Source organism: Mya arenaria, chromosome 7 (genome assembly GCF_026914265.1).
Source record: "Mya arenaria isolate MELC-2E11 chromosome 7, ASM2691426v1".
In the NCBI taxonomy this organism is placed as follows: domain Eukaryota; kingdom Metazoa; phylum Mollusca; class Bivalvia; order Myida; family Myidae; genus Mya; species Mya arenaria.
Window position 1 is genome coordinate 45,312,022 of NC_069128.1, and position 72,089 is coordinate 45,384,110.

General features: G+C 35.5%; 1 protein-coding gene across 1 annotated transcript; it reads right to left on the bottom strand.

Moving 5' to 3' along the window:
• Nucleotides 1-11,515: 11,515 nt before the first annotated feature.
• On the bottom strand, nucleotides 11,516-23,497 carry LOC128241179 (mucin-4-like). Its single transcript, XM_052958141.1, has 17 exons — nucleotides 23,485-23,497; nucleotides 22,103-23,434; nucleotides 21,725-21,907; nucleotides 20,231-21,562; nucleotides 19,763-20,035; nucleotides 19,237-19,663; nucleotides 18,828-19,147; nucleotides 18,516-18,632; nucleotides 18,138-18,320; nucleotides 16,644-17,975; nucleotides 16,176-16,448; nucleotides 15,650-16,076; nucleotides 15,241-15,560; nucleotides 14,863-15,045; nucleotides 13,639-14,700; nucleotides 12,325-12,504; nucleotides 11,516-11,526 (listed from the first exon to the last, which is right to left on the bottom strand). The coding sequence occupies exons 1-17, from the start codon at nucleotides 23,495-23,497 to the stop codon at nucleotides 11,516-11,518; spliced, it is 7,968 nt and encodes a 2,655-aa protein (XP_052814101.1).
• Nucleotides 23,498-72,089: the final 48,592 nt, after the last annotated feature.

The following is a 72,089-nucleotide window of genomic DNA, read 5'->3' on the forward strand; positions in this document are numbered from 1 at the left end:
TAACTCAGAGGCCAAATTGTCAACAGCATCTACTTCGGTTATCTTGCAAACTGTTACTTTTTGTTTAATGAGTAAAGTCTTTGCTGACATATTACATACTTTGACAGTAATTCTAGCAAATGACCCTGACTGCTTCATCTTAACAAGCCGTGGACAGACAGTGTAACCTAGATTACCATAGTTTTGATTTTTCTGTCACTACTTTTGTTATCTTGTGATCAACATTTCGTGCAACACATTTAAGGGTTTGATAAGGTGCTAATCTCACAGACTTTTTACCCTGCAACTTAACATCATATGAAGTGTATCTCAAACTGTCTACTGCCAACTGCCACGCCTCGGGTAATTCATCAGATGAGCTATCACGGAACATCCGAATCACATTAGTACCAATAATAATGGGACAAGAATTACTAAACTTGTTATCGGGGAATATCAACAATGGTACATACAAAGGAGCACTGTGAAAGTTTAACAGATAAAGTACATTCAATCAACCTAAATAGTCAATTTTGCACCATTTGCTGCCGAAATCTCCAATCCAAAACTCTCCAATTGTTTGATAACCGGTTTGGTTGGCATTTCATCAACTGCATTCTGTGAAATCAAAGAAATATTGACACCTGTATCCATCAAATATTCCTACATGACCCCATTAATCATAACAATAGTGTGATTTAATTCGCCTACAAGACGTGAAAAAAGTATCAGGACCCTTACTTTCACCAGCCCCTGTATGGTCCACAACAGAAGCGGTTACTCTTTTGACAGATCCTGTTCAGAGCCTCTGCCTCTACCCCGATATTGTCCATATCCCCCCTTCTGTTGTTCTGAAAATCGTGAGAGAAAGACTTATTAGAAGATGGGTTACCTATCTGTTGAAAATAAGAGCGGGAAATTTGCAAAAAAGTTAGTATATGTTAATAAAAATAAATTACTTGAAACACCAGTTCTCATACACACATACCCATGAAGATAGTACAATACATGTACAACACAACTGACCACTCGGTCACACTTGAGTTCACATGTTAAATAAACCTGCTCTTTTCCTTAAGGGATTAACTTATTAAAATATAATTATGAAACCTGGGTAACACATATACTAAATGTAGTCTTAATGATTCTTGAGGTTATATTATACTAACAAAGGGGAAAGGATCAAAATTTGTAACTCATGATTCTTAAATTATTCTTTAATATACTATGTAGTATAAATTTGTACAAGATTAGTAAAATCATTTACAAACGCTTGTAAATCTGGTATGTTAAGTTGAGCGATAAGGCGAATTATTTGTGTATTATTTGAAAACAATATATTATTATTTCGCTTAATTACCAGTGATTTAAATTTATTAGCACACTTTTAATGGTTCGTATGCATAATGGGTATCAAAGACTTTGCTTATTTTAAGGCCTCAAATATTGCTTCATTTGACTCTCATTGTATGTATCAAACTGTTAAAAAACATATCGACCAAATTTGAGCATGTATAAATTGATACTGAATAAAAATTATTCTTTTCCTACATCGTTGAACGAAATTTCATTACCGGATACGTTTGTCTAAAACAACTTATAACAAATGTGAGGTGTAATGATATCAGTAAAATTTAAAAGAACTACATATCAGTCTCGGCTAGCACCTAGGTCGACACTATTGAATGTTGTTTTGAATTAGAATTTAATACACGTTATAACCGTAGTTGTCGGCTTATAACACTCGCCTTAGAAAATACCCTATTCTGCAATAGAAATCACTATTACAAGAAAATAGACTAAGGAATAGAAAACTATAACCAAAGTCCCTATTCAAAATATATAAAGAACAGAAAACAAGAATATTCAACTTTTCTAGTTCTTAAGGGTGCACCCTTACTCCCAACTATGATCAACCACAATTAATATTATTGCTTTTAATTACCAAACAGGATGGCAAAATATAGAAAACAATGGTTCTTATGAACAATCCCGAGTTAAATTTAAAAGAAAGGTGCCCAAAACTCGGTAGTTCAACCTAACGAGACGATAGTAGATCACAGTGAATCTTTCAGCACTCACCAATCGTTTAAAAAAATTGCGTATTCAGCAATTAAAAACACGGTTACAGTTTTGTTATCAGTCATTTATATTTTCCATAAATACATTATTTTTTAACAAGTTCAATGTTTATCACTCAAAAGTCATGTGTGTTATACATGTGTATGTATTGAATTACAATAAGACTGTCACTTTAAATATTATGACATCAAAAACTATTGAGCGTTTATGTACACTAGTGCAGTGTCAATTTGTACAATATTAAATTATGTTAAAACACTCCTCTCAAAAAAAGGAAAGAGCGAAGACTGTCCGACCCCCCTACCTCTTGAAAAACAAACTATGCAGCATAAGTTCACATAATAATCAAACAAATTGAAAAGGTGGTACGGATCATAGAAAAAATGTTTTGTTTTAAAAACAAATGTGCTGCATTGTTTATTGACTTTATGCATAGTGTTTCCGCTCAATCTTAATATGCAGAGTTAAATATTATCATTGTCTGTAGATACATTTTAGCGCCATTGGGCTCAATTTTCGTTTCGCGGGTTTCAGCATATTTAAAAGTAAAATAATCATTGTACATAACTGTTTAATTTTGCATGGACCATCATAATTTTAATAATTGATACATGCAGTATCTGCTTATGAATCTTACAGTATGATAAAGTGTCACAAGGGAGCATCTAATGTGTACCTTATTAAACTCGAATATTACTTAAAAGGCTTGACATATCCCTATTAAGATAAGTATTTGATAAATAATTCTTTATGCATACATATTGAACTTTATTATACAACCAGATAGGGTACATAATGATGCCAAAGAGAAACATCGTGTGTGCCTTCAGTTTCCAATGAAATAAATAAACTATTAAAAAATCATTTTTGGGTCGGATCTGGACTTATTAGGAAACGGAAAGGTGTACACCTGACAAATTACATGCAATATTTTATATTGATCAAAGTATTGAACCATTCTCACGAAAATGATATCAAAATTATTTAAGGGTCATGTTTGACAACAAATACACAAAGGTACATAACCTATGTCTTCTAAACGGTTTCCTCTTATATAATTATACAAGACTACTTTCCTCAACGTGCATCCGAAGAATCATTAAAACAAGGTAGAGCTAGTCGAATTCAAAAAAAAAATTAGAATTCAGGAACACCCAACCATGCGATGATAAACTCGAACAGTTTGTTACTTTCCGTAATTTTGCAGATATCTCATTAACAAGACTTTCAACAACCCTTTATCAAATCACTAACTGGTACTTAGGACATGAAAAATGGCCACTTGTTTTTTCATATCCAAAGTTAATATGCAAAGAAATATTACTTCATGATTGATGCTTATTTTTTATTTGTGTCCATGTGTTAGCGCTGACGTCAGCATGATTTTTCCCAGGATATATTTCAGATGGTGGCACATAATTTCATGGGCAGTTACAATGAAACAACGGTGTAACAATTATGCAAATATCTGAAAAGAATCTTGCCAAATCAATCCATCATACACGATCAAAGGATATTGATACAATAAAACCAGATAAAAATAATTTTTATTGGTTTTTATTTGATTTTATCTTACATGTTTTTTGTTTGCTTCAAAATCGGATACAGCACCACCTTGTTGACAAGACAAGAACATGTTTTGGGTCGAAGATTTATGGGATCCTTGATGCATTATGGCATATGTCGTCGGGGGGAAATATGTATCTGTCTAGATGGTACAGGTATTAGGTCTCTGAACGGATGCATGTCGCATCACCGGGATGGCATGTGATTCATGCCGACGATGGAATCACAAATATTTGTGAATAACGACCAGTGGTTGAGTGGCAGGACGGATGTTTGTATATGAATGTAATTAAAATGCGTCATATACCGCTGTGTGACCAAATGAAGTAAAAACGCTTCCGTTGAAACCAAGTAGTATTGGCGTCTCTGACAGGATACATGTTTTTATCATAAAATGGGTTAAGACGTACATGTTGTATCGCCTTGCAGTGAAGAATCGAGACTGAAAACTATTTACATACCGAATGATATGTGATGCATGCTGTTTCCGTAAAAACACGCATGTGTTGAAACCGCCTAGCGGTGGGTGGCATATGTTGTTTGTGTCATATCAACCGTGACAAATGTATGCATTGTCGCTAATATCATGTGTAACAGGGTGAAAATGCAAGTGACTGCAATGCCATATCATTGTGTGATGCATATAATAATATGCAAGTCCGTGGATATAGTGTAGTAAGTAAAAGAACACAATCGCTTACATTATGCAAAACAAATAACGGCGTTTTCGCAAATATCTAGTTATCGAGTTTTGCAATAAGTCGACATTCTCATTAATGATAATAATTAATCTCCAGCATTGTTATTTGTATACCTTGTTGAAATTACGTTTAACGAATAAATCATTGAAATAACAATGACTATATTACTGAGTTTAATATTACCATTTGTCCAATCTGCAATTTAACTTGGAATGCATCCATTAACACGTTAATTTGTCATTGCCAAAGCGTAGTTTACCATCAAAAACATGCAAGTATGTCAGTTATACCGATCTGTTAATGCGCGAAAATGCATCGAATTGTACTTTTCATGTATAAAGTGAAATGCCATATCTCAGTAATCTTAATGGCCTTCAGTGTTGTCGGGTGAGTTTCTCAAACATTGGGCGTTATTTTTAGCAAGAACCTAACATAAAAATCTTACATATTTCCTCCAAATTGTATTGACAATTAATAAACAAAATCAATTAGAAAATTCGAAAACTAATTGTGACGACATGAACGCTTTCGAAAACAATAACACTGAGTTAAATAATTATAAGATTGCCAAATTCTGATTGACCTCCAACATCGTTTATGTGTACTAACGCTCACCTATCATTGCACATAGTAATGCTGCTATTTAACCGTTGACAGTTGAAATGATAATTATGCGATTACGTTGATAGCAAACAATTGATACGTTTGTTCAGCAGTTGAATCAGCGAGTCACTATCAATTTACCGCAGATAAACGGTCCAAATTCAAACACTTGTGGCGACAAATCAAAGTGAACTATGTGAACAATGTCAGTCATCTACTCAGATACGTGTCACCCAAGTACCCTATGCAGCATATAGCTATCTTCAAATTGATTTAATTTTATATGTTTACTTTCTTATTTTATTTGCATAATCAGCTGTTTATAATTGATTGAAATTATCACAATTAGTTGAGTTCGCCTGTGATATCCCCATGTTAACATGATTTTACCTGATACGTTGTAATTTTGTAAAATAGTGTCATATGTGAATAAAAGGTAGTTCCGTAGAAAGAGCCACATGCGAATTTAAGGTAATCTCGCAAAACAGCGCCCCATGCAAATTTAAGGTAATCTCGTAAAATAGTGTCACCAGCGAATTCAAGGTATTCTTCAAAATCAGTTTAGACTAACTACGTTCTCCCCATTTGTAATACTGGATGTGAAATAGTGACACATGCGAATTTGATACTGCAACCTTTGATAAAGTAGTATGTGTGTTCTTAGAAGCATTTAATGCAACACTTTATTTAGCTTACATCAGGAAAATATTGAAATTGTTCCACCTTTCAATGCACAAGGTTCTCACATGGTCGCAAATTTTGTTTTAACTCGGCCACATTGTCATTAAAAGTTTAAGGTCAGATTCAGCAGTTTCCTTGAAAACTATTGGTCTGATTGTTATATTTTATAAAGCTACAACGAAACGTTCAGTTACATATAAAGCTAAAACTATAACCCATATCAGGTTCATTCATGTTGTTTTAATTCATACACTAGCCTCGTGGTTCGAAATAAAAAGATACATATTGACACTTTGTCTATTTGACCATATTGAAGCCCCCAAAACATTGCAGTGTCGACACAGTACGTCGAGTATTGTGGGGAGGATTATTAACGATCGACAAATAAATTTTGTGTGTTGTTGTAAAAATATTTCATTGTCGTTTTTCCCTCCTTCAAACAAAAATATATAAATTTCAGCACCATCTTCATTATATTAGCCATACAATCAGTAAGACAACAATTACTTCGATCGTTTATAACCAAGACAAATAGTTTAGTACTGTTTATAGTATTATGTTATATATTAGTTATACTGTCTCTTCTACATTTTAAATTGCGAATGGACTAAAACAATTTTTTAATAATGTTTTAATAGTTCAACATGCTGTACTGTTTTTTTCTCTATTGATTGCTGATTTAACATGCAAAACTGTAGCTGTCATAAGCAGTACAATTATTTAAGTACTTCTGAAGTATCCGTAGTGACATGCCCTTATATGATACTTGTTATTGCAACTTAATGAAGATAAAATCATCTTATCAGTGGGAAGGGTGCTTCATCTTGTTTTAGAAGATAATTTAATTAGATATTGCGATCTAAAATCGTATCTAGTTGTTTTTGTACGTGAGCATTAATATTCATTTTGTTAAATCTGTGTACGTTTCGGGAGAGCACGTACTAAGTTTATATTTTTAAGATCAACAGATCGCCATAAATTGGCAGCCGTGGAAAGTCCAGCAGGTCGAGCGGGAGACCAGCCAAACCGTCAAGAACCCCTGCCGGCAGTGAACACTCAACATCTATCACATTTATGTTTTTTTTTATTCAAAAGGAACGTTATTGTACACATAACCAAAATAAAGCTTAATTTGAGCAAATAAGACATGTCCATTCTATACGATTCTGTGGTTTCTATACTTTTTGTCAGTGATAAAAATGACGTTCACTGTTTTAAACAATGACTTTATTTAGCTAATAGGTTCCTCTTTTCGAAATTCTGCTATTCAAATCAGACATCAACGCAAAATGACGTTAAATTCGTATTAAAGTTTGCATGTATTCTCTTATAAAGTACTATTTAATGCTTTTTAAAACAACTTCAATGCATAAAATAGATCGCACTCGTGAAATATAATGTTTGGTGCTCACAAGGTGCACCATATAACACCAAGCGCTAAAACAAAACATTGTTTTCATTGGTACTTGTTTGAACGGTCATGAAGGAGTAGTTGCAAACAAGTTTAACCTCCCATTGAAGTATTGTTACACTGACTGTTCTAAGGCGATAGCCCAATCATTTAATAAGTATAGTCATGCAGCCTTTTTGTATTAACCTTCAACAATGAGTGTCTCTCCCTCGCTTATTTGTCACTGACTGGGCGGATTTCGCAGCCTTTACCAGCCAATATTGGGCATTATTAATTAACTGTTACGTATTTGACGAGATACAGGGACAGTCGCGGTACCAATACCAGACAATTGACGACAATATACTCCAAAACTTGGCTAATATCGACCAAACTCGGCCAATATTAACCACATTTGGCCAATATCAGTTTCCTTTGTTTTGATTGCCTACAAAACTCGCCTAGTATATGATTTTTACAATTTTCATTCGTACGGTTTGCTATTATAGTTGTGTTCAACCAGTATGTTTAATTTCACTTTAAGGATGCATGTGAAAAGCAGCAAAGTTAAGTCTAGAAAAGCAGAAACGAATGAATATTAAAGGGATAAATACGGCTTCAATGTGAACTTAAGGTAAGTTATTCGAATGCTTTTAACCAAAATGTCGTACTATACGTATCAGTTAATTAATAATATACTTATTAATTGGGTGATTTTATGTTGGCCGAGTTATTTGTCCACGGTCAGCTGTTTTTAGAAATCAATGACCATTTTAAAGGTACTTATGAAGTAATCGGTAGGTAATTGAAGTTTTGAAGTACGAAAATACTTGCTTTCCTCCATGAAAGAGAAAAGGAATACCAGCGTGGGAGTTATTGAAGTCGCTTGTTTAGTTTTTTTTGTTAATTGGTATACAAATTAACAAGAACACAAAACAGGTTTAATCCAGCCTTTTAAACGTTTCTTACTTCCCTGGGCTCCGTTTCAATTAGATATCTTAGTCGTAAATAACGCTGGCGTAAATATTTAATACTGTATGTTTTACGGGCCTTTAAATACAGCTGTCAAATCAAATATAGCAAGTGCTCCACGTTTTCTTTTCGGCGAAAAGTGAAGTTCAAAGTTGTGAAACGTCACTTCCTTTATCAATTTTGTCGTATGTAAACATTGACCCAGTTTGCGTTATGGTCGTGAAAAGGGATTGTCAATAAAATTGTCTTGGGGAGGAATCGACGTTAGTCGACTTTTGGATGGACAATTATTCGTTCGTGTATGGGGGACTGGCACCGGAGATCACGAAGCAAGGGAGTCATACAAATTGGGATGAAATGTTAGAAGCGTAAGGGTCTTCTACTTCCATTTTTACTTTCAGTTTCTTTTTTTTTTTTTTGAATGTTTTAGTAGTATGTGAGTGAACTTATTTTATATCTGAGGTTATGTTTTCAGTTTATTTAAAATGTTTTCTATATTGGTCATAAATAAAAATAATTTCTGTAGTTATGTTACCGATTTATTACGGATATTGATCTTTTTAGAAATGTATCCTGTCAACTATTATTTGATCACACTACTCAATAAATATTTATTAAATATGATCAATTATTGTTGTATTTTTATTGCGAATCAATGCAGTTGGACCGGGAAGGACAGTAGAACAGTCAAAGAAGAAGTGGACGGATTTAAGTATGTAGCTTAATTTTGATTGAGATTTTAAATGGATATACACCGTTTTTGAACATAGTAAAATTATAGTAGAGTAATAAATATATTATTATACCATCCAATATAGTATGCATAAGCACAGTTGAATTATTAATAACCAATATAGTATGTATAAGCATGGTTGAATTACTTATATACCAATATAGTATGTATAAGCATGGTTGAATTACTTAATTACCAATATAGTATGCATAAGCATGGTTGATTTACTAAATTACCAATATAGTATGCATAAGCATGGTTGAATTACTAAATTACCAATATAGTATGTATAATCATGGATGAATTACTTAATAACCAATATAGTATGTATAAGCATGGTTGAATTACTTGATTACCAATATAGTATGTATAAGCATGGTTGAATTACTAAATTACCAATATAGTATGTATAATCATGGATGAATTACTTAATAACCAATATAGTATGTATACGCATGGTTGAATTACTTGATTACCAATATAGTATGTATAAGCATGGTTGAATTACTAAATTACCAATATAGTATGCATAAGCATGGTTGAATTACTAAATTACCAATATAGTATGTATACTCATGGATGAATTACTTAATAACCAATATAGTATGTATAAGCATGGTTTAATTACTTAATTTCCATTATAGTATGTATAATCATGGATGAATTACTTAATAACCAATATAGTATGTATAAGCATGGTTGAATTACTTGATTACCATATAGTATGTATAAGCATGGTTGAATTACTTGATTACCAATATAATATGTATAAGCATGGTTGAATTACTTGATTACCAATATAGTATGTATAAGTATGGTTGAATTACTTAATTACCAATATAGTATGTATAAGCATGGTTGAATTACTTAATTGCCAATATAGTATGCATAAGCATAGTTGAATTACTTAATAACCAATATAAATCTATTCAAGACTCACGTAACATCGTCCTATATTATGATCATGATACATTATACATTATCGCACAAACTACGGACCTTTTGCTCTATGTAAAAGATACTGTACAAGTAACTGTGTCTGACTTGTACGGCGATAAGTGTATTGCATATAATAGTGAGCAAATAATTGAATCAATAAATAAATGAATAAATACAGATTTATAAACAGATAAATAGAAATATTTTTCCGAAAGATAAACATTAGATTATTATCATGGCCTCTCTAAATACAATGTATCGGCTAGTGGGGTTACTGGAACGGTTCGTTCACTGTCCGCTTACAACCGTAAGAAGACACTATTTCATTAGCTCTGCTAGTCGTATCAATAGTTTAACAGTGATCAAGTCCCATATATAATACACAAATTAACCTCGTATGCCACAAACAAAGAAATTGACATCTTGATAACTTTCACTATAACTTTGTAAAAAATTTACAGACATAAGTGAATTGTTTAATGGTTCATAATCAAGTTAAAACGACTATATTTAATCATTTTCGAAACCATGTAATTTGCCAATAATACAGTGTTATGCCATTTTATGGACAGCAAACAAAACACAGCAGTTGTTAAACAACAGTTCAGCTTACACACTGGGTTGAATTTACAATATTGTCTAATTTATTTAAATTTTCATACCATCTAATTGTAAGGCTGCAAGAGATTTCCCTTTATATTTTGAAAGTTTCCCACTTTCTGCTGCTATCAGCAGCTTTGAAACCTTTCCGATTTCTATAGCTGCTTCTTGCAGCCTGTAAAAATCTTTATGTGTTTTGACTGTGTGCCCCAAATGGCTGGACACCCATTGGACCTCGCCATCATTGAGATCCATCAGCTGAAAGAAATAAGTATGAGCTGTTTATAAGAACAAGGGGCCTAATACTTTACTGGCCCTATGTATTTTAATAATTAATTTCCTACATGCATTTCTATAGGAAGTATAGTTTCACAAGCATCAAATATTGAAGTTTGGGGCCATGCAGTTCAGAAATGAGGCAGGGCGGTTTTTAACCCAAACGGGCAATGTTTAAACAATCTTTGTACAGGTATATTACATAATCCTACATGCAAAATATCAGAGCTTTGGACACTACAGTTTCATAGTTCTAAGAAGACTGTCATAGTGTTTTCTTTGTATATTTCCACTAGAAAAAATGACCCTCTGTATGGGGCCATTTTTAACCCCAGTGGCGTTAGTCTACATACTATTTATCAGAGCTATGGGCTGTGCAGTTTCAGTAAGATTTTCCTATACATTTCAATAGACATATGTCACTGTGGTGTGGCTATTGTTTGATCCCCAGGAGCATAGCAAATTCTGAGCAGTCATGGTAAATGTCCATTAGCTGAGTCTCCATATCAACTATCAAATCTCTGTGCCCCACAGTTTTAAAGCAGATTTAAAAGGTTTTCCTATATATTTCCATAGGAAACATGATTCCTGGGGTTGGACCATTTGTGTATAACTCTGATTACATGGGTCTACATGAAATTATCAGCTCTGAGCCATGCTGTTTCAGAGGAGAAGATGTTTCAAGATTGATATGTGACACATTAAGGGACTGAGTAAAGATATGCAAGGAACACACCTGACATACTGTTGCGATGTACTTCCTCAAAGAGTTGCAGTTTATCAACTCGGGTTTACTGCACTGGGCCTGTACTGCCTGGTCACGCAGACTTGTCCAGGTACTTAGGTGTCCATCTAATTGGTTGGCAAACACATACATGTTTGTATCTAGAATGCCACAAGCTGCTCTGGTGGCTATGAGTAGATTAATGGCGTCTACCATGTCTCGGTTCAGAAGAGTTGCCACCTTTTTGTCTTGCTTTCCTTGGGTATGGACTATATCCATCCTGAAATACAGAAATCAAAAGACCATGCTAACAAGAACCACTAATGATAGCCAAATATATTTTTTTCTTTTTGTTTGTTTTAATGCATTTGATCATATTCGCTTATGACTGGGCCTAAAAAATAAATTGTTTGGTTAGGGTAACATCCTTTTAAAAAATAGGTAGGGTAGGTAGGCTTTTTATTTTTATTATTTTTATTTTTTTTATTTTTTTATAAGGCTTTATATAAGAATGTAATATTCATCATTGGAGAATGGTGTTAAAGTTATCTTCTGTATAAGCATTTAAGGTTTTAAACTACATATTGAAAAGCAATTATAAAATATATATATTTTTTATTATTTTTTTATTTTTATTTTTTTCATTTTTTTTTCAAATACATATAAACAGGCAAAATGCAGATTATAAACTTTTTTTCCTTCCTGAATAATTTTATTTGAATTTCAGCATTCTTTCAGTTCATGTTGTTTATCAATTATCATTAATACTGTACAAAACCAGTACTGGGTGTAATAACTTGCTTATCACATTTGTGATGTTGCTACAAGATTGACATCAACCACCTAAGTATATCCTGAATTGTCTTTGGCTATCCAATTACAAACACATCTCAGTGTGACAACCTTTACAATAGACATCTTATATGCCGAAATGAGCAGAGCTTGAAAACAACCAACAATCCGTAGCAATTGCAGCTCTTTTGTCTAAGAAACATAAACTCTGTGGTTTATAAATATGATACTGAACAATTTTACATTGCTTATCAATAATGCATTGACACAACAACTAATAACCTACCATCAATTTTTGCCTCCATATAGGCCGACTCTTCACTGCTTGAGTGTGGCTCCACTGGCAACTCCTTGCATGTCACCTGCACCTGTTCTGGCACAGCTGGTACATCTTTGCTGGTGTATGTCACTGCTGGCTCCCTGTTTGCTTCGAGTAATTTTTCATATTTCTCCTGAAACACAAATACTTTAGTTCAAATGTTATTGGACCAAAAACTACATTGCAGGAACCATTATTATTTTCTCATAGAATTAAACAAGATGTGTTTGTAAAACACTATGCTCCTGGTGAACTTGGCCATTGACCTAGTATTTTTACTAAGAAGACCCATATTTATACTTATCGGAGATATCGTTCATACAAATAACCCGATCAACAGAAACTATTCCATTTTTGTGAGGAAAAAACATCTGTCCAAGAGACTAGTTTTTGACCCTAGATGACACACTTTATCATCTAAGATTTTATGTTCACAAATATTTTAAAGTTAATAAAAATAAAACAAGAGCTGTCACAGTATGTGACGAATGCCCCCGAATGTGACATTGACCTATGAACAAGGTCAGTACAAGAAAAGTTAAAGATCAAACAAATACATATGGCAAGTTATTTTAAATTGCCTCTGAACATAAAAAATACCACCCATACTTGACAGCATACATTCTTATGTCCTTATCAGAAAAAAGTTACAGCCCGGACACAACAACCAATACCGGGACTTGCACTAAGTGTATCTTTCACCTTAGAGGTAGGGACATGTGTCTTGCACGTGACACGTCGTCTTGGTATGTCGAACACATGAGGCAAGTTATTTTAAAATCTGTCCATACAAGAAAAAGTTACAGCCCGGCCACAACAACAAATACTCTGTGTCCTTATATGCAGCACTGCATTGTCAATAAACACCTAAGTGTGACCTTGACCTTAGAGGTAGGGACACGGTTCTTGCACATAACACGTCGTCTTGGTATGCCGAACACATGTGGCAAGTTATTTTATAATATGTTCATACAAGGGAAAGTTACAGCCCGGACACGAGTTATTGAGCCGGACACATGGACGGACGGACGGTGCGATTTTAATATGCCCACCTTCGGGGGGGGGAAAGAGAAAAATATGGTAGATATTAAATTCATGATTGGGATGTTTGTTTATAAAAGAGCAATGGAATTTAGTTGTTGACTGAATTGATAGGTTTGGTAAACATAGACTTTTTGCATTCATGCATTAAATCACTGGGGTTTCCAATTACACCCTAACAATCTCTATCTGCCTTCTGAGAAATCAAAAAAAAATCTGCCAAAATAATTATCTTATTACCTTCTTTCAACTGCTGCAGCATAAGAAAGTCGACCGTTTCAAAGCCATCATCACAAGAACTACTGTCTACTCGATCATCAGTACATGGATCTGCGTTATCCTCCCAGAACAGACTTTCAACTATATCAGGAAATGTCACTTGGTCATCAACAGCTGTAACTGGAGAGGATTGTTCCACATTGGTCTCAAGTGTGTCACCATCCGTGCTGGAAGTCTGATGTACTGTGTTTGTGTCAGATGCATCAGGTGTGTTATCTTGGAAGGAAGGACTTTCAACTCTGGCTGTACATGTCAGTTGGTCTTCAACATCTGTAACTGGAGAGGATTGTTCCACAATGGTTTCAAGTGTGTCACCATCGGTGCTGGAAGTCTGATGTATGGTGTTTGTGTCAAATGCATCAGTTGTGTTATCTTGGAAGGAAGGACTTTCAACTATTCCAGGAAATGTCACTTGGTCTTTAACAGCTGTAACTGAAAAGAATAGTTCCACATTGGTCTCAAGTGTGTCACCATCCGTGCTGGAAGTCTGATGTACGGTGTTTGTGTCAGACGCATCAGGTGTGTTATCTCGGAAGGAAGGACTTTCAACTCTGGCTGTACATGTCAGTTGGTCTTCAACAGCAGTAACTGAAGAGGATTGTTCCACATTGGTCTCAAGTGTGTCACCATCCGTGCTGGAAGTCTGATGTACGGTGTTTGTGTCAGACGTACCCTGTGTGTTATCTTGAAAGGAAGGACTTTCAACTATATCAGGAAATGTTACTTGCTTTTCAACAGCTGTAACTGGAGAGGATTGTTCCACATTGGTCTCAAGTGTGTCAACATCCTTTCTGGAAGTATGATGTACGGTGTTTGTGTCAGACGCATCAGGTGTGTTATCTTGGAAGGAAGGACTTTCAACTATATCAGGAAATGTCACTTGGTCTTCAACAGCCGTAACTGGAGAGGATTGTTCCACATTGGTCTCAAGTGTGTCCCCTTCAGTGCTGGAAGTCTGATGTACGGTATTTGTGTCAGACGCATCAGGTGTGTTATCTTGGAAGGAAGGACTTTCAACTCTGGCTGTTCATGTCAGTTGGTCTTCAACAGCTGTAACTGGAGAGGATTGTTCCACATTGGTCTCAAGTGTGTCACCATGTGTGCTGGAAGTCTGATGTACGGTGTTTGTGTCAGATGCATCAGGTGTGTTATCTTGGAAGGAAGGACTTTCAACTCTGGCCGTACATGTCAGTTGGTCTTCAACAGCCTTAACTGTAGAGCTTTGTTCCAAATTGGTCTTAAGTGTGTCACCATCTGTGCTGGAAGTCTGATGTACGGTGTTTGTGTCAGACGCATCAGGTGTGTTATCTTGGAAGGAAGGACTTTCAACTCTGGCTGTACATGTCAGTTGGTCTTCAACAGCTGTAACTGGAGAGGATTATTCCACATTGGTCTCAAGTGTGTCAACATCCGTGCTGGAAGTCTGATGTACGGTGTTTGTGTCAAATGCATCAGTTGTGTTATCTTGGAAGGAAGGACTTTCAACTATATCAGGAAATGTCATTTGGTCTTTAACAGCTGTAACTGAAAAGGATAGTTCCACATTGGTCTCAAGTGTGTCACCATCTGTGCTGGAAGTCTGATGTACGGTGTTTGTGTCAGACGCATCAGGTGTGTTATCTTGGAAGGAAGGACTTTCAACTCTGGCTGTACATGTCAGTTGGTCTTCAACAGCAGTAACTGAAGAGGATTGTTCCACATTGGTCTCAAGTGTGTCACCATCCGTGCTGGAAGTCTGATGTACGGTGTTTGTGTCAGACGCATCAGTTGTGTTATCTTGGAAGGAAGGACTTTCAACACTGGCTGTACATGTCAGTTGGTCTTCAACAGCTGTAACTGGAGAGGATTGTTCCACATTGGTCTCAAGTGTGTCACCGTCGGTGCTGGAAGTCTGATGTACGGTGTTTGTGTCAGACGTACCCTGTGTGTTATCTTGAAAGGAAGGACTTTCAACTATATCAGGAAATGTTACTTGCTTTTCAAAGGTGTAACTGGAGAGGATTGTTCCACATTGGTCTCAAGTGTGTCTACATCCTTTCTGGAAGTATGATGTACGGTGTTTGTGTCAGACGCATCAGGTGTGTTATCTTGGAAGGAAGGACTTTCAACTATATCAGGAAATGTCACTTGCTCTTCAACAGCCGTAACTGGAGAGGCTTGTTCCACATTGGTCTCAAGTGTGTCCCCTTCAGTTCTGGAAGTCTGATGTACGGTATTTGTGTCAGACGCATCAGGTGTGTTATCTTGGAAGGAAGGACTTTCAACTCTGGCTGTACATGTCAGTTGGTCTTCAACAGCTGTAACTGGAGAGGATTGTTCAACATTGGTCTCAAGTGTGTCACCATCCGTGCTGGAAGTCTGATGTACGGTATTTGTGTCAGACGCATCAGGTGTGTTATCTTGGAAGGAAGGACTTTCAACTCTGGCTGTTCATGTCAGTTGGTCTTCAACAGCTGTAACTGGAGAGGATTGTTCCACATTGGTCTCAAGTGTGTCACCATGTGTGCTGGAAGTCTGATGTACGGTGTTTGTGTCAGATGCATCAGGTGTGTTATCTTGGAAGGAAGGACTTTCAACTCTGGCCGTACATGTCAGTTGGTCTTCAACAGCCTTAACTGTAGAGCTTTGTTCCAAATTGGTCTTAAGAGTGTCACCATCTGTGCTGGAAGTCTGATGTACGGTGTTTGTGTCAGACGCATCAGGTGTGTTATCTTGGAAGGAAGGACTTTCAACTCTGGCTGTACATGTCAGTTGGTCTTCAACAGCTGTAACTGGAGAGGATTATTCCACATTGGTCTCAAGTGTGTCAACATCCGTGCTGGAAGTCTGATGTACGGTGTTTGTGTCAAATGCATCAGTTGTGTTATCTTGGAAGGAAGGACTTTCAACTATATCAGGAAATGTCACTTGGTCTTTAACAGCTGTAACTGAAAAGGATAGTTCCACATTGGTCTCAAGTGTGTCACCATCTGTGCTGGAAGTCTGATGTACGGTGTTTGTGTCAGACGCATCAGGTGTGTTATCTTGGAAGGAAGGACTTTCAACTCTGGCTGTACATGTCAGTTGGTCTTCAACAGCAGTAACTGAAGAGGATTGTTCCACATTGGTCTCAAGTGTGTCTCCATCCGTGCTGGAAGTCTGATGTACGGTGTTTATGTCAGACGCATCAGTTGTGTTATCTTGGAAGGAAGGACTTTCAACACTGGCTGTACATGTCAGTTGGTCTTCAACAGCTGTAACTGGAGAGGATTGTTCCACATTGGTCTCAAGTGTGTCACCGTCGGTGCTGGAAGTCTGATGTACGGTGTTTGTGTCAGACGTACCCTGTGTGTTATCTTGAAAGGAAGGACTTTCAACTATATCAGGAAATGTTACTTGCTCTTCAACAGCCGTAACTGGAGAGGATTGTTCCACATTGGTCTCAAGTGTGTCCCCTTCAGTGCTGGAAGTCTGATGTACGGTATTTGTGTCAGACGCATCAGGTGTGTTATCTTGGAAGGAAGGACTTTCAACTCTGGCTGTACATGTCAGTTGGTCTTCAACAGCTGTAACTGGAGAGGATTGTTCAACATTGGTCTCAAGTGTGTCACCATCCGTGCTGGAAGTCTGATGTACGGTGTTTGTGTCAGACGCATCAGTTGTGTTATCTTGGAAGGAAGGACTTTCAACACTGGCTGTACATGTCAGTTTGTCTTCAACAGCTGTAACTGGAGAGGATTGTTCCACATTGGTCTCAAGTGTGTCACCGTCGGTGCTGGAAGTCTGATGTACGGTGTTTGTGTCAGACGTACCCTGTGTGTTATCTTGAAAGGAAGGACTTTCAACTATATCAGGAAATGTTACTTGCTTTTCAACAGCTGTAACTGGAGAGGATTGTTCCACATTGGTCTCAAGTGTGTCAAAATCCTTTCTGGAAGTATGATGTACGGTGTTTGTGTCAGACGCATCAGGTGTGTTATCTTGGAAGGAAGGACTTTCAACTATATCAGGAAATGTCACTTGGTCTTCAACAGCCGTAACTGGAGAGGATTGTTCCACATTGGTCTCAAGTGTGTCCCCTTCAGTTCTGGAAGTCTGATGTACGGTATTTGTGTCAGACGCATCAGGTGTGTTATCTTGGAAGGAAGGACTTTCAATTCTGGCTGTACATGTCAGTTGGTCTTCAACAGCTGTAACTGGAGAGGATTGTTCAACATTGGTCTCAAGTGTGTCACCATCCGTGCTGGAAGTCTGATGTACGGTATTTGTGTCAGACGCATCAGGTGTGTTATCTTGGAAGGAAGGACTTTCAACTCTGGCTGTTCATGTCAGTTGGTCTTCAACAGCTGTAACTGGAGAGGATTGTTCCACATTGGTCTCAAGTGTGTCACCATGTGTGCTGGAAGTCTGATGTCCGGTGTTTGTGTCAGATACATCAGGTGTGTTATCTTGGAAGGAAGGACTTTCAACTCTGGCCGTACATGTCAGTTGGTCTTCAACAGCCTTAACTGTAGAGCTTTGTTCCAAATTGGTCTTAAGAGTGTCACCATCTGTGCTGGAAGTCTGATGTACGGTGTTTGTGTCAGACGCATCAGGTGTGTTATCTTGGAAGGAAGGACTTTCAACTCTGGCTGTACATGTCAGTTGGTCTTCAACAGCTGTAACTGGAGAGGATTATTCCACATTGGTCTCAAGTGTGTCAACATCCGTGCTGGAAGTCTGATGTACGGTGTTTGTGTCAAATGCATCAGTTGTGTTATCTTGGAAGGAAGGACTTTCAACTATATCAGGAAATGTCACTTGGTCTTTAACAGCTGTAACTGAAAAGGATAGTTCCACATTGGTCTCAAGTGTGTCACCATCTGTGCTGGAAGTCTGATGTACGGTGTTTGTGTCAGACGCATCAGGTGTGTTATCTTGGAAGGAAGGACTTTCAACTCTGGCTGTACATGTCAGTTGGTCTTCAACAGCTGTAACTGGAGAGGATTATTCCACATTGGTCTCAAGTGTGTCAACATCCGTGCTGGAAGTCTGATGTACGGTGTTTGTGTCAAATGCATCAGTTGTGTTATCTTGGAAGGAAGGACTTTCAACTATATCAGGAAATGTCATTTGGTCTTTAACAGCTGTAACTGAAAAGGATAGTTCCACATTGGTCTCAAGTGTGTCACCATCTGTGCTGGAAGTCTGATGTACGGTGTTTGTGTCAGACGCATCAGGTGTGTTATCTTGGAAGGAAGGACTTTCAACTCTGGCTGTACATGTCAGTTGGTCTTCAACAGCAGTAACTGAAGAGGATTGTTCCACATTGGTCTCAAGTGTGTCACCATCCGTGCTGGAAGTCTGATGTACGGTGTTTGTGTCAGACGCATCAGTTGTGTTATCTTGGAAGGAAGGACTTTCAACACTGGCTGTACATGTCAGTTGGTCTTCAACAGCTGTAACTGGAGAGGATTGTTCCACATTGGTCTCAAGTGTGTCACCGTCGGTGCTGGAAGTCTGATGTACGGTGTTTGTGTCAGACGTACCCTGTGTGTTATCTTGAAAGGAAGGACTTTCAACTATATCAGGAAATGTTACTTGCTTTTCAAAGGTGTAACTGGAGAGGATTGTTCCACATTGGTCTCAAGTGTGTCTACATCCTTTCTGGAAGTATGATGTACGGTGTTTGTGTCAGACGCATCAGGTGTGTTATCTTGGAAGGAAGGACTTTCAACTATATCAGGAAATGTCACTTGCTCTTCAACAGCCGTAACTGGAGAGGCTTGTTCCACATTGGTCTCAAGTGTGTCCCCTTCAGTTCTGGAAGTCTGATGTACGGTATTTGTGTCAGACGCATCAGGTGTGTTATCTTGGAAGGAAGGACTTTCAACTCTGGCTGTACATGTCAGTTGGTCTTCAACAGCTGTAACTGGAGAGGATTGTTCAACATTGGTCTCAAGTGTGTCACCATCCGTGCTGGAAGTCTGATGTACGGTATTTGTGTCAGACGCATCAGGTGTGTTATCTTGGAAGGAAGGACTTTCAACTCTGGCTGTTCATGTCAGTTGGTCTTCAACAGCTGTAACTGGAGAGGATTGTTCCACATTGGTCTCAAGTGTGTCACCATGTGTGCTGGAAGTCTGATGTACGGTGTTTGTGTCAGATGCATCAGGTGTGTTATCTTGGAAGGAAGGACTTTCAACTCTGGCCGTACATGTCAGTTGGTCTTCAACAGCCTTAACTGTAGAGCTTTGTTCCAAATTGGTCTTAAGAGTGTCACCATCTGTGCTGGAAGTCTGATGTACGGTGTTTGTGTCAGACGCATCAGGTGTGTTATCTTGGAAGGAAGGACTTTCAACTCTGGCTGTACATGTCAGTTGGTCTTCAACAGCTGTAACTGGAGAGGATTATTCCACATTGGTCTCAAGTGTGTCAACATCCGTGCTGGAAGTCTGATGTACGGTGTTTGTGTCAAATGCATCAGTTGTGTTATCTTGGAAGGAAGGACTTTGAACTATATCAGGAAATGTCACTTGGTCTTTAACAGCTGTAACTGAAAAGGATAGTTCCACATTGGTCTCAAGTGTGTCACCATCTGTGCTGGAAGTCTGATGTACGGTGTTTGTGTCAGACGCATCAGGTGTGTTATCTTGGAAGGAAGGACTTTCAACTCTGGCTGTACATGTCAGTTGGTCTTCAACAGCAGTAACTGAAGAGGATTGTTCCACATTGGTCTCAAGTGTGTCTCCATCCGTGCTGGAAGTCTGATGTACGGTGTTTATGTCAGACGCATCAGTTGTGTTATCTTGGAAGGAAGGACTTTCAACACTGGCTGTACATGTCAGTTGGTCTTCAACAGCTGTAACTGGAGAGGATTGTTCCACATTGGTCTCAAGTGTGTCACCGTCGGTGCTGGAAGTCTGATGTACGGTGTTTGTGTCAGACGTACCCTGTGTGTTATCTTGAAAGGAAGGACTTTCAACTATATCAGGAAATGTTACTTGCTCTTCAACAGCCGTAACTGGAGAGGATTGTTCCACATTGGTCTCAAGTGTGTCCCCTTCAGTGCTGGAAGTCTGATGTACGGTATTTGTGTCAGACGCATCAGGTGTGTTATCTTGGAAGGAAGGACTTTCAACTCTGGCTGTACATGTCAGTTGGTCTTCAACAGCTGTAACTGGAGAGGATTGTTCAACATTGGTCTCAAGTGTGTCACCATCCGTGCTGGAAGTCTGATGTACGGTGTTTGTGTCAGACGCATCAGTTGTGTTATCTTGGAAGGAAGGACTTTCAACACTGGCTGTACATGTCAGTTTGTCTTCAACAGCTGTAACTGGAGAGGATTGTTCCACATTGGTCTCAAGTGTGTCACCGTCGGTGCTGGAAGTCTGATGTACGGTGTTTGTGTCAGACGTACCCTGTGTGTTATCTTGAAAGGAAGGACTTTCAACTATATCAGGAAATGTTACTTGCTTTTCAACAGCTGTAACTGGAGAGGATTGTTCCACATTGGTCTCAAGTGTGTCAAAATCCTTTCTGGAAGTATGATGTACGGTGTTTGTGTCAGACGCATCAGGTGTGTTATCTTGGAAGGAAGGACTTTCAACTATATCAGGAAATGTCACTTGGTCTTCAACAGCCGTAACTGGAGAGGATTGTTCCACATTGGTCTCAAGTGTGTCCCCTTCAGTTCTGGAAGTCTGATGTACGGTATTTGTGTCAGACGCATCAGGTGTGTTATCTTGGAAGGAAGGACTTTCAATTCTGGCTGTACATGTCAGTTGGTCTTCAACAGCTGTAACTGGAGAGGATTGTTCAACATTGGTCTCAAGTGTGTCACCATCCGTGCTGGAAGTCTGATGTACGGTATTTGTGTCAGACGCATCAGGTGTGTTATCTTGGAAGGAAGGACTTTCAACTCTGGCTGTTCATGTCAGTTGGTCTTCAACAGCTGTAACTGGAGAGGATTGTTCCACATTGGTCTCAAGTGTGTCACCATGTGTGCTGGAAGTCTGATGTCCGGTGTTTGTGTCAGATACATCAGGTGTGTTATCTTGGAAGGAAGGACTTTCAACTCTGGCCGTACATGTCAGTTGGTCTTCAACAGCCTTAACTGTAGAGCTTTGTTCCAAATTGGTCTTAAGAGTGTCACCATCTGTGCTGGAAGTCTGATGTACGGTGTTTGTGTCAGACGCATCAGGTGTGTTATCTTGGAAGGAAGGACTTTCAACTCTGGCTGTACATGTCAGTTGGTCTTCAACAGCTGTAACTGGAGAGGATTATTCCACATTGGTCTCAAGTGTGTCAACATCCGTGCTGGAAGTCTGATGTACGGTGTTTGTGTCAAATGCATCAGTTGTGTTATCTTGGAAGGAAGGACTTTCAACTATATCAGGAAATGTCACTTGGTCTTTAACAGCTGTAACTGAAAAGGATAGTTCCACATTGGTCTCAAGTGTGTCACCATCTGTGCTGGAAGTCTGATGTACGGTGTTTGTGTCAGACGCATCAGGTGTGTTATCTTGGAATGAAGGACTTTCAACTCTGGCTGTACATGTCAGTTGGTCTTCAACAGCAGTAACTGAAGAGGATTGTTCCACATTGGTCTCAAGTGTGTCTCCATCCGTGCTGGAAGTCTGATGTACGGTGTTTATGTCAGACGCATCAGTTGTGTTATCTTGGAAGGAAGGACTTTCAACACTGGCTGTACATGTCAGTTGGTCTTCAACAGCTGTAACTGGAGAGGATTGTTCCACATTGGTCTCAAGTGTGTCACCGTCGGTGCTGGAAGTCTGATGTACGGTGTTTGTGTCAGACGTACCCTGTGTGTTATCTTGAAAGGAAGGACTTTCAACTATATCAGGAAATGTTACTTGCTCTTCAACAGCCGTAACTGGAGAGGATTGTTCCACATTGGTCTCAAGTGTGTCCCCTTCAGTGCTGGAAGTCTGATGTACGGTATTTGTGTCAGACGCATCAGGTGTGTTATCTTGGAAGGAAGGACTTTCAACTCTGGCTGTACATGTCAGTTGGTCTTCAACATCTGTAACTGGAGAGGATTGTTCAACATTGGTCTCAAGTGTGTCACCATCCGTGCTGGAAGTCTGATGTACGGTGTTTGTGTCAGACGCATCAGTTGTGTTATCTTGGAAGGAAGGACTTTCAACACTGGCTGTACATGTCAGTTTGTCTTCAACAGCTGTAACTGGAGAGGATTGTTCCACATTGGTCTCAAGTGTGTCACCGTCGGTGCTGGAAGTCTGATGTACGGTGTTTGTGTCAGACGTACCCTGTGTGTTATCTTGAAAGGAAGGACTTTCAACTATATCAGGAAATGTTACTTGCTTTTCAACAGCTGTAACTGGAGAGGATTGTTCCACATTGGTCTCAAGTGTGTCAAAATCCTTTCTGGAAGTATGATGTACGGTGTTTGTGTCAGACGCATCAGGTGTGTTATCTTGGAAGGAAGGACTTTCAACTATATCAGGAAATGTCACTTGGTCTTCAACAGCCGTAACTGGAGAGGATTGTTCCACATTGGTCTCAAGTGTGTCCCCTTCAGTGCTGGAAGTCTGATGTACGGTATTTGTGTCAGACGCATCAGGTGTGTTATCTTGGAAGGAAGGACTTTCAACTCTGGCTGTACATGTCAGTTGGTCTTCAACAGCTGTAACTGGAGAGGATTGTTCCACATTGGTCTCAAGTGTGTCACCATGTGTGCTGGAAGTCTGATGTACGGTGTTTGTGTCAGACGCGTCAGGTGTGTTATCTTGGAAGGAATGACTTTCAACTCTGGCTGTACATGTCAGTTGGTCTTCAGCAGCTGTAACTGGAGAGGATTGTTACACATTGGTCTCATCTAAGTCACTGTTGATACTGTGACCTGAAATCAAACAACAAATATGATGAGCTATATAATAGACCATTAAAATAGTATAGCCCTCCTTATTCTTCGAATAGTCAAGCTAAAAAACAGCTGTGACAGTGTCATAAGTGTAAATGAACAAGGGAGAATAATTATGAGGATTCAATAGGGATATGTTTACTATGAATGCATGAACATGCCATAAAATGGACTTAGATAAGGTACATGGACGTGTTTCAACAATACAAAGCAAATATTGTGCGCATTTTTTTCCCTTTAAAGAAAGCACCCTCCCCTTTTTCATTTCTGGCTTAAACACTATCTGTGTAAGTTTAGTTTAAATCCATTCATAATTTCTAAATTCATAGAGAAATACCCCTTGTATTTATTGATAATCATTATAAAGGCCATAGCCTTGACCTTTGCACTAAGAAGCCAAATGTTGTGCACGTCATAACATAATGTCGACATTCTAATGGTGAAGGACACAACTTTCCAGTTTTTAAGGAGAGGATACATTATTCAACAGGACCTACTTCTGATCACTTCTAATAAAGCTTAGGTACAGCAGCCCTAAGTATAGCATAGTCTTGTATTACAGAATTGTCAAAGTTCATGTTAAAGTTGCACTCTCACAGATTGAATGTTTTGACAACTGTTTTTTTTGTCTTGGAATGAGCCAGTTTTTGCGAAAATCCATGGAAACCAGTTATATAAGACTGCTGACAAAAATTAGATCGCAGATTTTTATATTTAAGTTCAAAAATTGATGTTTTGTGCAATTTTCATTAACCGTTAGTAACGGTTTAAGCGGTAAAACATTAATTTTCGAACTTAAATATAAAAATCTGCGATCTAATTTTTGTCAGCAGTCTTATATATTTGGTTTACAGATATTTAGGCAAAAATTTGCTCTTTCCAAGACGAAAAATAAAAAAAAGTTGTAAAAATGGTAGATCTGTAAGAGTGCAGCTTTAATAGGGATTATCAACAGCTATTCATGTTTCAAAACACCTGAATGCATAATTTGAGTTATATTGCTCAAGTATTTTTCATATTTCATGTAACTATGATTTAACAATTGACTACTGAGGAATATCATTCCCAGAGTCAAAAGGGATCATCCCTTATGAATGGCATTATTTATCGACCCTGTGACCATGAGCTCCTGTACCAACCACTGCATCAATGGGGAACAACTACTAACTATGGGTTAGATTTAAGATGGATAAAACTGTTCCAGATCTTACAAAAAGTTCAAAACTGTATTCCAAAAATCATAGAAACAATGGCATCTGAAAATAATTACAGTTAAATTCCACCATTTAGACCACCTTAACATTGAGACAATCCTTGATTGTAAAACTAAAAAAAAATAGTATTTTCTTAATAAAATGGTCTCAGTAATGAGGCCAGTTCACTAATCAAACTTTAATCTAGTATGAATGGTAATCTTATTGTTGGAACTAATAACAAAACTAGATAATGCTCAACAATTCAGTGTTTGTCCCAAACTAAACTAACAAAATGGACACCGGAACAAACAAGTCAGTCAGTCATTGAAAACAACCTTCTGGCTTTGCTTTATGACCTGAACATCTGTTAAAAGCTTTGAAACTATCTGATGCATTTATTTGCAGGTCAAACTTGAACACGATTTGGTAAAACCTGCCCTATGACCTAACTCTCATCACCCCCAATAGCAATGTGCATTTTTTAAAAGCCCAGCTCTGATAGTTACCAAACTATAACAGATGCTGTCGAGCCATCAACCAAAAATGCTGATTGGAATATAACAGTCAAGATAAATTGCTTTGATTGAAAAATATTTGTTCCTTCTGTCATAGAATACATCTATATACCAGACATTTTTTATTTAAATTTACAGTATTTCTTTCTAAAATGTTCTAGATTCAATCATACACTAAAAAAAATGCATGAGCAAGAGGGCCATGGGGACCCTTTAAATATCAATAATCCATTTATAAGAAAGGTGTTTAAGTGAAACTTTTATTGTTTACAGAAATGATATAACAATTCACTTTAATTGGTTTTAGGAAGCATTCAAGCTTCCAGCAAGTTAAACCTTTCGTAGTAAGATTTTATTTAAAGTAAGTGGATACAAATATTTTTCATTGGCAAACATTGGCATTGACATTGAATACCTTTGAGGCAGTTTTTAGATGATGACCATTCAGTATGGGTATAGTAGGTACAGTTTTTGATCATGTTCAAATGATAACTGATCTTGCAGATAAACATGATCCTCTAACCAGCAGGAAATATGTAAATATAATGTAATTTTAATGACCAATATGAGTTGTGACCATGACCTTCAACCTCAATATGAATAGGGGTCATCTACTGGTCACCTCAAATCTAAATGTCCAGTTTGAGGGCCATAGGTGCAGGCATTGTCGAGCTATCACAGACATGATTTTTGTGTTCAAGGTCACTGTAACTCTTTCAGGTCCAAACAATTAACATCATGGCAAGTTTGATGACCATATGTCCAGGAATTGTTGAGTTATCATTCGGACTAGCTTTAACAATTTTTCCCACATAAAGGTCACTCTGACCTTGACCTTTGACCTGACGACACCTAAAATAAATAGGGGTCATCTACTGGTCAGGCCCAACCTTCATGTCAAGTTTGCTGAAAATAGGTCTAGCAAATGTTCAGTTATCACTCAGACAAACTTTGGTCTACGACGGACTGACATGTGCAAATCAAAATACCCCTCTTCTTCGAAGGGGGGTATACTATATATATTTCAGCATATTCATGTACTGGGAAAGATCATGAATTTTGTGTACAGACAGGCAGACGAACATACAAACATACTGATTACTACTGCTTATAGTTTAGTTTTGCAGGGTCCTTATAATAGCTAGTTGAGTGATGCCTATGAATCAGATGAGTAAACTAACTGAACCATTAGCTAAATGTTAGATACAGAGTTACAAAATTTTACTTAAATTGCAAAATTATGATAATTTGTAAAAATTGGAATCATTAGTTTGTGTTCAAATATCAAGGTGTCTTCCAAATACATGAATATCCGGTCTTTGCAAACAAGTTAATCCTGAGCTAGCACTCACCTGTGTCCAGGGGTATTCCTTTAATCCATAATCGTAAAGTAGCTCTTCACCTGCACAGATGTCCCTGAAAAACACATTAAAGGAGCTGTACTCCATATGATAAAATAGCACAAAAAGAGAAAATTGTCTAAAACTGACATTAACTTGGCATTGATGTGTACAATGCATTGAAACTAAGAACTGAAGTACCACATAGTTTACAATTTATTTAAGTTTAGCAGTTATTTCGTATTTTTCCATTTAAAAAGATTACTGGGTATGTCTACAAGATAGAATTCATTTCTTATCCGTGATTGGCTAGTCGGTGTTATCACGTGATATTACCGAGGTAGGTGTATAGCTTAATTATGTCACCCAATTAGAGTAAGCCGTCGTAGCTCAGTGGATACGATGCTGGACTGCAATTTTGGGGACACGGGTTCGAACCCGGTCTCTGACTTTTTTTTTTACGTTTTGGTTACTTTTTTACAATTATGATATCAAAGCGTAACACAATCTATTAGATAATTGTCCTGAGATTTGTTACAGAAAAAAAACTTTTTTTGGTGTTCAGTCCCTTTAAGGTATTAAATTTGATGGTAAAAAAAGGTCAATGGCTCCAAGAAAAGGTGCAACAGATATTTCTTCCTTTACGAAGGAAGATGGTTCATCAGTGAAAGTTTGAGACAAACCCTTCAACACAAGAATGAGGAGTATGACAGACAAACTTTTGGGACATACAGTCATACAAAGTTGGGGCATTAAAAGTTATGGCTGATAAGATTTTGCATTCCGACAAGAGAGCTGTCACAGTGCCAATTATAGCAAAAAGGCTATGACAATATCTCTTACTTTTCTCTTTTAAACACTGACAAGTTGAAAATAGTGTGTTACTGACTGAAATATATGTATTGTTTATCGCACATAAAGCCTTATTAAATTTCTAGGTCTTATGTTCTGAAAGGTCCCCAAAATACGCCTGCAAATAGTGCGTGCGTGTTTTGTTTAAGTTTATTTCTATAAAATTGTTCATCCATATTCTTAAAAGTTGACTTTTTTGCTGAGATCAAGGTATACTCGGCATTAACTAAATACATCAGAAATACCTTTGTGCAAACAGGATCAACTGCCCACTAACTTCCTTCATCACAGCATTCAGTTCTTTTTTATGACCATGGTTTACCAGTCTTCCAAGTCTTCCACTTTCTTCAGAAGCATCTACGCTACAAACAAAAACAGATATTTTTTCTCACTGGAACTGGACACCTTCTGCGATATTATACTACAGTATGTATTTAACGCAGATAGGCGGCATATTTGGAGCACTATAATGTATGAGTTATAACTTGTTTAATTTTAGAAGAAGCAATGCTATAGATACAACATGTATTACATTAAACCGATTGAAGGAATACAAAACTGGTAGATTTAGTAAGTTAACAATAGCCTTATCATATATAATGCACAAAACAGAGGTTCTAACCATGGTGTTGCACAAAACACGCAGTGTACCGTGGTATTTTTTCTGTGGTACCAATCTCTATTATGAACACATAGCTATTAATATTATGTATGACCACTTAAGCCCAGATAAACACCAAATGTATGACAAAATCTGAAATCACAATACAAAATTTTGTCAGACTTACCATAACTGCTTGCCTTTGGATATGAAAAAGAAACGGAAGCCTGTTGAGTTTTTTGCTTCCCTTCTATCACCTTCTTCACCTGTTATAAGTTCACCTGTGTAGTGGAGAAGGAAATCTCCATTTTTCCTGTCTACTGTGGTCTTTATACCTCGTCCTGAAAATGATAATATATTAGATAACTTTAAAGATACTGTATGATAAGAATGCACAGTTCTAAGGCATGTTAATTGAATAAAACATAAACAGTGTAATAAAAAAGTTGATTTTTTATGATAAATTCAAAAAAAAATAAACTTCAAGTGAGTATCAAACTCACGACTAAGGAGCGATATGAAAAAATGACAGCTTTAACCAACTGTGCTATTCTGCATTGTAATGGAATATGAGATAACTATGGTTACACTCATACAAATCACTCACAATTCAGATGAGAAAAGGGCAAAACAAACAAGAGCTGTATTATAAGTTGACTTTTAACTCAGAATGCATAAACTCCATAACATACAGTAAAAAGATAAAACTGAAGTAGATATTTCTTCCAGACACACCCTGAATCTACATTTCAGGAAACAATTGAGCTTTCTGTTCTTTTCAAATCCTTTGAGAACGCTACTTTAGTGGGCAGATATATTCTGGAAGAAAAAGGGAAAAATGGTATTTTTTCTTAAAAAATAGTCACATTCAGGAACAACAGTGTTGTTATTGTTGAAACACTTCACAGGTGGAGATATAGTCGTCAGAACTTGACAGACATACAAATATCAATCTGAAAATCATTACTATTTAAATCTAATGTACCTGTTTCCAAGCTTTTAATTAAACAGAAAATGACTGAGATGTCATTAAAGAAGAGGGGGTTGATGGAGAGGAACCTTATGCAATTACCTTATCAATTTAATTATAAATTTATTAATCATAACATACTATGCGTAATGGCCTAATGGTTTCCTGTAATTAATGTAGATGTTGTTTGAGTCTAGAAAATGTATACATATGTGTATACCAAGGAATATTGGATTATTGGTGTCGTAATTCACAAATATACCGTACACCAAATAAAACCACGTGCAGGCCAGTTTTGGTAATGCACCAGTCAATTGTAACCACGGCCCCCCAGGTCCGGAGATAGCCAGGGAAATGGGCCGTGTTTTTACCTTCCAGGTGGCCAAGCAGTGCCGGTTGACTGCAGTTTTGTCTTCACGCCAATTATAGCGGGGAATTGGCATTATCTAGGGTTCCCTTGTTAGGGGGCATTTGGCGGGGGGTTTACTGGCATATCGTCCCCGCAGGACGGAGATTTTGCCCGGACTTTGCTGGACCGAAAGTCAAAGTCCCCGCTATTCACCGGACCTGGGAGGGCCGTGGTTACAAATGACTGGTGCATAATGAACAAGAGTGTACCAGTAGGCGAGTAGTTCTCGGACACTTTTAGAGGTTTTATGGATCAAGTATTCTTATTTTAAAAGATATATGATGTTCCAATGTTTATAACAAACTTCAGCTCTTCTTCTGTTGAAATAATGCAAAATCAAGTGTAATTAAACAATTTAAGTCCATTCTCATAGGCTCCGAATGTGGTGCTCAAAAGGGGTTATATTTTAGTTTGACAGAATAAGTTCTCGGACACTCCCTTAAATGATCAACAAAACCGGGAAACATGCGCTGAAGTGATTTTTTATTTAAAATATTTAAAAGTGGAATTTTCAAAGCAGTAAGTAATATATATCTTATTATTTTTCATTAAAAACCAATCTAATTGTACATAATTATATACATAGACCATGAAGCTCATAAAACTGAAATAAATGGTATCTATTTTTAGCACATGTGTAATGTAAACTCCTGACTTAACATGACTATTTTCTAGTCCAAATAATTGTACGTTGACGGATTTTTTTTAGTTTTTTGATATGGCAAATCCTTCACGTACAAATTGTTTAGTATCAAAAGTGGGTAATTGTTCCGATCAGGATTCCGGGTTAAAGCATATAGCGTCTATAAAATATCATAGAAACAAGAAATATTACCAGATAATGTTATTTTATATTAGTTCCGTACACAAAAAATAAATATTCAACTTATAATTATGAGTTTGACGGCTTTTCTTCATTTCATTCTGTCAAAACATAACGATATATACATGAAGGGCACCTGCAAGGCTTTTGGGCACAGTTTTAAATCGCTCGCAACATTTCGGCCATGGCCGAGTTGTTACGATTGTATAACGAGGTCTATCTCGAAGCTTTGTTGGAGGAGGCCGAGTTATTACGACTGTATCGAGTTGTTCCCCTTCGCATAATTGTTTTCTGTGTCAGTCAACTTTCGTTTTATTGGAAAGGTAAACAACTTGTTTTAATGCATTAAATGCTTGTTTCGTGCAAAATGGCATTTCACTTACATGGTAAAATATGAATATAACTCTTTATGATCAATTTCAACCATAAAATACTTCACTTAAAACAATTTCAATATTTTTAAAACACCCCCGTTTTTTGCACATTCCCGTTTAGACGTTAGAGATTGAAAGAATCCCGTATAACACGTCTAATATTTTAGACTAACACTAACTTTACCTTTGAAGCCTTTTACCTTTTATATCATTGCCAAACTTTCAGTATGTGTTGCATACAGCCTGAAATTGAACTATAGGAGTTTTGATGTCTGTTTTTTTTTTGCAAAAATATTATATGAAAATACTGTTTTGAAGAGATACATTGTAAGCTTGGTTAGTTTCTATATGAAACATATAGTTAGAATAAATGTGGTCTTAGGCCATATTTACATATTTTTAACAACGGTGACTTCATTTGTTAGTGTGATAGTATCTTCATCTGCGTCAATGTAAACAATTTGACCCTTGTTTATTATATTCTGAGTTTAAAATAGGTGTTAATCCGTTTCAGATCGGAATTAATTCATCACTATAGTACCGTATTCACCAGTAAGGTTTTATCCAGGATACCAGAGTGGCATCTGGGATTGATCTCTTCAGTAAGTTGGATTCACCAGTAACGTTTTATCCAGGATAACAGAGTGGATTTGAGAGTACCATTTGATCACTTCAGTACTGTATTCACCAGTAACATTTCATCCAGTATACCAGAGTTGGCATATGGGACGATCACTTCAGAACCCTATACCAGAGTGCATTATGTATCTTGGATCAATGACTTCAGTACTGTAATCATCATGAACAATTGAAATAAGAGACAAGAATTCCGTATGTATCAAATGCAGAGAAATGTGTCAATTTTCTTGGAGAATATTCCCCTATCAATAGATCAATACATCATAGTTTATTACAGTCAGCACAAAGTGCTCAAGGTGAGCTATTGTGATCACCCTGTGTCCGTCATCCGTCGTAGTCTTCCGTCGTCAACAATTTGACTTTTAACACTCTAGAGTTCACAGTTTAGGCACTATCTTAATGAAAATTGTTCAGAATGTTACTCTCAATAATATCTTTGACGAGTTCGATATTGGGTCAGCTGGGGTTAAAAACTAGGTCACCCGGTCAAATTAAAGGAAAAGCTTGTTAACACTATACACATTTATGACTGTATCTTCAGGAAACTTGGTCAGAATGTTAATATTGATAATCTCTAGGTCAAGTTCGGATCTTGGTCAAGTGTGGTCAAACACTAGGTCAACTGGTCAAATTGAAGGAAAAACTTGTTGATACTCTAGACCCCAATTTCTCGAAACTTCTTAAGCTTAACAGGCTTAAGTAGCTTTTAATATTTCAATTACTCAAAATACATACTTGAATGGAATTTTGATAAATGAAAAATGGTTTAATTTTACTTACATATAGATAATTCCTATCTAAAGTATAAAAACTCTTAAAGAAGTAAATATTATCCAAATTATTGAAAACCAAAAATAGTGAGTTTAGCTTGATCCAGTTATAAGAGACTTAAGAAGTTTCGAGAAATTGAGGCCTGAGGTCGTATTTACGACTGTATCTTCCTGAAAATTGGTCAAAATGTTTATATTGATTAGCTCTAGGCCAAGTTTGTTCTTGGTCATGTACGGTCAAAAACTAGGTCTTAAGAAAATCATAGAAAAAGCTTGTTACCACTCTAGAAGTCACATTTATGACTGTATGTCAATTATACTTTGTCAGAATATTTATATTGATTAGCTTTAGGCCAAGTTTGAATCTGGGTCATGTGCAGTCAACAACTAGGTCACCAGGTCAAGTAATAGGAAAAGCATGTTAACACTCTAGAGGCCACATTTATGACCATATGTTCATGGAACTTGATCAGATTGTTATTCTTGATGATCTGTATTGGATTAAATGAGCGATACAGGGCCGTCAGGGCCCTCTTTTTTTAACTGTTATAAATATATAATTCAGTTTAAAGACTTTTACTATAAATAATTAAATATTTTCATACTTTCTGCATACATCGTTATAATCAATGATGGAATGGTGCTTACAACATCAACTACAGGGAATTTATATTCATTTCAAACTGCTGATGTGGTCAAACTATTTTTCCAGGTTATTTGCAGAACCTTAAAAATCTAAAATATACACAATGCTGTTTTACATATTAAAATAGTTTAGTACAGGTTAATTGTCAGATAACTATAATAATTAGTTTTAAGTAAACTCAATCTGTTTCTTTTACCTTGTTTTGTTTAAAGTAGGAATCATTTATTTGTACCGTAAATGCTTGTATGATATTCAGTATTAGGTCAATTAATATACTTGTGTTTGTTATTATGAGTTTTTTCAAACATTAAAATATTAAATTTGCTTTGCATTGCCTTAACCGTACTTGTTATGCACCTTAATAATTTAATTGGTGTAGTCAAAGTCATAGTATGTCATATAAAATGAATTTTGCCTTTGACACTTGTTTACCTAAGAAAAATGTACTGCATTAGCAGTTTCTGCAGTTGATAACATACCTAGAGCCCGTCTAAGGCAGTGCCTTATTTCATATTAGAAGATAATTGTTTGATCCAATTGGAAATTGATATATATACCGAGCTAACAATGTCAAACAGACAAACATTTATTGTACAATTCAAAAATACGATAAATGGTCTGGTAAACCACTAATAACATATGTTTTATATATAAAAAAATAATATTATAACAAGAACCTTGACATGAAAAAAACATATAAATGCCTACAGTTATTTATTTGTTCTCAAAAATGCGGCTTATACTGCATTTTATTGTTCATGGTTGTTGGTGCGGGTTATAATATAGCATTTGGGTATATTTAAGTTTATAGGAATTTGATTAGGATAATGATGACATCTAAGAAGCTAACAACGTATTCAAATTGGAGTAAGGCCATTTATCTGGATACAAACCAGAACAGTTACGTTGTAGTTTTCACTGAAAAGGAAGGGGATATCGATTTCGGTATATGTTGTGCGAGGTTACCGATTTCCGATTCATATGTTTCTTTAAAGATCAGATATGAAATCAAGTAATACAAAACACTTTTATAATTAACATCCAATTTTGCAAACACAGTATGGCAATGATTTCATTCAGGGATTTTACTTTGAAACAGCTACAATACACTGATAATTAACGATTGCATTGGAATATACATGATGCGCTTAACAAAACAAAATACTTGTACAAAAAGATAGGAGAACATAAGATTGTATATTAGTTTATCTTCTATCCAAATAATTTATATCGTATAAGCAGTAAATTGTGTATTGATTAGCTTGTCAGGTTTCTTCTACATTTAGCTTTGCAAGTATTTACTTGTATCGGTACCTTACGTAGCCGTGTATAACAGTACTATGACTTGACGCAGACAGTTAGATATTCTGAATGTATTAGCTGTAAGTGAGTAGCCGTGTATTACAGAACTCTGACTTGACGCAGTCGGTTAGATATTCTGAATGTATCAGTGGTTAAGTGAGTAGCCGTGTATTACAGTACTATGTCCGGATGCACACAGTTGGATATTCTGAATGTTTCAGTGGTTAAGTGAGTAGCCGTGTATTACAGTACTATGACTGGACGCAGTCGGTTAGATATTCTGAATGTATTAGTGGTTAAGTGATTAGCAGTATATTACAGTACTATAACTGGACGCAGACAGTTAGATATTCTAAATGTATCAGTGGTTTAGTGAGTAGCGGTGTATTGCAGTACTATGACTGGACGCAGACAGTTAAATATTCTGAATGTATGAGTGGTTAAGTGAGAAGCCGTGTATTGCAGTACTATGACTGGACGCCGACAGTTAGATATTCTGAATGAAAGAGTTGTTAAGTGAGTAGCGGTGTATTGCATTACTATGACTGGATGCATACAGTTAGATATTTTAATTGTATCAGTGGTTAAGTGAGTAGCGGTGTAGTGCAGTACTATAACTGGACGCAGACAGTTGGATATTCTGAATGTATCAGTGGTTAAGTGAGTAGTGGTGTATTGCCGTACTATGACTGGACGCAGACAGTTAGATATTCTGAATGTATTAGCTGTAAGTGAGTAGCCGTGTATAACCGTACTAAGCTTGAACGCACACAGTTAGATATTCTGAATGTATCAGTGGTTAAGAGAGTAAGACAGGTCATCCAAACACTCGGGCAGAGTGTGCTGTGGAAACTCGGAAAACCTTATTACCGAAGTTCGGATTTGGTTAAACCTAGCTGACATGGCCTCTCCGATATGTGTATTTGTATTTACGTCTTCTAAATGGATAGACACACTCGGTTTATTTTATTTATGCATTAGTGTTAACATTAAAACAATTTAAATATGAATTATATAATTTTAATTATACACGCACGCATACCGCATGGAATTTTTAACACTCTTAAATTATAAGGATTATATATATATAGTATATACTCTTTTGTTGACGACGAACAATAATCTAACATACTCATCAAGAAATACACAGTTTAAACCAGATTATTAATTATAAAGAATAAGTTAATATTGTCATACAAAAAAAACGATGACAGCAAACTAATGAAGAAAGCTTGTAGAAGCACAAGGTAAAACACTAGCTGACAACAATTAAACAACAACATCATATAACAACATAAACAGAGAAACACACGAATCGAACAATTATCTTGATACATTTGCTGGGTAAAATAATACACATATTGGTTAATCAAAATCATTTACACACTATTTGAACAAAACTTGTATAACGTATGAGGGTCAGTCGTAAAGTTCCCGGACTGTCCAAATAAAATTCGCATGTTTTATCGCATGTTCGATCGTTTAAATACTCAGTTATATTGAAATATGACACGTTAAAGCTAACAAAAACTAACATATTTTGATGGATATAAATAAAAAAAATATTTAAATTTATTAATGTTGTTTAAGTGTCACGGAGCAGTTTGAAATCTTATATACTTTGAAACAAAACTTAAATGTTTTTCTCTCGAATAAAATTTGGCGCGTTAACGTCATAATTTTAGACATTACGTCAGAAACCTATCTGGTGAATACTTCCGGAAAGTTTTGACTTCATATCCGTTAAAACAATTGAGAAATTGCAAGTCGAGTATCGCTACCTCGCATCAGTTGCAATGGAAAAAAACACCGACGTCATTTCGAACGGAGCAATGAGCAGTGATTAAAATCTGCGCAAGTGCAGGAATGACTCGTACAGAAGCGTTTAAATTTATGAAACAGGACCCTAATAAGAAGGTCAGCCGAACACTAATCTTTGAATGGCATCAGCGCTTCACGGACGGCAGAGAAGAACTAAATGACAACCCAAGAGCTGGATGACCAACATTCAGCGACAACGATGTTCGTGCTGTAACACGTGAAATATTCGACGAAAGTCGTTTGTTGAACTAGCATCAACCACGGATTTGAGTCATGGAACAGTTCATGAAATTATTAAAAACGAACTTAACATGAATACAGTGTGTGGGCGCTTGGTGCAGAGTTTGCTGTCTGTAATAGCAAAGGATCTTATGGTTTTCGCGTTGTTCCCAAGGTTAAAGGGTGAGCTTCAAGGCCGGAAGTTCGAATCGCTACAGGAACTGTCGATTGCTGAACGGACGCATTTTTGGGGATACGACCAGCGATATTTTTTAGGTAAGTTGGTAGTGATGCACCGAAGATGTGTCCTTGCGTGCGGTGAATATATTAATTTAAAAGGCGTAACGCGTTATTTTTGCTTTGCAAAGTGCTCCGTGTTGTTCTGTTCATGTTTATGTGTAATAGAGTGGTGCGTTTTTATTATGTGTTGTTTGATTCCTGTAAAATTTGTAACATAACTTCCAAATACATGTGTCTACCGTACTGTTGTATTATTTCGGTTTTAAAGTGAACAGTTTCGATATCAAAAGCAGATTCCGGGAACTTTACGACTGCCCCTCGTAATATCAAACTTGCTGAGATAATATAAATTGCATTGTATGCACAATTCAGTGATGTTATGTTTTCGAAAGCAAATTAGTTCGACAAGAGTCTCCTAATTTCTCTTCAAGTGGAATAGTATTCATCCGAAAATTTATTTACCGACATATAAAAATCTATACTAAAGTGTATAATATTTACATAGGTCAACAATAATAAAATACATATCTTTAGTGTAAGTAAAACGACTACGTAAAACATCGTAAACATCACGCCAGTAATTCTGTATTACACAAGATCGCTGGCAATGATAAAAGTCACACCAATTGGCCAATTACAGTATACACACAATAGATCGAGAACGTCTGTTTCCCAGTTTCCGTCAGGTTCAACATGCGCCGCTGTTATTCCCTTGTAGGTCAACTTTGCTATCATTTCATTACAGAACTCAGCGCGACTTCGGACCTAAAGAAATAAATCATTGTAAATGAACTACAATCATATAAGTGAAAATCATGAACATGGATAATGCCTTGTCTGCTTACTGAATATCATTTTGTATTCACTAAAACTGTTAACCGAGAGTAAAACAAAGGTACTACATTAATCATGAAATAATGTTTTTTTTAATGTTTAACACTTTGTGGAAGATATATTTCCATACAACACATATACTTCACGATGTTAAAACTATACTATAAAAACATTAAATTTTGTCAATAAAAGTTAATCGTTTGGATTGAAACAAGTTAATACTAGTATGTCAAGTTCAAGTAACCATTTATATTCCCCTAGTAGACAAGCAGTTCAAAACTAAACTCGATAAAGACACAATGGTGTAACCGATGGTAGGGAGAAAGTCTCCAGACTGACATGTAATGCTATATACATCACAGACATACACATGGAAAAGGACAATATAATTCGGAGTAAAACCATTGGTTACATACACTGATGGAAGTTACGGACCATCGACAGTGAAAGTCTCTTCCAGCTTCTCCGTCTGACTTTCCGCCTCTGTGATGCCTTTAACTGCCAGTTCCGCTTGCAAGGTTCGTATGTATTTTTCGTAAGCCGGAGTTGTTGAAAACTGTCTAGAAATAGAAAATAAATAAAACTAAACATGTATTCAACGTAGGCCGAACTTGATCCGTAACTTCAAAAAGGTATATGGTAAATCATAACTATACAGACACAGTTAAATATTTGTTAACATTTCTTAAGTCACGTCATCGCGTCTGTCTAATTGAAGAAGGACCCGCGAGCCATATTTGTTGGATAGTTTCTTTAATAGTGTACAAGTGCAGGATACTCGTTCCCACGACACATTCTATGAGAATTTTATCTTTTTTTCAAATCCAATGTAAAAATAAAAAACAAAAGCAGACTGATTCTTATATACAAATATAGTAATTTTCTTACTCCTTTAAATGTGTCTAGTCTACATTCTATACAATATACAATTCCTTCATAGTATTCTTATTTATGATTTATTATAATCAAATAATAACTAAGTTAAAAGCTATAACAATTACAAATAGTTGAGCCTACTAAAATACTGAGGAACGCAATAAAACTGTTTGGAGACCATTGAACGGTTTATTTATTGAGAGGTACGTTGCGGTTATATTAATTTGGAAAGGTTTTGAATTGAATGATGCAGTGTTTAACAATGTTTACTGTCAGGGAAAACTGTTGATCACACTAAGATTAATAAGGATTCACAAAAAAGTTCACGTGATACATGCATTACTTCGTCACGGTTTCAATTAGACGTTTGTGTTCACTGTATCAGAGGGCATAACTCAAACACTATGTGGTGATCGGACTTCTAACACAATGTGGGTATGTGTAGAGCATTCATGCTCATAATTTCTGAGGTTTTGACTAACAATGAAATTTGCTTGTCAAATAGTTCTTAATGATTTATGGCACAGTTAGCACATACATTGATTAAGATATAGATAGTGTAAACACTGCATTGCAATCAATCGTAATATGTAGCATGAAATCACACACACACACACACACACACACACACGCACACACACACACGCACACACACACGCACACGCACACACACACACACACACACACGTTTTATGCTTGATATATGATTATCGAATTGAACCAGCATAATTGAACAAGTGAAATTGTTATTTTTGTCAACAGTTTTTCTTTCTTTAAAAACACTTTCCATGTTTGCACATATCTTTTCAGATCGCGCACTTGATCCTAGAAAGTAACCCTGCGTTTTTGTTAACTAAATTGATTAAGATTGGGCTATTCAATGCAATGAAAACTTGAAGATCAAACAAACGAAAGAAAAAAAATGTATTTAAACTTCATTAACGATTCATAGTTATCTCAAATGACTACTACTTATAAAACATGAACACTTATGGAGTCTTAGGTTGTGGAAAGTAAGGAATTTCACTATCTGTGTTCTGTCACATGTTCCTGAAATACACTGAAACCTGATCGAAACCTGTATAAACGACGACAAAGTGGAGGACGGAAACATTCACCCGACTGTCTACTCAATGACAAACCAGCGTTAACGTACGTTTTGACCAACTATATGTGCAAATTCAACGGAATATAAGACCTTCCGCGAAGCACGCCAAAATACGTCATTTATGCAGAAAGATACGTGTTTATTAATTTCACTCTATGGCATTTAAGCTTACTAGAAATATCATGGAAAACAATTGTTTTTAACGTAACAATATTTTTATAACTGTGTATCTATTTCCGATTTCATTTTAAACAATATCTACATATTTAGGATCGGTCTGCAAAATTTTCTAGAATCGATTGCGCCAATTGTATGGCGACATCACTACGGCACTTAACGTGTGCTTTTGTATTATATATGCTGCAAACGTGAGTTCAATGACTGAAACAATAAATTAAAAACACAACAACATTTGATTGAATGCTTTTCCCACTGATTTGTATCTCGTAAAAAAACTTTGAAACGATCGGAAACACGTCAAGATTTGTGGTGCAGGAAAATCAGTAAGCAATTAGAGTGACATTTTAGACTGAATGTTACGTTAATAATATTGTCTTCATATTATACGAGGACAATGTTAATGTCCATCCTTATGCACGTCGACGCTTTGCTCCGTGTACAATATACATGATTTTTTTTTAAAATATAAATTCCGTTATGAACAAAACATGTTGATATAACTTTGCAAACGTGTACTAGATAAAATTTGCAATTTCCTCTTGATACATATGAATTATATTGCAAGAATAATTATAATAAAAGCCTTATCATTACATTAGTTTGTTATCATCCGCATATTTTCCGACATTCTATGTTATTTAATGCAAAATATTACAGTCTAAGTCATTCAGTACGACACTTATTATAAGTGCCTTAGCTAGTATCATTTTGTGTAAAACTAATCTTAATTATTTCTGTAATGAGCAAAATTATATCAATACTTATGTGAAAAACTACAGAAACAAGCTCAGTAGCAAAATGTTTACACATAAACCCTGTTTAACAGCACTGGGTAAACACCAAAGACATAGAACCAAAAACAAAAAAAATCACAAACAAGAAACAAGGAAGAACAGCACACAACTCCACAAACAGCCCAGTGCATACATACTATATATAAAACACTAGGTATGTTTATCAAGGATTGTTAAGTACCGCCTTGGAATGGTCAGTAAAATGTAAATTTACTCTGGGTTTAGACCAGTTAGCGTGCACAACCTCACTCTTATCTCAACAATCCTGAATAAAGTTATAACGTAAATGGTTAAACGTCAAATTTCTAGTTGTTTCTTTAACATTTAATTTCCTAGTTTTTGCCATAATCTTGTTTAAAATAGGACCTCTTTAATTTTCTATTCATATATTAAAAAATAGGTGCGTTTATAAAGGATTGTTAGGTACCGCCTTGGAACGGTCAGATAAATGTAAATTTACTGGGGAGTTAAAACAGTTTAAGTGCACAAACCTCACTCTTATCCCTACACTCCTAAATAAAGAAAAAACGTAAAAGGTAAATCTTATCAAAGTATGCATTAACTTGAGGAAACTTAATAATAAAACAAAAAATAATAGGTAAATCCCAAGTACCTCTATGATAAGAGATCCCAACTCTATCTGCTGACGGAGGAATACAATTCACCTAATGCAAAAACTTTTCAAAGATACGATGTAGTCATTGTTTGAAACTATGAGCTCACGCACAGTCTGCCTTATAAAATAAAAGCTTTAAAACTGTGTGATCATAGAACACATAACAATGAACATATATCGAGTAACATATATACAACAAAATAATTCTGAACGCTGTTTTTTTAAGATGAACTACATTGCTTTCTTCACCACGCTTCGTCGGTGAGATGACGATGAGTGGAGTATTAAAGTTAATCAGTCAGGTAGTTTTGGAACACAAACGCGCGAGAATTAGGAATGCAATTTCCGTAATTAGTGATCAGTTTTGTTTATTTCTAGGAACATAATTATTGAAGCATCGTTATGATAAATTATTGTTTGTCATAATTTACAGGTTCAAAGCACTGTTTAACACTGGTTAACACAGGTTAAATGGACGTCAATACATTTGCTTTCAAAGTAGTTCTTGAGGTTAATAGTTTTACGCCTTAGTTTGAAGGATAATATCAAATTTATATTTTAGCTGATGTTAGTTTACTGATTAAACTCCTTATATTACCGAAAAAAACATAAAAGAAACATTCATACGCTACTTCAGTTATACGTCATGCTAACCTAACTAATTCTATCTATATTGAACTCTACCACTGGCCTGTGAAAAAGGTATATGCTTTCAAAAATGGCATACTCTGTCTTCCACTAATAACATTATTTATACATGTGATGCATATAATTACTGTACACTAAAAAGTAATACCTGCATTATACGTTCATACGTGACCATTAACCAAACGTCATTCAGAACATATTTCTTTACTTCACAACAGTGAACTCTAATCCTCTCCTAAACATCCTAAGCTTACTGTTGTTATACCTATAAAATTATACTTACCGGACATACACTGAACCATCATACAATGAGACGCCGTTCAGGACAACTTTTCCTTCCTTCCCCAAGATGAACATCAGCCCTCTTCTGAACGTCGCCTTTAACATCCTGCATAGCAGCTTGCCCTCAAAGTAGCGATCCAAATGTCCTGTGAACGTGCCGCCTTTATACGGTTTTCCCGGGTACGGATGGTGCGACTGTAAGTAGGGAAGACAAATGTTGTATTAGACGTGATTTTATAATTTATTCAAACCAAAGTTAAAAAATATAACTTGATTTATTAGTATGTTGATGTGTATTTTTATTATATATTTTTATATATTATTTAAGAACATATATCGAGTAACATAAAAACAACAAATGATTGCACTGTGCTATACAAACAAGCTGTTATCGCGGAATCCAAATTGGTACCTTTATATAAGAACGGAATGTAATGTATTCTTTAATATATAAACTGTGATATAAACATCGTAATATGATGCTTGTGCAACTCAGAAATATAGCGAATAAAGTTGTTGTGAATTTAGTCAAATATCTACTGCAACAAAAGATTATACATTGACTACTGACTCTTCCTATTTTCTCGTTGTTGTACTTATTAGGTTATATTTCAATCATTTTACCATATAAAATTGATATTCAGGCCGTGTTAGGGTTAATGAACGTATACTAACATGCAATATGTAGTATTATGACGAACGTTTCCTAAGTATATGCAAGTAAAACATGACTGTTAAAATATTCATGAAAAGTATAATATGCAGCTTTCTGAATGACATTTAATTTGTTAATGTTATATATATATGTATATATATAAATTCAATCGAGAGTATATTCTTCTTTGTTTTTTGACTGGTCGTTTCAAAATGGGGTGAAATCCACGCTTCATTTTTGACATACCGTTTGGAGGCTAGTTAGGTTTATTAGTCAATTGTAGTGTTAATTTCCCTTAAAGTTCGTATAACATAGTCAGACAGTTTGAAAATATAGTAAATCCGTGCTATAGCATTGAATTTATGCTGAAAGAAAAGTTTTCGTCCACAGTTTGTACAGACACAAATATTCTCCGTACGGAATCAGCTACAATAAATCTTTTGAAAACAGGGATTGCCATTTTCCTTATAAATGGTAAATTTATTTCCAAAACAAATCTTTATTCAAACGTATGCTTTTTTTAAATCATTTTCATTATTTTGCCTATTCGAATTTGTTTAAAAGTTATACAATTAAGCATTGATTTCATTTCTGATGATCCGAATAATGAATATCCGTCCGCACGTTTTATAAACCATATAGTAGGACTGCCTTTGCATAGTTGTCAGTGTTATTGAATGTACTTAATAATTCAAACACGTGATTATATATCAAAAATACACAAAAGGATTACTGCCTGAATGCCATCCGGGAATGTAAACACTAAATTGAGGAAACGCCGACCTAATTTATTCTCATTAAACTCGACAGCAACTGTTCCAGTTGGTTGAGTCCCTGAAAACAAAATGACATAACAATGTTAGCTCAATAACGGAATTGATCAATCTTATTAGTACGGAAATGTTCTGTTAGTAGCAACACAATTCTTTCAACAATTCGTTTCGGGTGGTTAGATTAACCGCAAATCGTATTGCTTTAAACATGGATTATATTGATAAGATAATGAATGTAAAATAAATATTCGCAGCAATTTACACCAATCCATGCTTTCACAAGCACGTTATTGTTAATGCATGACAGAACTAAACTCCTAACCAATGACATAACAGAAGGATCCTTGCAAGTTTGGATATTAATAGGGTGGACAACTGCAAGGTTGTCTGTGTGGAGCACAACACAAGCGTTTTGAATAAGTGGGCCAAAGCAGATAGGGCCATGACGATTGGAAACAACTCATTGAAGGTGATGGTATGGTGGGACAAATGTGGTGGTAATAAGACATGGGTCCAATGTGTTTTGAAAATAGCTCCATAACCAACAGATCCTGCTGCGTCAGTATGGAAGTGCAAAGAGGTGTCTGTAATCTAACGGTCTTCTAGCATAATAGTTTTCCATCTGAAATGTTCAATGAATACTAGCCACGCAGACAAGTATTTCCTACTTTGTTTGTTCAAGGTGATATAGTGGGATACCTTGGTAACCTTCACGGTCAAATCTATCAAGCGCCGGAGGAAACTTCTCCCCGGCCTCACTACTTGGCAACAAAACTTTAACAGGCCAATGATTGACTGGAGGCTTCCATTGAAAGATAATCAAGTTCTAACCCCATGAAAGTAATGACTGGACGAGCCGATTTAGTTTTCTCGTCTTTGATTGGTACACCAATAGACGAACACATGACTTCAAGGTAACTCTGTCAAAGGGGTGAATTGGATGGAACCAAAAACAGGAAATCGTCTAAGATATGGACCATGTGGTCGTTCTTGAGATGGCGCTTTAATATCCACTGGAGGGCGGTACTGAAACGCTCAAAGATTGCACATGCTGATGAAACTCCCATGGCCAAACATGTGTCATAGTAATATTGGTTATCAAAATAAATTGAACCCGAAAATATCATGGTCATCAGGATGAATCGGTACTATCCGGTAAGCATTAGCAATGTCAGTTTTAGCATGAAGGGCGCCTCTACCTATTTACCAATCCCATCGTTGATGGATGTACCCCGTGGGTAACTGAGATGTTGTAGCAGTCGGTATTCACCTGGTGCCTTTTCGGGATAACACCTTCACGTTAAAGATAAAGATTTTTTTATGCAAAAAAGTCATGAAGGTCGCGACAAAACTTCAGGTTTGGGCTGGACGATGCAGCATGAGGACCTATGTAACCTAATTTAAAACCATGTGCGAAACCCTAAGTCAGGTTATCTTTCAATTGGTAGCCTTCTAGAAATTTACCTTAAAGGTGGACCCGGGTCGGAGTAGTGACCACTGTGACATTATTTTTGGACGTGTTTTGTTGAACCTGGTTAAGAGGTGGAATGACCTGCTCGATCATTGCTGGTGATTGTGCATTGGGATGCGAGGTGAGGGCTTCGACAGTAGCCACAGATGTGTGGACGTGAGCACTGCACGTTGTTGCAGGTTGACCAGCACGTATTTGGGAGGAACTTTGTAGATTGGCCGTTGAATTTAGGTCTAGATTGATTGTAGGCCTGAGCTGGACGAAAAGGGCTGATGAGTGGGCTGAGGCAGGGTGGTTGCCATTAACCAGAATTCCATGTGGATTTGTTCCCAGGAAATCGGACCTAGCACGCGGAACATTCAAAACTGGAAGTCATACTGGAGGAAAGACCCGAAGGAACGTTTTGTAGCTAATTCCCTGACAATATCCCTATATTTCATAAGGGTTGGGCCTCCGGACGGGTATTGCATCAGATAAACGGCTGCAATACGGAATAATGCAGTCGTCCACAGATCAATGAATAGGTTCTTCTTGGCCTGTTGTGTAATGATTATGCAAAGCTTGGCTTTTTGGTCCATCTGTATCGCGAATTTGTTTAAATGTTGAGCAGAGGGTAGCATTAGGGCAAAGTCATTTATTTGTTTTGCCAGATTTTGTTGGCTATGGAAGGTTTTAGTTGTGAAATTATTGGGGTTCTGATGGGTTGCAGATTACCCTGGGGCAGAAGGCATTTAAGATGGGTTGCCACTGCTCCATCCACTTGATCGTCGCCAAAATCGTCATTACTTGAGTTAATGTTAGATGCTGAGATGTGTGGCGGAACACTATTGGGCGGCATCTGCACTAATTCGGACATTGCGGGTTGTGTCTGGGTAACCTGTGCCGGAGACTTGGGTGGAGGGGCCTGTGATCTCATTGTCATAGGCTTGAGATGTTCTCCCTGATTGGACATGGCCTCTGTATCCGGGTTGCTTCCCTTAGGCTTAGGCTTCCCTTTTCGTTTGGTCATTGTAAACCGCTTCATCTTCTGAAGTGAAAATAACATTATTTAAATAAAAAATGATCATAATGAAGAAATCTGGTATAAAAGTGAAATCAGCGGAAACAATTCACACTGAATACCAGGAAATGTATCACAGCCTGGATACATGGAATGCCCTGACAGCATTAGCAAAATAAGGCACTGTGAAAACACAAGCTGACATCACCACAAAATGTGGAAAAAGAACATCACTGTAAAACCACATGAGAGGACAGCCACGAAAACGTGAAAAGGGAAATCACCGTGACAACACGGGAAAGGACATATTGCCACTATAACATAGGAAGGGGGAACACCGTGAAAACACGGGAAAATGGAGTACATAAATACATAGCCACCATAGCCATGTCTGAACACACATATAAACAAATATATATCCATATCTATACATGTATACATTCCATGAGACCACAGGAAATATAACAAGATATCAGGGTATAATATCAACTGTATATATGGCCATTAATATTTCCAATTAGAAATCAGAAACCCAGCAAAGTTTAAAAGATAACATCGGATTACTTGATTAAAGCGAACAAGCTTATAAACAGTAATCTTACACTATAGATGTACCGCTATCCATAATGGAAATTGTAAGAACAACAACAACGCTCAATATTGGCAGCAGATTGCGGGGGGTTCCCCCTACATGAGCAGCTTAACCAAATTGTGTTGCATCACCGTGCATTCTTTACAGCGAAAATAGCAGCACGAAGATTGTTGTATAATTTGCTGTGCCCGTATTCAGCTAGATGAACACCATCCTCGGAGAAAGCGCTCGCCTTGGCCCCGTCATTCCAAAAACCTTTTGTCCGCCATGATGTTGGACGCGTGTACCCGGTGGTTAAACCACATTAAATCCACAGGATAACAAGTGTGAATCGATATGACAGTTCTGTGGAGGGTCTCACAAAAGAGTACGCTTTTCTCTTGACACTCAAAATGCAGAACTTGCATACAAGCAATAATGTTAGTGGCGACAGTGTCAGGAGAAATCGAAGGCTGATAGAGATCGTTCGTTCCTACCAACAACACCACAATAACTGGTTTTAAATCACGAATCTCTTACAGCCTGTTACATCCGAAACTGTACCCCCTGGGTATCCCGTGTTACGGATATGCGACGAATCTTGCAGATTAAAATTCCAACTGTACCCTTAATGTCTGTGTATAAATTGTATAAGGCGATAAACAAACGAATGTCCGAAAAATTGTATCTTCCTGTCGGCCATCTTAAATTCCCGGGCGGATGACGAGTGCGTGATCAAGACATGAATGTCAAGCGCACGACGATCTCCGAGAATTTTGCACTTTTACATCAATTTTACAATTAAGTAGTAGGGTATGAATAGGGGAGCAATTATAAAGGTTATGCCCTTAGGTTATGCCCCTTCTTACGTAAACTCTAGGACTGTACCTGGACATTTATTAAGTGGGTTCAAAGCTGTATGCACAACTAACGTAGAGCACTATGTGTGCATGTATAACAATACATATTCATTATATCGAGACATGTTTCAGGATTTAACATGTTGCCTTTATATTTTCAGAGAGTTAGATGTTCATCATGGTAATTTCTTTGTGGCCGTCATTTGAACTACAAATTGTTGTGTAAAACAAACTATGATTTTACAATTAAGTAGAACGTACACACACACAAAATTAATAGAAACTTGTAAGCTATTGAATAAGTCCTTGTTCGTATAAGAACTAATACGTTATACAGAAAAATAAGCACGTAAAGCTTGAACGCTAAAGACAAAATACAATGGCGATAGCGATTTCAGTGGTTTGTGAAAGTCACGTGGTATCCGTCCTACAAGCTGATTGGTTATCAAGCCAGGCAAAATAAGTCTGGCAACGAGACCTCAAAGCACATTGATGCGTGTCGGTACCACGAAATACAGTCAAACCCCGCTATGTCGACGTCGGATAAGTCGACTTTCCGGTTATGTCGACTTTTTTTTCCGGTCCCGAATTTATTCCTTCATATTCTATACAAAATAAATCTGTTTGTGTCGGTTTTTTTTATCTCGACTTTTTCGTTATGTCGACCTCGTTTTTCTGTCCCAGTGGTCGAATTTCTCACATTTCCTATGTTCTTAATGTCGAAGTGTAGATCGAGACGTAGGTGTGAAAATATTCATGACGGTTAACGGCATGTCGCAAAATACCGTGCGTGACAATATAGCAAACTGTCATAATTGGGGGATACAAAAATGAAATTGGTAAGTGCGAATAATTAAAGTTGTTTGTTTGTGTATTTAATTAAAGAGACATTGTTGCTCAAGCTCTTTGGTATTGTATAAAACATGAACATTTTATTGATTAGATATCAATCCCGAATGGGAACAGAAAGAATAACTTCAAAATGTCAAATGTTAGTTCCACTGCTCTGGTCGACCAATTCAGAGAAGGACCCGGTATAAAATCGTACAATATACAAATGTATGCAATTGTGGTTTTATATATGTGTTTTGTGTGATCCATAAACGTAAAAGAAATAAATTTGACACTAATAATTCTTCTTTTGTTTCACTTTATTTTTCAATAGTAAGTTTGCTATTTTCACGACGAAAATATTTAACAAGACCGTTCAATTGTGGATGTAAACGTCGTACAATCCAACTGAAACATGTTGGGATTGGTGATATTTTTTTGTAATTCGGGTTAGTCGACTTTTCGTTATCTCGACTTTTTTTCACTAGGTCCCGAAAAAGTCGACATAACGAGGTTCGACTGCAATTAACTTGCCAAACCAATTAAGGAATGGCCTAGCAAGCTACATAAAGACTTGTGCCATAAATGTTATTTATGATCTAACATTGAAACATCGAAGATTCCTCAATACTCTGTTAAACCGATTTTGCCTTTTTTCTTTTATAATCAGTATGTTAACACATTCATGAATCCAGGGATGGGACGCATCTAGCACTAATCCACCGAAAATGTCCAGTTTACCTTTACTCTATAAACTAAATCACAATATGCACCATTTTGGACCTAAAATTGTTAAATTTTCTTTGGGTATGCATAGGGGCATAATTAAAAAGGTTATGCCCTTAGGTTATGCCCCCTCTAACGTTAACTCTAGGACTGTACCTGGACATTTACTAAGTGAGCCCATAGCTGTATGCACAATTAATGTAGAGCACTTTGTGTTTATGTATAAGAATACATATCCATTATATCGAGACATGTTTCAGGATTTAACATGTTGCCTTTATATTTCAGAGAGTTAGATGTTCATCATGGATATGTCATTGTGGCCGTCATTTGAAATACAAGTTGTTGTGTAAAACAGATTAAGGGAAAGGGTTAAGTATGAAGATATTATCATCAAGTGAATTTCCAAACTAATTGACATTTCGTGAACATTCATCTGAGTCATCTTGTACCTTTTATTACTGTACACATCAATTCAAGATATTCATAAGTTATTAATCATTGTAAACTGGCTATGAATTTGCCACATGCAACTACCACATGTTTGACGGAATATGCCTTTTCTACCCATATCAGAGGCGGATCCCGAAATTGACGTAAGAGGTGGCGTATTATAGGGGCGCAACCCTTTTACATACGCCCCTCCTTTAGAACATCCAAAAGTGCTTACAAAACCGTTACAATTAGACGGTATCTTTTGAAGAGTATTCAACACATAGCAACGGGACCTTCCTAGAAATCCTTGATATCTTAAGTTGAGATTCATCAACTTTCTCTTAAGAAAGTTTGTGAATAAAACTTCAAGCTGCACTCTCACAGATATACCATTTCTACAAGTTTTTTTTTTTTATTTTTTGTCTTGGAAAGAGCAAATGTTTGCGTAAACATCTGCAAACAAATTATATAGATTGCTGACAAAAATTCAGATCGTAGTTTTTCATATTTCTGTTCGAAAATTAATGTTTTATGGCTTAAACAGTTACTAACGGTTTAAGAAAAATGCATAAAACATCAATTTTTGAACTTAAATATAAAAATCTGCAATCCAATTTTTGTCTGGGGGCTTATATAACTAGCTTCCTTGGATTTTAGCAAATAATGGCTCGTTCCAAGACAAAAAATTAAACAATTGTCAAAACGTTCAATCTGTGAGAGTGCATCTTTAAGATAAATAAAAATCCCATTTTAAGTTGAGACAGATTTCATATTTCTTACGAAAAAAAGTTTTAAGAATACCGCCCCTGGTGTCCGCGTCAATCGTATTTGACAACTGATGTTCGTGGTTATCAAAACGTACCAAGCGATGGCCTTTATCCAAAAAAAAACAACGATTGATATGTTTAACTACATTTCCCGCTTTTTAAGGCAAGTGCATGATTGTGATTAGTTTGTTAGGTTGAATAATACAATACAAACTATGCCAACAAATACTGTATTGAATGACTCTGGACAAACATAGGCGATGGACCAAAACCCTTTATGCGAGAGATACACAACGTGTAACACCACAGACCGACTGTATATGCATACAGAAAGTGTGTTTAAATGATTCGCTGGGGGGTTAACTAGTTTATTATGATTACGCATCATATTTATTTCGACTTTATCAACAAATTGTTTACATACTCGATTAAATGGCAACAATTGAAGATACCATACACATGTACGTAAGATAAATATTGAACAGTTTATGAAGTGAGCAACCATTGATAGTCAGTTAACATGCTGTCTACTGAAACAAAGGGTACCGCCTTTCAACGGCCAAGCAAGCACAATTTAACATGGCGCTTTAACTAGTTCGCGTTGTTAACCTTCCACGTGTCCAAAAATGTTACATTATTAAAATATAATCCTTATCGGCGCCAGCATCAACCCGAGGACACCGCGAATCGTGTGAACTTGTACAATGAATTAAATACAAATCTACAAGTTCCCAACGATCAGATACAGCTATCATCATTCATAACCTTAAGTTTGAATAGTACTATAAACACTGTAATATAGTTTGGTGCAGTATTCAAACGTAATGTGTCTGTATTGTGACGTGAATAATATGCCTTAGTATTGTGCATTTAAAAGGGGGCTCTGTTTGGCCTTCCAGTTAGTGGGATTTTCAGTGCAAATAATGAAAGAAAACTCTAATTGCTAGAGGAGGAAGCGATAATTGGGACATCTTTCCATTATTTATATAAAACAGTATCCGGACTATAGTTGCAAATCAATATTATCTGCGAACGTACTTTTATTATTTAATATATCATCTTTAAGAGTGGCAAATATCTTGTTTACAATGTAAATATGAAATATTTTCAGTAAAATTGAAACAAAAATGCCTTATTAAGTATTTCCAAAATTATAAATCTCCCGTTTCCTACCAATTAGATTTTGGGTCCCGGCGGGGTAATTTCAAAGTCTAATTGGAGAATTTTCAAAATAAGCCGAAAGTGGGGGGAAAATCTTTGGAAAATAACCATTTATTGAAGGAATTAATTGCGGTGTCATTCTCGGGTATTTACTAGTTGGACTGGTTAAAGTGTGTGGAGTATGAAGGAGTCCACACCAAAGTTTTCAGATTATGAGAGTTACGACTAAAATACCTTATTGAAACAGCCCACAGAGGTTTAAAGAGGTCAAGAGGTTATGAATAGCGTGACAAAAATAACTTGTCAAACCTGTCAACTTTTAAGTATATTACATTTCCTTCTTTTACTTTTGCCTCCAGAAGCATGTTCATATTGAAGAACATGGTATTCAAGGAAACATGAGGAAAAGCATGAGACAGACAACTCTTCCGGTCTATCTAGACAATTCGAAGATCTAAAACTGAAACATAATGATCATACACATGAGCGCCCAGCCAAAACACACAAAAAATAATTATAATAGCACTTGACTCAAGACTTCCCTCAATTCTACCTATTATGATCGTCATAATCCTACAAACATTCAATTTTGTTAAAATGCCGCGTTACGTCTTCAAGAAATAATAATGTTTATTTTCGAAAAATACGATAGCTTATGCTTGTTATTGTTTTGTTCTGTTACAGTTTATAATTGTTTTTTTTTGTGTTTTTTTAAATTTGTTTATTTTGCTGACATATCAAAACAAATCTTCTTATTTGGCTCAATAAAGTGAATTCTGTAACCTTTGACTTGTTCCGCTGGAGTAGCCTCCCTTGAATTCAATACACAAAAAGACGCTACATCTTTATACGCATAAGCAATTCCTTATTTGGACATTTGACAGAGGTTAATTTAATCATTACAAATTAAAACCAAAAAATAAAAAAGGAATTCATAGTAAGGAATATATTAAATGAAATATTATGATATGACGCATTACTGGTGACCGGCTACACGTCTCGTTCGGGGAGTTAACACGTAGAGCAATTGATGCGACATGCAGAAATACTTATTTTAAACTCGTTCACAACGCCATATTAGTAAAAGAAAGAAAAAGAGTTGTTTCAAATTATCTTATTAATAGCTTTTTAACACATAATAAAACATTAAATAATGATAGATTTTAAAAAGTTACATATTGATAAATTTAAGTCATATTGGTCGAATTTCATTTTAATAGAAAGCGATAAAGTTTAATATTTTTTTCCATTTTAGATGCAAAACAGTATATTCGATAAATATTTCAATGTTTACCTAAAATATAATATTATGATGCTATACCGTGGTTGTTCATGTGCTTTTGTGTGTGTTTTTGTCTGCTTTCAGGTTGATGGTTGTACGAGAAAGGCCAGACAGCTTGGACCGTCAGCCATTTTCCTGCGAGCTGATGATATTCATCGCTTTTTGTACATATTTGTAAATAACTGTTTGTTTTGTAACTTTCTTCATTGATTCATATCTTTTCAAACCAACCGACATTCCACTCATCCTTCTTACAAAATAGTTAAACATATGAAAATATTTCAATTACTTAAAGAACCAAAGGTGACTCATTGTGAAATCTCCAGTGACATATCGCGACATCGTTTTAAATATGTGACTTTCATCTTTCATATTTTCTAAAACATATATTTGTACCTGTATATATATCTTACAGTTATTTTTGTTAATGTGTCGGTGTGATAACGTTAATTTAACTGTTTAAATTGGACTATCAGAAGAGAAAGGCAATGCAATGCGTCTATCGAATTGCATACATAAAATGACTAAATATGCATTTAAACATTTCTTTTGTAATAACGGTTTACTAATGTAAGAAGTTCACTATTATGGCATTCCTGTAAATCTTTGCAAAATAATTTAACAAATGGTTGTAAGAGGGGTTACCTTTTCTGAATCATATAGGTCTTTCACTCGTGTCAGTTCATCACGCAGTTCCTTCTGTGTCTGGAACAGTGTAACATAACATATCAGTATGTATACCGATTATTATTTATATTGAATACATTTAAAGCTTAAAACTATGGCCAACAACTATAACATGTGTTACCACCTGAAATCTGAAAGTTAAACTTTACAGTATTATTAAGGGACCAATCAGAAGACTAAAAGAGCTTCAGCTTTTTGTTGTGAAAATATCTCGAGAACAGATACAACGATATATAATTCTAAGCCTTTAATAAAGGTCCGAATAGCTTGTGTATGTTTTTGAAATAACGAACTATGAAATAAAATATTTCCAATGGTAACGACAAATGTAACGGACACGCATAAACAATTAATAAACACATATTTTGTAAATAGTTGATATAAACGGGATAAATACAATGTCGGATTGTACAACAGTTTATAAAATGTTCTTGGTTTCTAGTAAGCTTGAGAATCAACTTATATTGTAATGATAAAAATAATAAAGTTCTCAAAAGAATACCTCTTTGTAACTTTTTACATGTATTTACCACACAATTTCGCATTGCTTACTTACAGAATATCCCAAGCACGCTCGCATACTGTTTTAGAGTACCTTTCTTTTCTGAGTTATAAAAGGTGAAATTTGAAGAATAGTTGTATGTCCAGGACGATTTAAAAAAAATTCCAAATGGTATTTAAACTGAAAAATATATAGGTAATCATTAATTAAACACAGCCAATTACACAGACAGACTATCATAATCTACACCTTTTTATTGACAACAAAACGTGAAAATACCAGCCGAATTTAACATACATAGTATCGTTGTATGTCATTATGTCGCTAGCCGTGTATGCACACACTTCATGGCTAAAACGATGAAAAACATGCTGATGAAAATGAATCAGTGATAACTTATTTGGTATACACGATTATACGATAACGACATAAGAATACACAATTTCCATATGTCCTGCCAATTACAGCTGTAAATCATATTCGATAATTGGTTTCCTCGTCAATCGAGTTTGACAACTGGTTGTCCTAATATCATAAGGGACAAAACGATGGCCTTAATCAAACCAAAACAGTTTAATATGTTCTACTAAGTTACTTTTCCGCCTTCAAGGCAAGTGCATGATTGTTTTTTTGTATAATACAAGAAAAGCAACCCAAACAAAACAGAATCTGCAAATAATCTGTTGAAAGGCAATGCACGAACAAACTTTAAACGAGAGACACACACAGTGTATAACATCATATATGTACAGAAACTCTTTAAAATATTTTTTCGCTGCGGGTTTAACTAGTTTATAATGATCAAGCGTCACTCTTGTTTCGACTTTATCAACAAATTGTTCACATAGTCGATTAAACGACCACAATCGAAGATACCGCACACATATACGCAAGATAAATGTTCACCTATTTATAAAGCGAGCAACCATTAATTTCAGTTAACATGCTGTCTACTTAAATATATCAGGGTACCGCCATTCAACGGCCAAGGAAATTTGACACGGCTTTTTTACTATTTCAGGATTGCTTAACATTTTAGTTGTACAAAGATGCGTCGATCATTGCAATATTTTGAAAATAAAAACCTTATCGAAGAAAGCATCAACTTGATGACACCGAAAAATCATTTAAACTCATACAATGAATTAAGTACAAAAATACATATTCAACGATCATCGTAAAATAAAGACATTGCATCACCTTAAAGTAAAACCCTATTGTAATTATTGTAAAATAAGTTTCATGCAGTTTGGTTTGTTCGTTGTGTACGTGTCGATAAGTGTATGGTAGGCCTTGAAATTGCGCCTTTAAACAGGGCCTTTGTTATAGCTTTTTGACTTTTCTTGGTTGTTTTTCATGTGTTTACAAAGGGCGAAGCGATCACTGAGACCTTTTAATTCATTTACGTAATATATAACTATCTTTCAAAAATGTTTTATCATTAGTTTTGGACTCAGTTTAAACATGCAGTCTGTTACAAACCGTTAATGTAGTAATGCGATGGTTTTAAGTTTTGGTTAATCGGCTTAACTTGTCAACGTGAAGACACAATCAAGTGTTACGTCTTATTCTGTGGTCGAAAAGGTGATCATGCGAAAACATCATGACCCCTATCACACGTTATCATATTTGATATGTATGATATGTAGCGTATTTTGACGAACATGGTGCGTAACGCTTTGCCAGAACAGACTTGTACAAACCTTTTCAGATTGATCCAAATTGTGTTTGGCTTGATTCAATAGTGCAGTGAGCCCCCGCCGTGTCTAAAATTAATCAGATAACCTGTAATATTAGATGACCTTCAAATAAACTACACGTTCTACAAGGATTTTCCAATCGCTTAGACAGATTTTGTTGTATTAAAATATTCTTATAAATAAAAGCAATGTAAAAATATATATACTTTGACAAGCCAAAATTAATCGCACTATAAGTTTCATGCTTGATATTATAATACATTAAGTGGATAATCATTGATGAGTAAACAAGTAAACAAACAACTTCGTTAATTTAACATCATTCATATGTGTTGATAGTGATCTTGCAATTCAGATTAAAGCGACATGTTGCTGGTTAACGTTTAGGGTATTTGGCACTTATATAACTGACAACAAAATCGATACCTTGTTTTTTTCTGTGGTGGATGTGGCAACATCGTCGGAATCGCCATCGTCGCTTCCAGTTACTTCTTCATGCAGTTCACAGACTTCCTCCAAGTCCTCAAACAAACAATTAAGTATAACTTTGTTTTGCTTAAAGTCAATTCCTTTAAAAATGTACTTGCTTTTGATTTCTTTGAGGTCGGATATAGCGTTCGAAATATCTTCCTCAATATGTCTTCCCATTAGGTACAAGTAACCAGCCATATTGTTGTCAACAAAGTCATCAATCTTTTTTTCTTTTTCGGCACACCACTTGCTTTTCTCATCACACGCAACAGTAATAAGGGAATGGGCACTGACGTTTTTGGATTGTCTCATTGCTATTCCGTCTCTAATATTACTTGTCAATTCATCAACACGTTGTTTAATTCTATTGCCTAAGTCCATACATTCTTGCACGCATTTATCAGCATTCTTCTTATAATAATCCTTACTGTGTTCTGCATCAACTTTCAACAGCAAAATTTCATCTTTTAACTCATTGAACAGTGCTTTCATCGAGTTTACTTTTTCGCAGTTAATTTTAAAATCTACATGCAGCAAATCCACGACTTCCTGCAAGCAAGAAGGATGCTCGGAACGAAGGCATCTTCCGCAAATCATTGATTCATGAGTCTTACAAAGAAAGTTAGTTCTTTCCGTCCGATGTTGCTTACATCGCTCTTCAGTAATGTCAATCCTAATTGTTGCTAGGCTGTCCTTGTTTAACACGTTGATAATGTGAGTTCTAAATATCTTTCCTTTCTGATGAATACGTAAGCAAGCTTCACCGACAGGCCCACATGTATCGCATCTTCCGACAGCATTTTCCTCTAAGCACATTTCACACTGAATCGGTTGTGATGCCATATTTTATATGAAAAGAAGCTCAGTGGAGAATATGAATGGATTTAAACGTTCTTTAACGAGCTATGTAAATATGACAATATGTTATCAGTATCGTCATATGAGTATAAGTAGTACAGATAGTATCAGTATTTGAATAACAACGAAGATTATGGAGATAACTATATAATATGGAGTGAGTTATAAAGCAGACGCTGTTAAGAGACATTTAAAGCAGTACTATTAAATATTTAAACTACGAAGCACTCCATGAACATCAAAGACGACAAAGACTCTTGCATTTCTTTTTTGTATATGACTGCCTTTGATGTTATATGAATAACAACGTTTAAGCTATCGAAATGGAACATATCATATTAATTGTATAAAGGAATAATACACATTTTATGTCCGGACCTCACTTTAAAATTTAACTAAATCATCGAAATACTTTTTTTTAAAACATGTACATGACCGAAAAAGGTAATTTACTATTGTCGGAAGTAATCATGCGAAAACATTGTATAAATTATCACGAACTCACTTACATTAAGAAGAATACTATGTGTTGATGAACCGAAACTTTCAAATCTATACCGTAACTCTTGTGGACGCATTGTCCACTATGAGTGTAAAGATTTTAAATTCTTCGTTTGTGGCTTACGAGGTTATTTCGTGTGTTTTATATGAGACTTGATTCCTGTTAAACCATTTATACGACTATAACTCCAGCAGAGCTATTGAAAAAGTGTCTTCTTACGGCTGTAAGGGAAGCATGGCCGAAACGTTTGGGTAATCCCCTTAGCCGAAACATTGTATTTAGAAAGGCCATGATAATAATCTAATGTTTATCTTTCGGAAACGTATTTATTTTTATCTATTTACAAATTTGTGTTGATTCATTTATTTATTAATGCACTCATTTGTTCACTAATATATGCAATACACTTATCACCGTCAGACACAGTTACTCGTACTGTATATATATATTATGCAGCAAAAGGTGCATAATATGTGCGATAATGTATAATGTATCCTGATCATAATATAAGAGCTTGAAGATGTCATGTGAGTCGTGAATACATTTATATTGGACCTTAGGTAATTCAACCATGCTTAGGCATACTGTATTGGAGGGTAGGCCCCCGTTTTAATAAAGATTGATATTACTCAATGTTCATTAACTAGGTTAAAAAACGATGCATATCCATTTATAATCACAATCACAACTTCTTCTTTAACTGATCTACTGTCCTTCCCGGTCCAACTGCATTGATTCTACATACAAATACACCAATAAATGATTATATCTAACACATAATTATTGAGTAGGTTTATCAAATAAATGGTGACACGATATATTTCTAAAAATATCAATATCCGTAATAAAACGGTAACATAACTACAGACATAAATTTTATTTCTGACCAATATAGTAGACATTTAAAAAAACTGAAAACATAACCTCAGGTATAAAAAAATCCTTCCACGTACTAATAGAAATTAAACTGAAAGTGAAAATTGAAGTAGAAGATACTTACATTTCTTACAATTTATGCCATTTCAAATGATGCACTTGCTTCGTGATATCCGGTGCTAGTCCCCACTATTCGTTCATAAATTGTTTACCACGCAGAAGTCTTCTAACGTCGACTCCTCGTCGAATATTTTTGACCATCCCTTTTCCTGGGCATTACGCAACTGGGTCAATGTTTACATACGACAAAATTGATAAAGGAAGTGACGCTTCACAACTTTACAAATTCAAATTTCGCCGAAAATAAAACGAGGAACACTTACTTACCTTTAATAATTGCCACACAGGTATTATTTTACTCTTTCATAGACGAAAGCAAACATTTGTCTTAATTTAACATACCGGTTACTTAATAATGTCATTTTAAATGGTAACTGATTTCTACAAACTTTCGAAACAAGCTTACTTAAATAAGTATTAACAAATAGCCTGCCGGGTTTAAGAAAAAACGCATAATTTCCGTATGACTTCGGCACGGAGCATGGTATTTTATTGTGTGATTTCTGCTGTGTTTTCTAGTTTTAGGTGTGGAAACTAATCACACAATTTTACCAACAAAGTATGAGTGAAAAAGTTGAACAAGAAAGACACATCGAAAGGTTTAAAATACAAATTGCGTGATTGTCTGAAGGTAAAAAATGCCGTGGTTGATCAGTGATTATTGTACATGCCAGGAAACAATTAGTTTTCATGAAACAGTATATGTGAGCTCAGGTCTCTTGTTAAGTTTACCTTTTATCGAACAGATGATGTATGACGCCTTCGGATGAATATCGCAGACGGAGTGACATATTATTTATAGATGTCATTCCTACAAAAAAAATCTCTTCTTATCAGAGATTAGAAAGTGATTACGTAACTAAACCAATAGAAATGTGTGAGAACATCAAGCCAGAAAGACGCACATTGAATTGTATTTTTATAAAAATTGAGTCTTCTTATTAAATATGGCAAACAGATTACTGACAACATTATATCAGTTATTTTTGTGTCCAAATCAGTTACAATGAAGTATACAAAATGTTGTTTTGTTATATTTTTTTATTTTTTTGTGATTAATTAGTTTCTTTTCTACCATGTTTTACTGCTGCCGGCCGGTTCCTTCCTTTCCTTTGCCCCATGTTATTCACAATTGCTGGCAATCAAAGACAGCAAAGGTGAATGCACGACAAGTGCATGTCATGACAACAACTAAACGGAACAATATGATATATCGGGTTACTTATTGCGAAATATTTGCTTTCTGTATAAAGCATCATGCAGCTTATGTGCAAAGAAAGATTAGCTTTAAATGAATGGACGGAATTAACCTCGCTGCGTTATTTTCAATTATTACTTCCTGCACTATGCTTTGCAATTTTAGGCAGGTAAAAAATAAGATTAACAAGAAGGGTGTATTCTATTTTGTTACAATATTTTAGAACAGCGCTTGAAAAAAAGATATGTTATCGAAGTCTAACTGAAACGAGCAAGGAGTGTGAATTCTATTGTACATATAAAATAATTAGATTTCATATTTGCCGACGTTTTTGTCTGAAGGCAATTAACTTGCCCGATAGAAAATCACGGACCTAATGAGCATTGTGGAACAGGCCGACATTTCCAGTAAAGTTACAGTCGACGTGTAGGGTTCGAGTTTAAATAAAGTCCAGGTGAATTAAGGTTTAAGTGGATAAAAAACCAAATACAAGCTCTTTTCATCACTTGTATATTCCATGAAACTGTATAACAATCACAACCATGTCGTTCTATAATTTGATACTAAAAATAGACAATGGAATAACAATAAATATATGGTTATAATTATACATTGCATGTTTATACTTTAACTATTTAACATGTTACTTCAGATAAGCTTGTACGAAAATAATACTGAAGTTGTAATACGTCTAGTGGCCGTAACAATAGATATAAGGCTAAAATAGTATGGCATGACCTAAACTTAAAGACAATGTAAACTTACAGGTATGTCGAACCAAATGTCCTATCAATTTCTCGCAACGTCTCCTATCTCAACCCATAACCGTGGTGTCATTGAACTGTTAATCTGTAAATCAACAGATTATATACATGTGCAAAACGTGCAACAAAGACAAGAAAGAAGCATCACTGCTATCTTGAACTAGTTATAACCAGAATCACGAAAATGCATGCATTGCTCCGAAAATACAACCAAAGCATCCAATACAACTCATTGCACCAAATTCAGAACTAAACAATAAAGGGCCAATACAAACTAACTAAAATTCCTAACTCTAACAAGTAAAATTAATGATGTCTCCTAAAAGGTAAGTTTGAACTGAGAACATATCGCGAAAATCTCCGTGCGTGAAAAGGCTTATTCACAACATAGTATTATATCAAGGAAAAGGCATATTAGCACCGGGTTTCAATTGTATTCATTAACTATAGCGTATGCTACGCCATTTAGATAAAAAAAACAATCCAACAAAGCACCTTTCCTTATCATTGAAGCTTATACTCCTTGTTCATTCATTGATTCTGCTATTCTGATCTGGACCTTGCTTTTTTGGCATGCATCCTTAAAAGTGACATTGTACAATCTTATAAAGCCGAATGCCCTGTACTTCACAGGGAAGCCCACATATTTATGATTATTTCGTAAATCGTTTTTCACCATCGTCGCCCAATTGATAGCATTCTCATATAAGACGGCCAATACAATTTTGTATTCCTCTAATCTCGTTTTTTGCGAATTTAGTTGCATGAAGCACGTATCAGCCGACCTATATCTGTATAGTGTGCGTTTTCGCATATGTTGTTGTCAATTATAATGCAAAAGTACTATGACACGCGTCAACAACGTAATAATCAATTTAAACATATTTTTGTAAACATAAATAATTTAACAGAGGCATATTCGTATTAAATCCCGGATTTTCTGTAAATTTCTGAAAGGTCACTCGTATATATAAAGGTCACCGATACTGTGATATAGAGGAGAGAAGGCTCTGGTACATATATAGTAAATAATTCGCTACGCATCCAATTGTATCTTATAAAGGATACGATTTATGTATATCAACATATGAAAAACAAGATGTGATTGATGTTTGACCATAAATGTCCACGGTAGACAAAGATAATCACGTAATTATTGATAGAGAATAAAATTAAACCCACTTGTGTGTAAAAACTCTACAAGAACATTAGTAAATTTAAGATATTTAACTGTTTATAATTCTTTACACAATGTCATGCTTGATGTTGGCTGTAGAATACTTTTTCCGGTGTTACTGTAATCACTATAATTTGTGGAAAAAATTGTTAAATAATGGTCATTAAATGGCAATAAAGTTGTCGAGCAGCACATATTAAATCATCATTCGTTTCCTGACACTACTTTTCAATGGGCATTCGTTTAATCCAACTTGGTCGACTACACGACTACAATTCGAGTGAAACATCTTCATACATTGCTTTGTAAGACAGTACCGTGGATAACCTAGCCAATGGCTACCGTTTTCCCAATGTGGTTTATAGTTTTCGAATATTTAACTCGTAGTGTTTATAATCTGTTCAAAAGAAAACTATGCACATATCAACCAACAATACAAAATACCATTCCAAATAATTTCGAAATAGTTTTCAGTAAGGTTAAGGTAGTTCGCGTAGAGTTTTGTTTCCGCAAGTAGTATGCAAAACCAGTATAATGTTCAATGAATGATAAACATAGAAATAGTTTTCAGTAAGGTTAAGGTAGTTCGTGTAGAGTTTTGTTTCCGCAAGTAGTATGCATAACCAGCATAATGTTCAATGAATGATAAACATAGCAATTGTTGTATTCATTCCAAAAGCGTTAACTTATTATATTACTTCAAGCGCAAAACATAGTCGATAGCGCCACCACTAAGGCAACAGCGCCACCACTTTTATAAATATGTGCAGTTTTTCCTTTTTAAGAAGTGCTTATCAGTTTTGTTGTGTTCAGGCATAGGTACTTTACATAACAGTTATGTTTGCATGCGTGATAATGTTCTTACGGGGTGTGTAAGCACCGAAATGTACTTGCTATGCAATCAGATCTGAAAATATGCACAAGTCCGATTCGGGAGAAAAGCTCCTGACACCACAGTTTTCACAATATTGAAATGAAATAGTAGCCAGCATACAGTAAAAGTGTTCTTACACGGTACCACATTCTCCGAATTTCGAAATATGTCCGTTAGATGAAATTATCAAATAAAATATAAATCATACTCACGTTTGTTCATGTAAACATAGGACACAGCTCCTGCACGGATGTGTCGACAGCTCTTTTCCTTTCCACCACCGTAAAGTGGTAGAGCTGGCGTTTAGAGGCCGTGATATAATCAGACAAGCGTTCAGCACCCGCAGGTGGTGCTCTTGTCATATGCCAAATGTGCTGGTATGAATTAGTGCCATTTTCTGTGTGAAATTTAAAGTTTCCTTTCTTAAATTGCAGGCTAACTTCAACGGAGAGGACAGAGTAATGGCCAAAAGAGGATCATTTTAAAGAGAAGAGGGATATGTAAAGAGTGTTCTGAGGCCAGGATATCAGATTCTATTTCACGATGGGCGCGGCGGGGGGGGATGGAACAGTTTTCGAGAATAATTGACATACATGTGTATACATATATATATATATATATGGTAGGAATTTTGTTTGCCTTGTTAACTGTGACTTAAATATTTAGTTATTGTGTCAGCCTGTGCTTATCTCAAATATTTAATGACTTTTTATTGGTTTGTTTGATAAATATGATAATTATTTATCTATTAAATATAAATGATAGATAAAACATTGTAACTCAGGTTAACTTTATAAAAGATAATTAATTGTGTATATGCAATATTAATTTAAGGATGCATAATTCTTTTATTCTTGAATCTATTTTTTGTGTATTTTTTCATATATCGAAAATATTTTTCATGCATGTGGGTTTTTAATTGTTTGTCACTCCCAGAAGAATTAAACAACTTGTATTGGAATTAATTTGCTTGACTGAAACTAGGCTATTAATATTAGTCGGACCAATTGAATCTGAGAATAATATGTACAGCTAATCGGATTACTGACCAATAGAGTGAATTTAGTCAATGATGTTTGACCCTAAGATTAAGATTGACTTAAAGCTGCAATCGCACAGATTGAACGTGTTAACAACTTCTTTATTTTTTGGCTTGAAAAGACCCATTTTATGCGAAAATGCATTAAAATAGTGTCATATAACAGCTGACAAAATATCAGACTGCATACTTTCATATTTAAGTTCAAGAAGTGATGTTGTATGCCATTTCACATAATTTTCGAACGGAAATCTGAAAATCTGCGATCTGATCTATTGTCAGCAGTCTGATTTGCAAAAATGAACGTAGAAATTTGTTCAATTAAGACAAAAAAATAGAACAGCTGTCAAAACCGTAAATCTGTGAGTGTGCAGCTTATTTGCATATTTTGAACTTTGTTTATTTGCATATTTTGAACTTTGTTTCTTCATTTGTTTTTTTTATTTTTAAAGTTATTATCAATTTCGATCTTAGAATATTGTTTTTATATCTGATTTTTAAATATATAACAGTATTATACTAATATCAAAGTAAATTCGTACTGGCAAATTTTAAATGGACAGTTAAAGCTGTACTCTCACAGATATACAATTTTTACAACTTTTATATGTTTTGTCTTGGAAAGAAGAGCACATTTTTGGGTAAATATCTGCAAACCAGTGATAAAAGATTGCTGACAAAATATCAGATTGCAAACTTTCATATTTCTGTTCGAAAAATAATGTTTTATTGCCTAAACCGTTACTAATGGTTTAAGAAAAATGCATAAGACATCCATTTTTGAACTGAAATATAAAGATCTTCGATCCAATTTTTCGTCAGCAGTCTTATTTAACTGGTTTCTATGGAATTTCGAAAACTATGGCTCGTTCCAAGACAAAAGATAAAATAAGTTGCCAAACGTTCAATCCGTTAGAGTGCAGCTTTAACAAATGGTTAAATGTTGTTTTTGAATTCTGATTTTTATGATAAATAGACGATCGCCATGTACCGTTGAAAAAACATGTAAAAAAAATATTCTTCTTTATTTTCTAACCCTGTTTTGTATTTAAATTTGCTGACATAATGCTCTCCAAAAACTTCTAAAATGTGTGCTCATCCTTTATTCAGCTAGTGGATGGAATTCATTAAACTACTGTATTCAGTACACCAATTGTTTGAAAGCAATTATTTCACAGAATCTGATAATAAAGGGACTAGACCCAAGATTCTACATTGCAAGAAAATGTGAAAATTGTCAAAATTTAACATCAAACTGTTATGTGTCAACAGTGTACAGTGCACTGAATCTAACTTTCTTATTTAATCATATATTCCAAGTCAAAATTAACTACCTTTGTCTACCATGTATATCGAAGTAAACTTTGAAATAGCGTTCAAGTATTTATCTGTACTAATCATGTGACTTTTACATGCTAAAAGTAGATATGCTAATACTAATAAACTGGGAAATCATTATGTGCTGTTTTTTAAAGATAACTTGTCTAAGAGAGACAGTGATAAAATCTTTTAAACACATTAAATGATGTATTATCAGTCTCATTATAATTGGTATTGATTCGGCTAGGCTTGTTTTGAGGTAATATTAAATATCTTGTTTTTAGATCATCTGGTGTCTAAGTCCCTTTAATGTGTGTCTGGGTGGGAATCAGCCACCGGGGCTGAGTAGGGTACAATGCTAGTGCATTGTCTATCATGGGTTTCATGCCCATATTGGGCGCACTTACCCATACCGTTTGACCAACCCTTTAACAGTCGATATAAAACATTGTGTACACAGGGTATCGATTACAAAAGTATTACATTAGTATTACATGGCTTGTTTCACTTGTGTATGTGCTTATAGTGGGGTGGGGGGTAGAACTTTGTTGAGCCAAAAAAAATTTATAGTCATTAATGGTATTTTTCCTAGACAATAAATACTCTGCTATCATATATGTTGACAGCAGTCTTTAAACACAAGGTACCTATATTGGCTCATTCGAAGACAAAAAATAAAAAATTCTGTTAAAGGAGAGGGGTTGGGGGTTAGTTATCCATTATTTAAACGAAATTATATATCACTTGGTAGTTCTTAAATGAAATGTTAAAGCCTTGAATAAAAGTTATCATCTACACAATAAATAAACTGGAAGATCACTGATGGTGACAAGGCTATAACGTCTGTATATCGACGATGCCGACGGTTACATACAGCTAATTATTAAAATCTGAAATTAAAAAAATAAATATTAAAAACACATGTTAACCTTATATTATTGATATAAATATGAAAAACAACTTCACTTCCTAAACAACATCCAACCGCTGGAAATTGAAATTTAAATGGCTTTTCTTTTTCCGTTAAATAGCATTCCTGATTTTTGCTGGGTTTTTCTCCCGTAAAATATGCATTAAATTTATGGAATTCTCAAATAAAATAATTGACTCTGGAATAGTCATTCAAAGTAGTTTTTACATAGAAGTAATGTATAAAATCACAAAAACATAAGGCTTGAATTGGTTTCTTTTTTTTTTTTTTGCTAAAATCTGGGAATTTATCCCGCAAGAGAAAACCCCCGTACTGAAAAGCGGTTTTTTTTTGTTTCGCGTTATTTCACTTCCGGTGTCGAAGCATAGTGCTCCTTTTGATATAAAATGTTGATTTGGGCTAAAATATCTTGAATCTTGAATTATTGAAACCCGCGGGATTTTTCCTCAGCTTTTGAAAAACGGGAGAAAAATCCCGCGGGATAGTGAAAACCCCCGTGTTTTTCTGCAAAAACCCCGCTGGGGCCCGAAGTTGGCGGGTCAATTAGACAAACTTCCAAAAAAAATTCGCAAACAAAAAACACCAAAATCATACCTAAATGAAGCCTTCTAACTAGATTTTAGGCCAGTATTCGATTACACCGTACTTAAAGGGTACTTGAGTTGTCAAATCTAGGAATAGATTGTCGAATAATAAAACAATACTTTGCATAATATGCAAGACAGAGTTATCTCGCTTGATTAATAAATAAGGTTGTATAGTTGAAAATACATATCTAAAGTTTCAATGCAATACCTGTATTTGCTAAGATAATGACTTAAAGGTGCTTACATGCAAAACCTTAACCAATGTTTGACGCCGGCGCTATGGTGAGTAGTAAACCACTCCTTTGTCTTCGAATAGTCGAGCTAAAAACTCATCGCCTCAAACAAAAGCAAGAATTTACTATAAGAGTTTTGAAAATGCCTTCCTGGTTATGTACTTTCGGCGATAACTTAATTATTTTTTTTTAAGAAAATACAATATGTTATTCTTATAACCATGTGATTACAGGAAAAGTAATATTAAGATTAATCGAACAAAAATCAAAAGTAAATTAGAGCAATATTATAATTAATCAATGTTGCTATTGTGAATTTTCAGGTTTGACTATTCTGAGAAAGACATCCCACATTCGAGACAGTTACACGCCTGCTTTTTCTAACGTCGAATATGCTTTTGAAGATCAGGATTGGTTAGAAACGACTTCTCGCAATTAATGCAAACAAAGGGCTTCGCCTCGCCATGCACATGGCATCTGAAAAGTAAATGAATATCATTTTGTAAAATAAAAAATGTAATGTTATCATATAATATACTAAATTTAGTCTTCGTCTGGAACATGTCAACACGAATGGAACATTTGAAGTAGTCGACCTTTTTTCGTTAAACGAAGCTACGTTGACGCAATATTTCTTATTAAAGGGACTATACACCAGTTTGGCACCAAAACAGTTTTCTTCTGTAACGAATCTCAGGACAAGTAATAGATAAAATGTTTTACTCTTTGAAACAATAATTGTAAAAAAAATAGAGTCGGAGACCGGGTTCGAACCGGTGTCGCAAACATTGAAGTCCGTCGTTGTTTTCACTGTGCTACGAAGGCTTACCCTATACCATTGAAATATTTAAGCAATATATACCTAACTTAGTAATATCACGTGATAACATTGACTAGCCAATCACGCATAACAATGAAATATACTAGGTAAACATACTAGTAACCATTTGTAATGGAAAACTACGAAAAACATGCGAAAAATAAATTAATTGTAAACTATTTGGTACTTCAGTAATTAGTTTCAATGCATTGTAAACATCGATACCAAGTTTATGTCAATTTTCGACAACTTTCTTTTTTTCACTATTTCATCATACGGTCTGGGACCAATAATACTGTAATCTTACTCCCAGATACGGTGTATAGCCCCTTTAAAGAACAGCAACACAAGAAGATAAAACACCGCTAGCTTTTTTTCTATCTAGGAACAAAAACAGCAAGGCTATACATTGGCTCATTTACAATGGTAATACATATACAACGCTTTGTGTAAAATATAATCAAGCTATGCACCAGTCCATTGCAACCACGCCCCCACACCACCCCCAGGTCTGGGGAATAGCGGGGATTTGACTTTCGGTCAAGCCAACCCGGGCTAAAATTCCCGCTCTGCGGGGACGAACAAATGGTAATATCCCTGCCAAATCATTTGGCAAATGCCCCCGCACCCCAAGGACTCTAGGTTAGGCCCATTCTTTTAAAGGGAAGACAAAACCACCGCATTCACACGGCACTGCGGGGATAGCTGAAAGGTAAAAATTCATGAAAAATCTTTTCGCAGCACATATAACCCTTGCCCGTTCCGATATGTGTTGTTTCGTACTGCCTCAGTGTCTAAATGTTCGCAAGAACCTTGCCACAATATTTGCAGACTTGAGTTTGTCGACTCTCCTTCTAAAAGATTTACCATACATATTAACAAATTTAAATTTAAAGCTTTATTCGCACTCCTAACAAAATACCGAATTTGTTTTTGAATGTTCTCAAAAACTAAAACAGCAAGAATGACCGTATACCACGTGAAAGCTGAAATCATGTGGTGTACCGGGGCTAGGTCTTGTTTTAATTGATTCAATTTATTAAAGAAAATAAAAAAAACATACCTTGTGTTGTGTTAAGATCGCCGTGGTCGTACACATTTGTGGTGAAGTCACAATTCTTGCTCCCTCACAGTGAAACATTTAGACTATACATAGACATCAAGCTCTTTTTCCGTTATTATAAAGCGTATTTTGTAATTAACATAACATGTCCGAAATGAAATTACTAAATAAAATTACGACTGAGGTATTCAACAGCTTCAGAAATACTGACATCATAAATACTATCTTGCTCATGCATATTGAAAAAGTTCCGATCGCTGGGGTCACCTAGGCAGTAACCTGGCATGGCTGTGGTTAATGGGTAGGAGGGATTGACCCACTTCTGCGAGTGCATCGGTGTTCCTTTCTGCCAACAACAACCTTAGCTACATTTAAAATGTATCTATAGTTTGTACAGATTAAATTTTGTCTTAAAAACGTAAATTATATTAAGTGAATAAATAAATTCACCAATTGTTGTAATAAAGAAAACCTTGTAACCGACCTATAAAGCAAATTACAAAGAGCAATAACAAAATCAAAGTTATTCCGTATGATACATTTTGACAATAAAAAACAGCCATTTGTTTGTAAAGTTTGTATGTACCCTATACCAAAAATACCTGATTGTGTATTATTGGTGCAAAAAAGCATACTGATTAACACGAAATATGTACAAAGTGTGACGTACATTATCAGGACAAAGGTAATATATAAATAATAATAATAATAATAATAATAATAATAATAATAATAATAATAATAATAATGATGATGATGATAAAAAAAATCATTAGTCATAAAGGTTTCGCGTGCACAATGGAGTGGGGCATTGTGTGTATAATCATTGTACCTTATAAGACGTTAGTAGATCACAGTCAATCTTATACCACTCATCAATCATTTTTGTTCGTGTTCAGCTATTAAATACACGGTTACAATCTTCTTATCAGTAATTATTCTTTTTACATAAATGCATTATTTATTAAGTAGTTTATCACTTGTTTAAAAAAGGCTCATAACTCAAAGATTATGTTTGTTTGACATGAGTATGTATTGATTTTAAATACAAGTGTCTTTTTTAAGAAAAATAGACAATTAATTCATGTTATATGCATAAATATAGTTATGCTTGGACACAATTTAAAATATGCCATTTCCAAAATGACGCTACGTTCAAATACAAAACGAAACGTTACAAAAACTACAATAGTCCGTCATTTCACAACATTTTAGGTACAAAATAAGATTGGATTTGTTTCAGTAGATGCATTTTTTATTTCTGTTTTTTATCGCATTTTTTATTTCTGTTTTTTATCGCAGTATATTTCACCGTGTGAGCAATTAGTCTTTGTATTACCTATAAACACTGTTTACGTATTTAAATGTCACGCGTTTAAACACTGATCATACAAATGTATAAATAGCTATTTCGTCATCAAAGTTATATGTCTGTAAACATAAATGTATCAAAATGCTTATGAAAACTTTGATATCATAATATGGATATTTGAAAACGAGTGGCAAAACGGGGTATTTCAGCATTGTGTGTTCATGAATATTTGCATGGTGTATATAAAATTGAGTTTACAGTTTATTGGAATTTGTTAAGCATAATGAACACAGCTAAAAACTTAAACTGATTTGAATGTGTAAGCTCGACTCCATGTGTACAATCTAGTTCCATAGACGATCTCAACGCGGAGAAAATGGGGATCAAACCCAACATATATTTTGTGAGAAGCTGTCAAGTTCATCCTCAATTCACTCGAAAGATATCAAATTACACTCAAGCATCAATCGGATGACTTGTTTATATATTTATAAAATAACTACTTTAAACAAATTATTTTTAAAAAGAAACATATCACATGGCGTGTAACTATAGCCTTCGTGCTCAAGTTGTTAGTTATTTCGCCTACTTCTAAGTATATGCAAGGTTCAAGCCCCGTATTGAGCTGTTTTGTTATAGCCGGATGATGATCCGGCTGTTGATTATCACTCTTGGTTGTTCCCCAGGTGATAATCCCTTTAACATGACTGGCTGGACCCCCTTCCTCTTACAATATCATATGCATTTGGAATTAATTCAGTTCAACACAACAAGAGGTTAATACGACAAACAAGAGAAATTGGTGTGGAATAACCTAGCTTTTTTACTTCACATTCCTATTATATTGTACCGAATGAGCGATGAAAGTTCTTTTTGTTCTCCCCAGTACCGAGTTTGCCCTGGTTAAGTATGGTGCCTCGAGAGCAAAAAGAGTGTAGCTTTATATTGACCTTGATATGACCTGTTTTTGATTAGGAACTAAAACCTTTAGCTTTGGTATTGGACGCCTAATAACGGAGGTATACGGGCGAATGTAATTGCATGTACATATTACAAACAGGTGCAGCAATACATGTCAATCAGTTCAGATACAGATCTGTCAAGTGAGAAGCAGGTGTTATAAGATTTTAAGGTCAAGTTGAAACAAGAGCATGTTAACTATGTCAGTCTTTATTTTTCAAATAAAATCTTAATTTTAAATACAAACATGATATCTAGTAATACAAAGCATTTTCATAATTCACATCCATTTTTACGTACAAAGTATCACAAGGACTACGCTGACGGATTATATTATGAAACAGCTACACTACATAAAATACAATTTGCTATAATACGACTGAAATTGATACTTGCAGCGCTTCCAAATCAAATTTTGTCTAGTGCAAGATAAGATAACAAACAATATTAGATATCCTCAGTATACTTGATTTGTATCGCATTAAACTGCAAAGCAGTATGTTTGTTTTGTATAACATAGCTCGTATTTACATTTACATCGCAAATATTTACTAGCAATATTGCCTTACTAAACAATTTATTACAGTACAATGAATGGGCGTTACTAGTATATCTTAAGTTAAACAATGTATTTTTGCGAATGTTAAAATTAGACTTTCTTAGAGAACGTATGTAATCACAATTGAAAGTGATAAACACGAGTATACATGCATTACATTTATTGTTTAAGAAAGCTTTTTATACATAAACATACATTGTTCAATAAACATCTCTAAAATTGTACATACTAATATCGCTCGAAGCTATTTTGTAACGTAACACATCTACAACTTTGCATGTAGTGAATCACTACTGCAGGTTGCTCTAAACACGAAATGGCTTTTTATCAAATATAACTTATAAAATCGAAAATACAGGGTCAGGCCTTTTAGTCAAACACATTGACGAAAGCGTAAGGGCAAACGGCTAGGGCCAAACTTACACAAGACGAGATACACAAATCGTACAAACCTCACAGTTCGACCAATTATGCACTTAAACACATTAGTGATATCTGTTCGGATTCCCGCCCTGGAACGGTCAATAAAACTGCTGACTGGGGATTAAAGCTTTTTGATGCTCATACAACCACAAATTTGCAACAACATCTTTCATAATATACTCATATTAATTCTGAACGCCAGACAAGGGGGTAATAGTTCAAAACACGTTCAGGAAGTGTGTATGACTCATCAGGCATGTAACCTTTAACTACTGCACCCGAATACTATCGTTAATAGTTTCAAACTAACCCATAACGTTATGTATCGTTTTGGTCAAGCTTTTAACGTTTGAGAGGCAAGCCTTCGTAACTAAGTTAATGCAACGCTCTTCAATTTTGGCGACACCGGTTCGAACCCGGTTTCGACCCAACCATTTTTTACAATTTTGTATTTCTTTTACAATTATGATATCAAAGAAATAAATATTGTATTAAATAATTGTCCTGAGATTCGTTACAGAAAAAACCTTTTTGGTGCCAATCGTATGTTAAGTCCCTTTAAGATGACATCAAAATGACGAATTATGTTTAAGAGTCACACGGATAAAGCCTAATTGACATTGACAAAAAGCCCAAAACATCATATAGCAACATAACAGAGCTTTAAAAGAAACAAAACAATTATTCTGATATATTAGGTTAAATAAACACACATATTGGTTAAAATTAATCATTTACAATACATAATATTTCGATATTTGTACAACAATTGTATACAAAATTAAATCAATCTCTTTGATTTGATTATATTAGCATTGTTTGCACAGTTTGTTGTTTTTCTAAAGCGAATTACTGCGACATATGGCTACATATTTCTCTTGCGATGGGACAGTACTCCTCTTAACATTTATTTACCAACACATAAAATAAATTATAGAAACTCTTACCAAGGAAAATAACATTTCAAATTTTGTCCTTAGATTT

Excerpts from the sequence above, each read along its gene's own strand:
- LOC128241179 (XM_052958141.1), bottom strand. Across the intron at positions 20,036-20,230 it reads TCAGACTTCCAGCACAGATG|TTACAGCTGTTGAAGACCAA; the intron begins GTGACACACTTG and ends AATCCTCTCCAG. Across the intron at positions 14,701-14,862 it reads TGTTGAAGACCAACTGACAT|CCAGAGTTGAAAGTCCTTCC; the intron begins GTACGGCCAGAG and ends TGACATGAACAG.